General features: G+C 31.7%; 9 protein-coding genes and 2 long non-coding RNA genes across 14 annotated transcripts; 2 read left to right on the forward strand and 9 right to left on the reverse strand.

Moving 5' to 3' along the window:
- Positions 1–4,066: 4,066 nt before the first annotated feature.
- LOC108331615 (peptidyl-prolyl cis-trans isomerase 1) lies at positions 4,067–4,868 on the reverse strand. Its single transcript, XM_017566422.2, has one exon. The coding sequence runs from the start codon at positions 4,765–4,767 to the stop codon at positions 4,249–4,251; it is 519 nt and encodes a 172-aa protein (XP_017421911.1). The 5' UTR covers positions 4,768–4,868; the 3' UTR covers positions 4,067–4,248.
- Positions 4,869–6,073: 1,205 nt separating this feature from the next.
- Positions 6,074–7,393, reverse strand: LOC108331613 (proline-rich protein 4). Its single transcript, XM_017566421.2, has 2 exons — positions 7,222–7,393; positions 6,074–6,968 (listed from the first exon to the last, which is right to left on the reverse strand). The coding sequence occupies exons 1-2, from the start codon at positions 7,391–7,393 to the stop codon at positions 6,286–6,288; spliced, it is 855 nt and encodes a 284-aa protein (XP_017421910.1). The 3' UTR covers positions 6,074–6,285.
- A 3,798-nt stretch (positions 7,394–11,191) lies between these two features.
- LOC108331332 (uncharacterized) lies at positions 11,192–11,684 on the reverse strand. Its single transcript, XM_017565988.2, has one exon. It carries the CDS (start codon positions 11,682–11,684, stop codon positions 11,292–11,294), a length of 393 nt encoding a protein of 130 aa, XP_017421477.1. The 3' UTR covers positions 11,192–11,291.
- A 3,377-nt stretch (positions 11,685–15,061) lies between these two features.
- Positions 15,062–15,885, reverse strand: LOC128196181 (uncharacterized). Its single transcript, XR_008248402.1, has 2 exons — positions 15,670–15,885; positions 15,062–15,553 (listed from the first exon to the last, which is right to left on the reverse strand). It is a non-coding gene; the product is annotated as an uncharacterized LOC128196181 (long non-coding RNA).
- Positions 15,886–18,807: 2,922 nt separating this feature from the next.
- LOC108331058 (probable alkaline/neutral invertase B) lies at positions 18,808–22,391 on the forward strand. 3 transcript variants are annotated; one of them, XM_017565675.2, is made up of 5 exons: positions 18,808–19,072; positions 19,914–20,383; positions 20,686–21,117; positions 21,218–21,776; positions 21,873–22,391. In XM_017565675.2, exons 2-5 carry the CDS (start codon positions 19,955–19,957, stop codon positions 22,166–22,168), a joined length of 1,716 nt encoding a protein of 571 aa, XP_017421164.1. In that variant the 5' UTR covers positions 18,808–19,072; positions 19,914–19,954; the 3' UTR covers positions 22,169–22,391. The 3 variants fall into 3 exon arrangements, with proteins under 3 accessions (XP_017421164.1, XP_052731765.1, XP_052731764.1); XM_052875805.1 differs by lacking the exon at positions 18,808–19,072 and adding an exon at positions 19,164–19,355; XM_052875804.1 differs by lacking the exon at positions 18,808–19,072 and having other exon boundaries at positions 19,384–20,383.
- Positions 22,392–23,978: 1,587 nt separating this feature from the next.
- On the forward strand, positions 23,979–26,387 carry LOC108330674 (uncharacterized). Its single transcript, XM_017565182.2, has 6 exons — positions 23,979–24,440; positions 24,788–24,987; positions 25,097–25,237; positions 25,322–25,402; positions 25,761–25,885; positions 25,973–26,387. The coding sequence occupies exons 1-6, from the start codon at positions 24,218–24,220 to the stop codon at positions 26,019–26,021; spliced, it is 819 nt and encodes a 272-aa protein (XP_017420671.1). The 5' UTR covers positions 23,979–24,217; the 3' UTR covers positions 26,022–26,387.
- Positions 26,388–27,650: 1,263 nt separating this feature from the next.
- Positions 27,651–31,992, reverse strand: LOC108330689 (5'-methylthioadenosine/S-adenosylhomocysteine nucleosidase). The gene is made up of 8 exons (XM_017565198.2): positions 31,826–31,992; positions 31,674–31,737; positions 31,265–31,356; positions 30,848–30,954; positions 30,057–30,131; positions 29,380–29,454; positions 28,388–28,480; positions 27,651–28,184 (listed from the first exon to the last, which is right to left on the reverse strand). Exons 1-8 carry the CDS (start codon positions 31,926–31,928, stop codon positions 27,987–27,989), a joined length of 807 nt encoding a protein of 268 aa, XP_017420687.1. The 5' UTR covers positions 31,929–31,992; the 3' UTR covers positions 27,651–27,986.
- A 1,047-nt stretch (positions 31,993–33,039) lies between these two features.
- On the reverse strand, positions 33,040–38,109 carry LOC108330532 (5'-methylthioadenosine nucleosidase). Its single transcript, XM_052876267.1, has 7 exons — positions 37,996–38,109; positions 37,783–37,874; positions 37,030–37,136; positions 36,281–36,355; positions 34,778–34,852; positions 33,564–33,656; positions 33,040–33,377 (listed from the first exon to the last, which is right to left on the reverse strand). The coding sequence occupies exons 1-7, from the start codon at positions 38,028–38,030 to the stop codon at positions 33,180–33,182; spliced, it is 675 nt and encodes a 224-aa protein (XP_052732227.1). The 5' UTR covers positions 38,031–38,109; the 3' UTR covers positions 33,040–33,179.
- A 2,585-nt stretch (positions 38,110–40,694) lies between these two features.
- LOC108331209 (COBRA-like protein 1) lies at positions 40,695–42,904 on the reverse strand. The gene is made up of 6 exons (XM_052876551.1): positions 42,844–42,904; positions 42,643–42,722; positions 41,902–42,355; positions 41,476–41,635; positions 41,134–41,393; positions 40,695–41,035 (listed from the first exon to the last, which is right to left on the reverse strand). The coding sequence occupies exons 1-6, from the start codon at positions 42,902–42,904 to the stop codon at positions 40,740–40,742; spliced, it is 1,311 nt and encodes a 436-aa protein (XP_052732511.1). The 3' UTR covers positions 40,695–40,739.
- Positions 42,905–44,502: 1,598 nt separating this feature from the next.
- LOC108330675 (uncharacterized) lies at positions 44,503–48,596 on the reverse strand. 2 transcript variants are annotated; one of them, XM_017565183.2, is made up of 5 exons: positions 47,993–48,596; positions 46,120–46,416; positions 45,745–45,960; positions 45,525–45,653; positions 44,503–45,092 (listed from the first exon to the last, which is right to left on the reverse strand). In XM_017565183.2, exons 1-5 carry the CDS (start codon positions 48,248–48,250, stop codon positions 44,874–44,876), a joined length of 1,119 nt encoding a protein of 372 aa, XP_017420672.1. In that variant the 5' UTR covers positions 48,251–48,596; the 3' UTR covers positions 44,503–44,873. The 2 variants fall into 2 exon arrangements, with proteins under 2 accessions (XP_017420672.1, XP_017420673.1); XM_017565184.2 differs by lacking the exon at positions 47,993–48,596 and adding an exon at positions 46,606–47,839.
- A 4,136-nt stretch (positions 48,597–52,732) lies between these two features.
- Positions 52,733–53,477, reverse strand: LOC128196323 (uncharacterized). The gene is made up of 2 exons (XR_008248520.1): positions 53,156–53,477; positions 52,733–53,071 (listed from the first exon to the last, which is right to left on the reverse strand). It is a non-coding gene; the product is annotated as an uncharacterized LOC128196323 (long non-coding RNA).
- Positions 53,478–54,014: the final 537 nt, after the last annotated feature.

A 54,014-nucleotide genomic window follows, 5' to 3' on the forward strand; every position in this document is an offset into this window, starting at 1 on the left:
GAGCAGCGTTTGAAGAGGATGCTCCAGACGCACCTCTAGTTGCTGCAAGTATCTCCATCAACTGCCTCTGCGTGGTCTCAGAATTTGCACGAGAGGACTCCAAGCTCTGCATAGCAGCTTGGTTTTGCTGCATCAGAGTGGCGTTTTGCTCCATGAGGGTCGTATTTTGTTGCTGTAAGCGGTCTATCACCGTCTCCAACAACCTAGCGTTGTTGGACGCATCAGGTTCGTTAGGCTGCGGGGGAGGAGGGAGTCTAGGTGCCATTCGTTCTCTGGATACAGAGAAAAACGAGCGTTAGATATGTCCAAGAGTTAAATAACAATAACTCATTAAACATGCAATAAGCACACAGCAAAAACACAGTGCACTCATAACCCTACAACGTCCTTAAGAGAACAAAACTGCTCTGATACCACTAATGTAACATCCCAAAATATCATAATTACCATAAATCAGGATTAATTACAATTAACAGTACAGTAAAACAGTCTTTAAAATTTAACAGAGATCAAGAGTCAAAGCCGAACGGCTACAGTACAAAATAACGAGCGTTTCAGAGAAACAGGAAAATAAATCAGAACGAACGGTTTTACAAAAATAACCGAACGTCCAAAAAGGAGCTAACATCTACGAGCGCTCTAAGGCTCGGCCTTTACATCAACTTCCATCAGATTGACATCGTCCAAATTTTCTTCTTCCAGCATTTCTTCAAGGGATGTACCACCATCTGCTCACATCCACAACGGATGATCATTGCAAGACAGGACGAACGTACATGAACAGCAGACAACACAATGGAAAAACGAAAGGGTAAGCTTACGTAATTTAAATTCATACTTCAACATCTTTATTCAAACCATCATACAATCAACTCATATACGCATAACATCAATCAAACATAAAGATAATAATAATGCTAGACCGACCGTCCGGACTGTATGAATCTGTGTAGTTACAAGCGTCCTTGCACCCGAGTGATGTAGTAACTGGGATACACCAAACAGCTGCCACTCGAGGTAAGTCCGTTCTTACGTCGCCCATGTTAACTTATGGACTAAGGACCTCCTGCCGTTCCCACACATGAATACCCCCTTCTACTTGAAGAGGCGTATCACGGAACATCAGGATGGACAGCGAGTCTTAACTCATCCACAGTCATACTTTACCAAATTTAATATCCAATAGAAATCAGAGTCGTTCCTCCTTGGAACGCTCGTTCAAATATCAATATCATAACTTCACCTCATATATAATTCGCCCATTTTATATTTTCCTCAACATCACATTTTCATTCTCAATTACACTTCTCTAAAAGACGAACGTTAATTAACTGTATAGACGAACGCTATTTGAGATCAGGACGAACGCTATTTCAAATTCAGGACGAACGCTGTTTAAAATCAAATACTTATTCAGTTGTACGAGCGCTTGATAGGAGACCTTGCGCGATTTAGAACGATCGTTCGACATAAGGTCGGACGCTCTCAAAGACGAACGCTCGACATGAGGCCGAACGATATCAAAGACGAACGCTCGACATGAGGTCGAACGCTATCAAAGACGAACGCTCGACATGAGGTCGAACGCTATCAAAGACGAACGCTCGACATGAGGTCGAACGCTATCAAAGACGAACGCTCGACATAAGGTCGAACGCTCTTACAGACAATCGTTCGACATAAGGTCGGACGCTCTCAAAGACGAACGCTCGACATGAGGTCGAACGCTCTCACAGACGAACGCTCGACATAAGGTCGAACGCTCTCAAATATTTAAATAGGGACGCTCGTTCACGAGCAGAATTCTTTCCAAATGAAGGAATCCCATTCTAAGTTATTTTAAGAGGAAACCGAACGGTTTAAGACCGTACAGTGACGAGCGTCATTTATCAAAGACATGATTTAAGTGCAGATTTCTCAACCTTAACAATTTTCCAGATTTCAACAATTTAACTTATACTTTATACTTCAAATGAATCTCAAATCAATGAACTTTATACTTTCACTTCCAGATTAATTCATATTCAATAATCAACATATTAACGATTCATACATTATAGTATTCATCCATCACTCATACGTTCCAACCAGCATGCAGTTCAACAACCCAGAAATCATATCAGCAAACATTCATAACAGCACAACAGGGTTCGTTCATGCAGATCCAGAAAACACGTATACAGAAATTTCATACAGACAACCCACATCATGCTTTCATACAATCATACACGTATAAATTTAAATATATGTAAGCTTCCCTTACCTGGATAGCAGTGTACTCCCAACAACAAGATTTTAGGGTTTCCTCTAACCACGTCTTACACCCAGGTTTCGCTCAACAGTTCCCACGTAAATCTAAGACACCAAAAATCAACATGATTCAGACCTAGAACTCATGCATGCAACCAAACTAGGGTTCGCATGAAACCAGAGAGGACGACGTGTAGAAAGGAAAACTTACCAGTTCCGATCCAAGTTCTGTTCGGTCTAAATGAAAGATCACAGCTGGACGAACGTTCCTATGGTCCTGGAAAGTGAATCGGAGAAGAAGAAGATGAGTTACAGAAGAGAGAAGGGCAACTGGTTTTAGAGAGAGATCAGAGAAAATGGAAGGTTTGGTTCTGAGGAAGAAGACGAGTGATGCAGGTGAGCGGAAGGGTTTTCGAAAAAATCATTTTTGTTCCTTCCAATTCCAGACGAACGAGCGTCTCACTGTCGGACACCTGCACCTCCACTCAGACTTCCAAAACTTCCATCGTGACAAATGGCGTTCATGCAGGCAGCGTTCAGCGCGCAATTAATGCCTGGGACGTGTGGCGCGGCTCATTTATGGAAGCAACTAGGTGATTCATCAGCTAAATTAATACTGATTTGACACCTAATTACGTTTTTAGTTTACCGAGATCTCACATGTTACAAGAGGCATAATTTATATTGTGATTTGGTTCAACAGAATAGTCTAAAATTCATACAAAATAAATCTAATCAATAAAACACTTGGTAATCTAAATTAAATCAAAGATCATTAAATTAATAAGTTTCCTCTCTTATTTAAAAGTTTAGACTAATTTAGATCAAACCAGATTATAAACTTATAATATAATTCTACATGTTTTTTTAAAATTATATTATTTATTAAAAATAATATTGCAATTTTGCATCAAATTATTATATTTCATTTTTTAATTGAATGTTTCGAGAATATATTTTTATCACGTGAGATTTCATTTTTTAATTTAATGTTTGGAGAAGATTGTATGTGTCATGTGTGACAATTACTAACTTATAGGTCATACCTATAATAATTCTGAGGAGCTGGCTATGGATTCTTCAGCTGAGGATTCTTTAATTGAGGAGACATACGAGGAGGCTGAGGGGAGACAGAGGAGACAGATAACAAGGAGGGTTCAAGTAGAGTTAATCTCCTTAGCTCGAGATATTTTGATTACATTAACAGGTATTTTGATTACATGACAAGAAAAATTAGAAATTTATCTTAATATAGATGTATTTGAGTGAAGAACAGATAAAAATATGTTGATATCTACTTGTTTTTTAATTGTTTTTTATATTGATTTAATTATTTTTGTTAGGTTGTTTTAAAAGATAAATGGAGAAATATAATTCTACATGTTTTTTTTTTAAATTATATTATTTATTTAAAATGATATTGCAATTTTTGCATCAAATTACTATATTTAAAACTAAATTAATTTTATTGATATAATTGAAATTATGAAATATTTTTCATTGAAATTCAATTTTTACGTTTTAAAACCTTTCAAAACAATACCTTACGATTCTGTAGAAGATAAAACCAGTGTTTTAAAATATTGTTTATGTCCTAATATAGGAATGAAGAGTTATTGCTTTGTTTAGTATTTAGCAAAAAAATGGAAATCATTTCATTAAGTGAAAACTACATATATTAATAAAAATTGTAAACAATGAACAATAATTTATTACTGTTATAGATTGTATAAGTAGCGTGGAGGATTAAATAGTAACGAATAAAATATTAAAGAAAGCCGAAAATTATGTTGAAAAAGCAAAAAAGAAGTAGGAATTAAAGATTAAAAAATTATTAAACCTAATTTTATTTAATGTAGCACAGCAGCAGCATGAGTTTTATGATAGGAAGAAATACTCCGCCGTGGCAACCCTAACAGAAATACCTCAAATCACTCAACTCCAACAGACTAAAATAAAATAAGAGAAAGCAGTAAAACGACACCGTTTGCATGAGCATTAGGAGAGTTGCCCACAGTCAGCGACGACGACGGGTTTGGCGGTCTTGCCGGAGCTGGATCCCACCTTCTCGATGTCCTTCACCACGTCAAGGCCCTCCACCACCTCCCCGAACACCACGTGCTTCCCGTCCAGCCACTCCGTCTTAACGGTGCAGATGAAGAACTGAGATCCATTCGTACCCGGTCCCGCGTTCGCCATCGATAGAATGCCTGGACCTGTGTGCTTCTTGATGAAGTTTTCGTCCGCAAACTTCGAGCCGTAAATGGACTCACCACCGGTGCCGTTCCCGGCGGTGAAGTCTCCGCCCTGGCACATGAAGTTGGGGATGACGCGGTGGAAGGCGGATCCCTTGTAGTGGAGGGGCTTGCCGCTGCGGCCTACTCCCTTCTCGCCGGTGCAGAGGGCGCGGAAGTTCTCGGCGGTTCGGGGAGTGGTGTCCGCGAAGAGCTCCATGACTATGCGGCCGGCAGGTTGGCCTCCGATGGTCATGTCGAAGAAGACCTTAGGATTGGGCATTGTTGCGTTGCAATTGAATTGAGAGAGATTAAAAGTGACTTACTGGGTTAGAGAAGGGGAAGAAGTATAAATAGTGCGATGCTGTTCTATTTGGACACGTGGCTCCCTCTCAATAGGTGAACTCACTACAGTTAAGATCGGATCCATCTTATTTCTCCCTTCCTTTCTCCCACTCATAGACCAGGCACTTTCTTTTCTTTCACATCAATACTTTTTAATATCAGTATATTTAAATTACTTTATGTCAAAAATCAGCAATTTTTTCATATTTTTTTTAGTAGAAAAATAATATATATTTTTTAAATATGTTTCAGATTACATATGTATTTCTAAATTCAGAAATATATTAATATGGAATACAATAAAAAAAAACATATTCTAGATGGTTCAATCCAAAAGATATTTTCGAATTGAGAATTATATTCCAAAGTGCAATAATGTTATCGTATTCCAATTATACAATCCAAAATATATTTTCTAGATCAGAAAATATATTACAAATGGGCAAACCGCAAAAAATCCCTTAATGAGAGGCAATTTCATGTTATCATTATTCACGGGGTGCATGAAGAAGAAAAAAGGGTGCAGAAGGAATTTTCAATTTTTTTTTCTTTAAGATACAAATAACGCAAAATGAATTATGCTATTGACGAAATAGAAAATTATTCTAATATCACAAAAAGACAGTTAATTAAGAAAGTAGTAAATATTTCAATAATATCATATTGAATGCCTAAATTCATTTATTTAACTAGGATTTTATTATATAAAGATAATTTTTTTTTATAAAAGTAAATAAATTTAAAGAGTGAATAGTGAAATTATTCAAGTAATTAAATTTTATAATCAAAGAAAATATTATATTAAAATAAACACTGCAATATGAAATTATGTGATAAGAAGAGAGAAAATATTAAGTTCAAAAGAAGAAAAAATAGCTATTATTATCTAAATTAAAAGCATGAAAAAATAATAATTATAAACTATAATCAACAACCATATTTTTTTATCAATCACATTCATTTTATAAAGTTTTAACCCTCTTTTCAATTTTTTTTAAGATCAATCACGTAGATTTATAAAATTTGAACTTTGTTTTCATCTTTTATCCACTCTTTCTTCAATCATCTAAACAATCTAATTTTTTATTCTTGCTTTTTTTTATTATTTTTTTATTCACTCTATCGTTTTGTATGACCCTATCTTAAACGATGACAAACATAGCTAGCTAATCCAGCATCTGAAAAATTACACTCTGCCACCGCAAATAATCATAAAGAATTATTTTAGAAGCACTTTTACAAGATTAATTAAAACAGAAATCTTTACTTATTAATTAACTCATCACATTCAAATTCATCAACAAACCAAAACATTCTCAGACAACATTGCTCAATCATTTGTTATTCTCTGCTCTCTTTCTCCATCCACGGACATGGATTTTATTTGAAAATAATCAATCCCAACGTCATTGCTAACACAAAAAGTCAACTCCAAGCTAGTGCAATGATCAGTGGCCTATGAATGAGAAGGGGGCCAATTTCCAAACCATGGGTGTTGAAAGTAGTTTGGAGGTTCCATGTTGGGAATTAGAGGTGGGCACGGCTTCTTGTTGAATGGGAAAGGAGGAAATGATTTGAAAAATGGCGGCGTAGTAGGAGAGGGATCAGAAATGGGAGTGGTAGGAGGAAGAGGCCTATAAATGGGAGTGGGAGAAGAAGGTGTCTTTTCCTTTGGCGGGTATGGCTTCTTGGTAACCGGAGATGGAGAATTAGTAGGAGGTTTCTTATATGTTGGTGTTGGAGGAAGAGGTTCCTTATGGACTGGCCGCACAGGAGGAGGAAGAGGGTCTATTGGGTGGTCATCTTTGGGAGGGAAGGGGAACTCAGGGTGTTTGAAGAAATGCCAGAAGAAGGCTGAAGTGCAAATAGCTGATGAGAATCTGAGTTTTCCAGCAGCAGGCTTAAGGGTGTGTGTATCTTCCGATACTGACTCAGTCACAATTTTTGAGTTTCCATGCGAAGGGCATGGTTCGGCTGATGCACTATGCAGCTGAGCGTAGCAATCTTCTTTTAGCTCACCATCTTCTACCATGTCCTGTGGAAGGGATACTTTGAAGTTTCCATGTTCATCAAGGACACCCACCCCTCTCGTGCTGTAGTGTCCATGAGGTGACTTACAGTTTACCGCTACACGTAGTCCTACACAGGTAATGCACAGGATTCTTATATTATAGAATTAGGCTTCATAATAGCTAGTAGCATAAATAAAAGGTAAAAACCAATAGTTTATTGTATAATATATGAATGAATGATTGAAGAATTAAACAGAGTTATATAGTTAAATGGATTTGTGAATATATAAATATATATATATATATATATATATATATATATATATATATATCATTGCTATTATACTAAGCATATACTGATATATTATAAGACAAGCTACCTGAGAAAGCGTGATTAGTCTTAATGTTGTTATGGCTGCAGTCTGCGCATTCTCCTTGGCCAACTACCTGGACCGTCCTGTGGTATTCATTGCTGGAGCTTCTCACCACAAAAAACACAGACAACAGACAGAAGCAGACTAGTGGACCTTGGAGGTGGATGAAAATTTGCATTGGAAATGGAAACGGAAACGAAGAACAGCAGATGAAAGAATAAGGCAGAGTTGGAAGAGATGAAAGGATGAAGCAGATTGAGATTGGAGAGCTTAATTTATAACGAATGGATGGCTTACTGACTGTGAAATTACATTAAAAATGGCTTTATTTATCATTGATGCATCGGCCCTCAACCAAATGCTTAATGCATCTTTATGAATATCTGTCTCAACCTACCAGATAGCTCCAATAAATCACTTACAACTAGTATATTTCTTTTACAACTAGATAATTTGGCTATGTTACTTTACAATGTTCAGGAGCTCTGCTAATAATGTGACATGTAATCTATTACAGTTTAACCAGAGTTTCAAAAATTTAAAAGATCACGAATTTGTATAAGGATTTTACTTATTTTTTATATTTCATTTTATAAAAAAATACAATTATAGAAATACCATTTAAAATACTATAATTGTATTAAAGATCAAATAGTCTAATTTTCACTATTACAACATGTTCATGATCTAGAAGAAAAAAATGAATACTTTCTGTAAAACGAGAAAGAGTGGTAGTACAAATTTATCTTCCATTGACTTGTACATTTAATAGATTTAAGATAAACCAACATATGACCACACATGCATGTGTTACGAAATCTTATGCCAACAGACTACATTGGTTAATCTTTAACTGTGGTCTGGTTTAAACCATGTGAACCGCCACATGGATTTAATTGAAGAAAAACCTAAAACACTGGAACTGTGGAGGTGCTAGCTATACTTTTTCTGCCACAATATTACATAAACACTGTAATGGTTACGATGCCATTGAATACTGAGATAAACCAGTTAATTAAGCTGTTGGTCTTAGTGAGAAAAGCAACTGTTTTGCAAAAATTGCGATACAACGTTTTATCCACACATTGTTAATCAATAATTTAATGATGGAGTGTCAGATTTATTATCCAATTCAATGATCAAGTATTATGTAATAAAACTAAATATAGTATTATTTTTACAAGCAATAATTTTTAAGATTTGTGATTCTCATTAATTAATCACGATTCTTCTATATGTATTCAGTTATATCCCTTTTTCTATTAAAAGGTTCAAAATTCACATTTTATTTAAACAAGTCAAATTTCAATTTCACTTTAACCGTAGATTGTTAGTTTACATCACTAATTATTTTATATTTTATTATAATGTTACTTACCAATGTATTAAAGTTGGTAGATAAATTTCATTAATTGTTTTTTATTTTTCATTATAGTGTTATTTATCAATGTATTAAAGTTGGTAGATAAATTTAATTTATCTCTTTAGTCAATCTTGAACTAATGGTTCAAATGATCAGTTATATCACAAATATGACCACACATTAGGTTGACATCTCTAACACTAATTAGGTTGTTATTAATTCAAAACTCATTTCAAAATGTATAAATACAAATTTGAGGTAATAAAGAAGTAAATAATAACATTTAATACGCATTAATAACTTCAATTGTCGGAATTCTTTCTGTAAATAATCTCCTAACATATCCCATTAAAGATAAAGAATAACATGAAGACAAATATTTGGACTAGTAATAAATAATTGAACTTGAACATCTAATCCTAAACACTTTACAAGAGAAAAAAATATAATATTATAATATTTCCAAACACAATCTTATTTAATTGTCGTTATCTTACTTAATTGTAGTTATATTTGATTATTCTAATCTAACTCAAGCTTAATATCTGCATATAGATTTCATATTTCAATTCAAAACCATAATAGAATATCGAGTTGTTACTATGGGCTCATAGCCGACCGAACGATAAAAGTGCAGAAGAGTCAGCCCGACCGATGATACCTCTCAGGTCAGTGAACCGATCAGTAAAATCAGTCCGACCGATGATACCTCTCAGGTCAATGAACCGATCGATAAAATCAGCCCGATCGATGAAACCTCTCAGGTCAGTGAATCGATCGGTTAAATCAGCCATTAAGGTAATTAATAGTAATAACTGTCGGGGAGTTAATGAAAATAATTGTCATTTATTGACAATTAATATTGTCATTCATTGGTGGTTAATGAGTCAGATCTAACGGTAAGCTCATTAGAATTTATAAATATATTTTTGGCAAAGGAGAGAGGTAACTTTTAACTTGAACTGAGAACTCTGATAGAAAAATCTTGATTACAAGATTATTACGCAAAGTCACTGACTTGAGCGTCGGAGTGTCTTTTGCAGGCATCCTCCCCCGCGGCTTGGACAAGGAGAAGAGAGAAGACAGCACAACCGGACATCGGAGCAGACAACTTTGAATGTTTTGGATTAGGGTTCTAAATCCTGCCGAAACACGAGTGTTTATAAGAAAATATATATACACATATGGAATATAGTAAACAAAGTCTATTCTCATTTACAATAACATATACTTAAATCATTTTTTTAATTCTAAAAATATACATATAAGTGATTGTTTAAATACATAATGAAATTTTTAATATTAAGTTGGAGAAAAGAGTGAAATGCACTTACAAAATATATAAGAAAACTCATTTATAATAACATATTTTTTAAATTGATCTGGTCGATGTTTGTATCTTGGAATGCGTGTTGAAGACCTCCAATCCTTCACACAGATACCTTGCCATGCTAGTTGTAAATACTTGTACCACCGTAAACTTCTATGTTGGTTAAACTCAAAGAATATGCCAAACCCAACCTAATTACAGAAACATTGAAGCTATATAACCCAAGCAGGGTTTGTGCTTGTTTTGAGAGAGTCCTGGTTTGTGCATGCGCTTCTTGGTGTGGTGAGAAAATGTTCTTCCCTAAAAGAAGGGGTCCAGAATGGAAATTGGGTGGAAGCATGAGCAATGGTTCTGGTCTTTCAGGCCATTTGCTCACAATATTTTGTATTGTCATTGGCTTGTTGTCCTTCTCCCGTTACAAAGACTACACGGCTCAGCTTCATAGCACAGCCATCAGCTTTCAGTTGTTCCTCTTCTTGTTACCTCTCCTCCTAATATTCTTCATCGTTTCATATTCTACTACTGCCGCAACCTTCAACTTTAACGCATTCAGACCATGACTCCAACGGTAATATAATTTTCATTCTTTATGTAATTACTGAATAATAAATACAAAACTTCACATTTATGTTTTCTATATTTTATATCTTATATATACTTGTAACTCCTTTTAATATGTAACCCCTGGCTGCGGTTACCTTTGGGGAAAATGGCTAATTTAAACAACGATCAAAGTTACTTAAGAATAAAATATTTAAAAGAGGGTTTGTCATTTTCGTTTTATTGTTTCCATTCTCCAATGGCATATGTTGACTGGCCATGGAGGAGTGACTCTTTAAAATACTTAAAAAACGCAGATTGTCTGAGGAATGTAAAGACAAAGTTTTCCTACACTCAAATGGAGAATAATATAATATGTATTCTCAAGAAACTAATGATGCCCAACTACTTTATTTCAAAAACTAAATAGACAAATGAACAACATTTCGTTTCTTCAGCATCTTTTCAGCAGAAATACTGGAACGAGTTTTGACCACCAATAGTAAGTATCTTAAGTAACGCAAGTATGAAATGAAACCGTTCTTTAGATTAGACCAATACTGTTTTTTTTTAATTTATCTTTTTTTAAAATGGAAATAGATAAAAAAAAATGTTTTTTTTTTCTGTGCAAGTTTACCACCACCATCATCATCTTTACCAAGCACCTCAACGCAATTCATGTTCATAGAGCACCATCATCTATTCATCTACTTATATATATATATACAATAATAATCAGGCTATAGCATCAACCTTTACGCTTAACAAATAATAAAGTGAAACAAAAACAGAGAAAATAAAGTGTAGAGAAACAGAGAAAATCTGAACAGAAACGAAACAAAATCAACCAAACCAGGAATCAAGAAAAGTGGACTGATAGTGCAGAAGCACGAGAACCAGGAGGATGAAAGCGGCAACACCCCAAGGAGAGGTACCCTCTGATGGAAAGTTGTGCGTGGTCCTTCTTCTCTCCCATGGCGAGGAGTTGAAAAAGAACCATTCTGAAGTATCCACAGACGATAACCAACGAACCATGAGTATTAGCAGCAGCGGTGTGGCTAAAAGCATCCACCCCAGTTGTTCTTCTGCAGCTTCAACCACTTCTTCATAGGAGAAATACCATGAAATGGCCAGGAACAAGAGGATGAGTGCTAAGATTAGTAAAACGGGGTATGGAACGGGGTTGAGAGTGAAACCGTCCAAAACAGAGGAGGCTCTGCTTCTACCATGTGCCATTACAAGTGAGAATTTCTGCTGTGGAATTGATGAGTTTTTGTTCTATTTTATTTATAGATTTATATAGCTAAACGTGAAGAAGATTGTTTGGGAAATAAAGTTTGTACTGAATGATTTGGTAGTGTGTGATTTGTGTGAGTGTCACCCATTTAAAATGAGAGTCAAAGATTAGAGTTAGTACAGAGCTAGGTAGGACATTCTAAAAAGCGTAGAGTGTACTGTAAAACAAAGTTTTAGATTTTTTTTTTTTATAAATAATGATACGATTATTTATAAAGATAAAATAGTGTAAGTGAAATTTATATTTATAAAAGAAGAAAAAAAAATAATCAAAATTTTTTTAAAATAAATGTAAAAAATATATTTTTACGTTGTGAATGCAAACCTGGTTGTTGCCCAATTCATTACCATTTAGGAGGGTAGTCCCCCACCACTGAAATTAAGACACGTGTAGTTATCATGTCAAAGCTACCTATCAGAAAAAGGAAAACAAGTTATGTTTCTAATAAATTCTAATTGGACTATTAATCTAACGTGTGTAAGTGTGTTTTATTTTAATATATAAGTGGTAAAAAATAAATTAACATCATTATATAATGTTCATGAGTAGTGAGTTTGTATTTGGTTTATTCTTTAGTATTGAAAACATAGGTGTTAGTGTATTTGTATTTATGTTATTTTTTTTCAATTAGTTAAAGTCTAGTGTTTATATTAATTTTAATTTTACATATTTTTAGAGTGCAATTAATTTTATTTTAAAATTTAAATTTTTAAATAAGAATCACACATTAATATAAAAGGAGGTCTCACTCACTATAATTGTACTGTTATTGTAAATAAAAATAAAATATAAACATAACTTTTATATGTGAAATGGATCTCAATTAACTTTACATACTAATCACTCTTTAATTCATTTTTACGTAACCTCTTTTATTAATATTATGTTTGTCTCTTAAAACATATAGAAACACTAAGGGTTTATATATATATATATATATATATATATATATATATATATATATATATATATATATATATATATATATATATATATATATATATATATATATATATATATATATATATATATATATATATATATATATATATATATATATATATATATATATATATATATATATATATATAATTTTTTTAAATGATTTTTTCTACAAGTATCTACTTAATTTAGTGTATTTGATATGGTAGGTTTGCATAGTGAATGTTAGTTAATTCTGAGTCACTAAACAGTGAATGCGATAGGTTATCCCAGTAAAAAAAGTATAATATTCCAATTCTCAGCTGCAACATATCTCTATATCCCTCACAATCATATCAGTATATTATATATTCACTAATTTTTAAAAGATTTTAAATGAAAGTAACAAAGAAAAAATAAAAAAGTTAATTTATAGGAAAGAAAACAAAATTGTGGAAACAAAACGTAAAATGAATATATTTTAACAATGAAATTATATTTTAGTCAATTTAATGATATAATATATTATAAATATAATAACTAATACTATATGAAAATATCAAATTACATTAATAACATTAATCAAATACTAAATTAATGTTTGTATTTAATTATATTTATTTATATACACTAGTGAAAATACGTAAACTATGCATATTCTATTTATTATAACTATTTTTAATTATGAGTTAGGCTACCGAAAAACAAATGCATTTGGTGGTATGAATAGTCAAATCAATTCCTTTAAGCTATCCTTCAACTGTATAGTCCCATACCTACACAATCTCTTCCGGTGTATGTTCGATTCGTCCATGTACCCTTTCCACTCAAAGCTGCCAAGAGCCGCTCCTTGTCTGTGTCCCTGCACCATGCTTCTTGCACCGGCGTCACTCCCCGCCCTCGTCAGTGTCCGGATGTCACAATTATCATAAAATTAAATATAAATATTTTTTATAATTTTACTGTAAATAATAATAATTATTTAATAGGTAGTTTTGTAATTAAACGAATTATTAACTTTTAAAAAGTTAAATAAAAAAATTATTAAATTTTAAAATTTTAAAAAGCAATTACGTAAAGGTAAAAAGAATTATTTTAATTTTACAGAACTTCTATTCAAAGAGTAAAATTAGAAAACAAATATAGATATTAGAAATGATGTTTTTTATGTATATACAGGTATAGATATAAATTATTTTATTTAAATTTGATCACTTTAATATTTCAATTTATAATGAAATGCATAAATTAATAGATCAATTTTTATATATTTATTATTACCATAAATATAAATAAACGTTATGTATGTTTATTTTATCATTTTTTTTAATGCAGTAATAGGTTATCTATGTTTATTTATCATTTTTTTATGCATGTAAATGAAACAGTTTTTTATTCTCTCCACTTTTGCAACTTGTTTCTAATTTTTAATTATCATAGTAATTTATGTATACCTTTGTATTGCTGCAACATAGAGTAGCAGCAGAGAATTAAGTGTGGTAGAGGATTCTAATGCAAACATGTATCTTCACTTATACTTCAGTATCATAGAGAGAACATTTTAATATTAAAAAAGAAAAATCACAAATGTTTCTTAAATTGTTTTGAGAAAGTCAATACAAATATTATTATTATTATTATTTATCTGCAAATATTATTGCTATTATTATTATTTCATATGTAAACACCATTTAAAAATTAATTAATATTATGTTAGTGTATGAACATATATAATTTATCATATCAAGTCACATGATTAATTATATTTCATTAATTTATATTCTTCTCTTAGATATAGAGTTAGAGTATTCGAAGAAACGCCATTTGAAAAAAAAAAAAAAACGCATAAATTTTTACTATAAAAAATTATTTATATAATCCTTATTTTAAAAGGACTTTAGTTTTTATAAATTGTATTTGTTTCACAAAATTCATTGCATAAATGGATCAACCTTCTCGTTTAACCTAAGAATTATGCATATTACATATAAAAATATGTATTAAAAGTTTATAAAAAAATCACGAATTACGGATTGATTATTTAAAGTAAATCGATTAATGAACTAGTCTGCCAATCTTATTTCTAACCATTAATTTTGTGAATTAGATGAAACAAACCAAAAACTAAAGTAGTTCCTGTATGGTGGTTGCAGAAAATAATTGAGCTGGTGGGGACAAAATTAGGTAATAAGTCAGGTTGAACTCACCCACATTTCATTTCACGTCATTTAACCCTAATTTTTCCTTTCTTCTTCTTTTCTCTTCTTTTTCCTCCCCTTTAAGCAATTGGAATTATTTCAACAAATTAATTATAATTAATTTTTTTTCTAACAGCCCAACATTTGTAATCTTGATCTCGAAATTATAATCCTTAATCTTAAATTCTAGACTATAATAAAAAGAAAAAAAATATAATTTTCAACTGAATTATAATTACATTTAAATTATTAGCACAACTGGGATTCTCCCTTTTAGTTCTCGTAAGAAACTATATATAATTTATGATGGTATGATAGTATTCCAACACAATGGGAATGATATATGGAATAATCATAGAACAGAGAAGACAATAGCAATGATGGATGGAGCAGGTGTTGGAATGACACTAGCAGTAACAGTAGCAGACATGCTTACACCTATAGCACGTTGGCTTTGCATAAACCCTCCTTGGAGATCCAATCAGTGACAGCAAAAGCAGGATGAACAGTACCAGTATTGGCGTGATCAAAGCTGACCAATTCGTCTTCTTTTCTTCAACCACCACCACTTGTTCACGCGTGAAGAGCCACGGTATGCAGAGGAGCATCAAGGCCACGGCCAACATCACAATAACATCTGATGTATGAGTGCTACAACTCCTGCGTTTATAGCAGTAGTAACCCATCCTCTGGAAAAATTTCAGAGATTCTTAGCTGAATCAAGCAGATGATAGCAAGGAAAAGCCTTGCTCCTATACATTTTTATAGAACAACCACTCATCATCACATCCAGACTAATACCCACCTCACAACTTTAGATAGTTGGATAATTGTTGCTCTCACCACTTTTTCTAGTAAGCCATCACATTCAGCAATAATGGTTAAAACATGCACCATCATGTGGGGTCAACTTCATCGTTTCTGTGCCAGTGTTTAATTCAAGTAACTTTTGGAAATTGGACTTGTTACAGGGACAACCCATTTTATCATGAAAAGGAATTCCATTTTCATTTTGGCTTTAAACCGCACTGTAATGTGATCCTTATCATCTTCCCTATGAGGTAGATATTTTATTATGGAAAACTAAGACCATGTACGACCTGATAAGCATGGGAGAAATATAAAATGATTATTGTGAAAAGTGATTCTCAGTTCCAGAGACTTGCCAGCACTCAAAAGCGACAACAAGAGCATGTCTTACCGACACTACGTACCTTCTATGTATATATTCAACATTTCTTTAATATATGTAATTTCCTAAACAAGATACCAAAGACCCATGATTTTGTCATGTTTTTAGTCATCTTCTCATTTTTGTATAAAAATCCTGAATTTATGAACAGTGTGTATAAAAAAAGATTGAATATATACTGGTTCGATTTTAGCACAGAAATTAATCAGTCGTTTGTGATGTTGTGGCAGGCATGAATGGTCATTTGAAGTTTCATCCCTGAAATCCTCCTAAAGATTCTGGCAGTCCATCATGTGAAATATTGTACTATCACATTTGTTGGAAATAACTAAATCAGTGTCTTTGGGAGAAGTATTCAAACCTTACGACTCGTGTGTTACAAAGATTTTTGGAGATATTAGTAGCAGAGACAATAGAAAAACCAATTATATTGGCAATGGTAGGTCAAGCCAAAGATATTTAACATTGCATATTATAAATGAATTCAATTATAATATATGATCGCAATTAATGGAGATGCATATTACATGAAAGAAATTTTTTGGATTAATACCTTATTTTGTTCCCTCGCTCGAAAATATCAAATTAGTCCATCATTTAAAAAATGTGTCAATTACGTCTTCACTTAATAAAATTTGCATCAATGAAATCCCTTCCGTTAAATCCGTACAAACGGCGTTAATTATTTTTCTCTTTCTTCTACTTCCTCAATTAACGCCGTTTGTACGGATTTAACGGAAGGAATTTCATTGATGCAAATTTTATTAAGTGAGGACGTAATTGACGTATTTTTTAAAGGATGGACTAATTTGACATTTTCGAGCGAAACTGGGAACAAAATAGGGTATTAAGCCAAATTTTTTTATTACATTTAAGAAAAAATTTACTTACTACGGGAAGATAAAACCTACTAGAAGATGAGGATATGAAAAATAGTATGATGGAAACTAAAAAAATAAAAAGATGATTGTTGATGTTCATGAAGTAAAAAATCATGAAAGTGTATCTTCACTTACCCAATGTCTTTTATATTTGGAATGTTTTATCAGAAGTATTCTATGATGGAAGTGATGAGCTATCGGTATTTGTTTTAAATCAAAGAACATTTACTAAAAATAAAATAATAGAATCTTAACAAAATATCATGGAGTGTTAGTTGAGATTTTCATAAAATTAAATCATAATTTTGAATAAGTTTATGGAAAAATCTAGAGAGAAAAAAAGTGACACCTAATTTAGAAGAATGATGCATTTTTGTTCCTTAAAAAACTTAATAGCAATTTAAGTTGGAAACATTCAATGTGTTATCCACCTACTTTTTTTAATGTTAGTTGTAATAATAAATTTTATGGAATAAGATAGAACAAAATTAGTTTTATTTTTTTTTTCCTGAGTGGGCCTTAGACCTAATTCCAAGATCCAAATATATCAAACTTCTTATTCTTGTTTTAATATCAGAACTCCTTATCATGTATAGATTACAACTCCTACACTCAAGCATTCAAGGCTGATAACCTAATAATATTCAAATTATGGACAGATTACATTTAAACACATTGCTCACTTTTACGTTTAGCACATAGACCAATGAAAATAAAGAAAACGATACTACAAAAACTTTCATTAATAAAAGTCAAGAGACTACTTGCATTGACATTTTTTTTATCACATAGACTTTATAGCTTGATGAATGCAAGGACTCTTTTTGTATATAAACATTTATTTAGCATATCAAATTATTGTAGACATGCCTTTAATGCAGATAATAATTTAGATGTTTGCTACGTAGGTAGTAATAATTCCAATAGTAAGACTATTTTTTATATTTTTCTATTTAACAAATTTGTGATAATTTGTAAATATAAACGTTAGCGTAGTAGTAAAAAAAGTAAAAAAAAAAAACTTTTTGCCAAAATTCTCACGAGACTCAAATATATATACCACATTAATGTCGGTAAAGTTTTTTTTTTTTAACAACTCTTTCCATACAATATAAATTTAAATTCTGAAAAAAAAAAGAGAGAGGCGTGACTTGTTTTCTAAAAGTGCATGACAAGCTTTCATAATTAATATCAATAATAACGCAATATTTTAAAAAAACTCAATTAATATATTTGTTTTCTTCATTCCATGTGGTACGACATACTGTTGGAAAATTATTACATATAATAAAGTAGAAAAATAATATTTTAATACCCACATAATTTTTATATTTATTTAATATTATCATCTTTTATTTTTATTTCTTTTATAAAAAATTACCAAAATTTATTTATTATAATCATTTTATTCTTGTAATATGTTGTAAAATGAGATGTAATCCTATCCTTAATAAAATAATGAGATTCTGTGAAAAAAAAAAAACTCTATAACACACATGATATTCTCTATTTTGTTTTATATTTAAAGTAAAATGAGATTCTGTGCATGTCGTTTCTTCTGTCATGTGAATTTTTTGTTGAATTCCAAGTTTTCAACTATATACATTCCAGTATTTAAAAACCTTCTATTGGAATATATATTATGTAATTTATTAAACTATAATACTTAAAGGAGAGATATAAATATAATAAATAATATAATGTAAGGAGAAAAAAAATAAAAAGACAAATAAAATTTATTAATAAAATAGGTGGAGGAAAGAGATATCGACGTACGATTAATCTAATAAATGAAAAATAGAAAGCGATGTGAATGTTGAAGGTTGAACGTGAGTTTGTGGGTGAGTGAGAATGATGGTAAGAGAAAATGGAGAATACTAAGATCCGACGTAGCACCACAATATCAGCCCCTCCGTGGAAACCCAAATGTCCCATGATGCATCTTTTCATATCATAGATAGACTCATTCACTCGTCGTTTCCTTCACAAATCACAATCACGCAGGGAAAGAAAGAAACGAAGAAAGAAAGGACCTTTTTCTTTCACGTGCTTCAACTTCTTCTCTTCTTTCTCTACAACTTTACACTGTAAACCCAGAGAAAAAAAATAAAATAATATCTCCAAACTTGTGGGGGGTTAGTTTTTCTCTTCTTTAATTCTTTACAGTTTTAAATAATTTTCTTATTTGACCCATTCAGCCATTATCATCCCTCTTTGTCACATTTTTTTAGCTTGCATGAATCTATTGTTTTGGGATGAGCATGATGCGTAAACGCAAATCTTGAAAGTTTTGTGATCCTTAATTGGTTTGATTGCACCGTGCTAGTTTTTTCTGATAATGTTCTACAACCGTGAAGATTTTACAATGCTGCTTCTTATGCATCACCGATTATACGTGTTTCTTGACTTTCATCACCGGTTACCCCCTTTCTTTTAAATGTTTTTCCTTCTTTTTTGTTGTTGGCTTGTCTTGTTTGCTCTTTGTGGTTATCTTTTTTGCGATTGTCAAATTGTATGAGACTTTTCAGTTAGCATCTAGGAGAATTTTGACCTGCTAGTTAATTAAGAAGTGACTCTTTCTAGAATTAATAAAAAAATAGTTAAATAATTCGTGCCTTTGATAGAGCGATCTGGAGTTGGAAAGTTGGGAATCTATAAATGAAGTTAAAACCACTTGATTATTATTATTATTATTATTTTTTACTTATTTTTGGTAACAACAAACCGCTTGAATTGAATAGTGTGATGGTATTTTCAAAGTTAATCACTTGTAGATCGGTGTTTATAATCTTCATGTAGTATCATTTTTGGGAACCTGTATGTCTGAACTCAAATCATTTTGAATATCGGATTAAGAGAATGGTGTACAAGTTTGGAATTATATGCCTTTGACTTATGAATTATGAGAAACAAGGAATTTAGCAGTTCGAGGGTGTGGTACTTCTATGTTAATTTTATGTCAACATACTTGAGCAGAATTTTGAGCAAGACTGTTGCAAGTGCTAAGATTTTGGAAGATGTCTTCCATTCCGAAAGAAGGGTCTCACAAAGGAAGTTTAAAGAGTTCAGAGGCACCAGCTAGTGTGGCAGAAAAGGAGGAATTTCATTTCTCAAAAGCAATAGATAGGCCCAGGGCGGCTTTGAATATAGACAGACAGAGATCATGTGATGAAAGATCACTGAGTGAACTATCCGTAGGCTTTTCTCCACGTCATTTGATCTCAAAAATTGATATCACATCTCGCCTGGCAGAACATGTTGATCATATACATTCCCCTCTGTCAAAGTCTGGCATCAATACTCCAAGATCAGTGCCATGGGATTCACATTCATTAACATCAGAAGCTTGGGAAGCTCTGAGGCGTTCCTTGGTATATTTTCGTGGTCAGCCAGTTGGTACAATTGCTGCTTTGGATAATTCTGATGAGCAACTTAATTATGATCAGGTAGCAAGACCTTGTCATATCCTCGATATTTATGTTTCTTCTATGTGTCTTTTTTTTTCTCTGTTTATGGGGATAGGGAAAATAGGCACAAGTTCATCACGTACTTTAATTTTGGCTACACTTGTAGGCCATGTTTTCTTTTTACTACAGCTTAGTCTTAGTCTTTTTCGTCATTTTGGTTTTTACTTACTTTTCATGGTGGTCAGTGAGTGGTTTTGATCATTATACATTCTCTTTCCCTGTCTCCCCATTTTAATGTTTTCCTTTGCTCAAATCTAAGGTATTACCGTATTTGTGCATAGGTGTTTGTAAGAGACTTTGTCCCTAGTGCTTTGGCTTTTCTGATGCATGGTGAACCGGACATTGTTAAAAATTTTATTTTAAAGACCCTTCGCCTTCAATCGTGGGAGAAAAAGATTGACAGATTCCATTTAGCAGAAGGGGTGATGCCTGCTAGTTTTAAAGTATTCCATGATCCCGTCAGAAACCACGAAACCCTTATAGCAGATTTTGGTGAAAGTGCGATAGGAAGGGTCGCTCCTGTTGATTCTGGATTTTGGTGGATCATACTACTTCGGGCATACACAAAGTCTACGGGAGACTCTTCACTGGCCGAACAACCTGAATGTCAAAAGGGTATGCGCTTGATCCTGAGTCTATGTCTGTCAGAGGGGTTTGACACGTTTCCAACTTTACTATGTGCTGATGGATGCTGCATGATTGATCGCAGAATGGTGAGTTTTCCGATGTTTATGACACCCTCATTCGTGCCTAGTCTGCTGTCTTCGAAACTAACCGTTTGTCCATTTCCTTAAAATTTGTATATGATTTCAGGGTGTTTATGGGTATCCAATAGAAATTCAAGCATTGTTCTTCATGGCTCTAAGATGTGCCTTGCAATTGCTTAAGCCAGATGCCGAAGGGAAAGAGTTCATGGAGCGAATTGTAAAAAGGCTGCACGCCTTAAGCTATCACATGAGGAGCCACTTCTGGTTGGATTTGAAGCAACTCAATGATGTATACCGCTACAAAACAGAAGAGTACTCACATACTGCAGTGAACAAGTTCAATGTTATTCCAGAATCTTTGCCAGATTGGGTGTTCGATTTCATGCCGCACCTTGGTGGATACTTTGTTGGGAATGTGAGCCCAGCTAGGATGGATTTCCGGTGGTTTTGCCTGGGCAACTGCGTTGCAATTTTGTCGTGCATGGCAACTCCGGAGCAGTCAACTGCAATCATGGATCTCATAGAATCACGGTGGGAGGAATTGATCGGGGAGATGCCTGTGAAAGTGTGTTATCCAGCTCTAGACAACCATGAATGGATGATCATAACAGGGTGTGACCCAAAAAATACTAGATGGAGTTACCATAACGGGGGGTCATGGCCAGGTATTCATTCTCGTACGACACTCTGACATGTTTGGTTTAACATGAGTGATTTGAATTAAGAAAAGGTAAAAAGTGATTAATTTGTTGTGGTTATAGTTCTGTTGTGGCTTCTGTCTGCTGCGTCGATAAAGACAGGGAGACCCCAGATTGCAAGACGTGCCCTTCAAATAGCTGAGAATAAATTGCTGAAGGACAACTGGCCGGAATATTACGATGGAAAGTGGGGGAGATACGTTGGGAAGCAGGCCCGTAAGTTCCAGACCTGGTCCATTGCTGGCTACTTGGCCGCTAGGATGATGCTCGATGACCCTTCCCATCTAGGCCTTGTGGCTCTCGAAGAAGACAAACTACTCAAGCCTTTACTCAAGAGATCAAACTCATGGACTTTGTGAGACTCACTTGTCTTCATATCCTTTTTTAACCACTCACCCAAAACACAACACCACATTGATGCTTTCTATGTAACATTTTTTGTGTTTTCCTGTTCCTTCTCTCGAAACCTTAACGCCAATTTCTTACAGTTATACCTGACTACAATCTCCTACTCAAATATTGCTGATCCAGAGTGTAGGGAATTTATTTTCTCAAATAAGATTAGAATTTTATCCTTTACTAGAATTTACCATTTGTTATCATACATTTTTCTATTAAACTTTATCAACCAAGGTTAAGTGATTCAGTTTAATTTCAAATCCAATTATTCCTATCAAACTAAATTTTCTTATATGAATTAGGAATTGAGATTAAATACATGGTTTAGGAATAAGATTAAAAGCAGTTTCAATATTTTTATTTATTTATTTTATATTTAAGACAACTTTTAAAGAAAAAACCATAATAAACAAAACTATTGACGACACTAACTAATTAAACTTACCTTTGTAATAACCTAACTCAACAGTAACTCAGATTAGATGGTTTAGTATAGTAGTTAAAAAATATTTTCACTTCTTTAACTTAAAAGAAAAAAAATATTTTAATGTTTCTTACACGAGAGCAGTAATGCTTGTAACACAACTAAACAATAATTTTTAAAACACTAAAAAACTAAACCAGTAACCATAAATTTATTTAAATAAGATTTTAATAAAAAAGTAATGCAGTAGCTGATTGAAACACATTTCTTGTTATATTTGATGTATAAAATATATGCTCATAACATTCCTAAAACAACATCTATATAATACATAATTATCTTTTTATGACAAAATTAGCAGATACTTAATGATTGATTAGATATTTATCTTTTTTCTGAATTGAGCTATACTTTATTGATTTGAATAAAATTGTTACCCAATTCAATTATAATTTACTACATTGAAAAAAATAAACCAACATGACTAAATCCAACACACAATATATCTGTAAGGTACATAAATAATAGTTTCCAAAATTCTAACAATTCAAAACAATAGTCATAAATTTGTCTCGCTACTTGGTGAATGAGATTTAAAGAAGAAAGACAAATACATTTTTTTGTATGAACGTAACATCACACTGAGGTATCAAATATTTATATCATATTCATATAATAAAACGTTAAACAACTTTTTATAGTGAAATTATCATGCAATTGATATTTTTATTATATAATTGAGTCGTGTTTTTTTTTAATTTGAAACTCGTGTGTGTATTTGTTTGATATGAAATCCAAATACAATTACACACATTAAAAAAAACTCAATTCAAATTTTAATTCTAACATCGAAGAACCCACTTAATATATCTATTATAATGTTACATTTTCTATTAAAATTATTTTACGATTTTAATGATAAAATTATGTAATTTATTAAAGAATATGAAAAATAAAGTTAACCGAGATTAAAGTTTTAAATTAAATAAAATCTGACTAACTTGATTCTATTTGATTAGAATTTTTAATACAGTTCAAATCAAATCAAACAGCAACAAGAAAGTGTTTTTTTATCAATCATGAACAAGAACTTTATAATTCGCAAACACAAATTTATATAAAGTATGATACGATATATTCGTAGTACATTTTAGGAAAATATTGAAGTATATATTAAACAAAAGATAATACTTCAAAATTTATGATCATTGTCTTATTTTAACTTTTGTAGCTTAAGGGAACGTGTGGTAGTATTCATTAAGAACGTACCACAAACACGTTGAATTACAAATGTAATATTCTAAAATAATTAAGATAAATAATAGCAACAGTGTTATATTATGTCTGTGATCGTGAAAAGTGCTTAAAACGGGTGGCAGTTTGGGTGGGGAATTGCAGCGACTCAAAGTCGAAGCTGACGTTGGAGTCGATTGAATTGTGCCCTAATTCAGAATTTGGGGAAGGAAACGCATGCAACCATTTCAATTAGGAAGGAACACAATTCAATTCAAATAATAAACAATTGAACAAATTAATTGAATCGGAGGAACGAGAAAGCGAGGGCGAAAGGGAAAAAGAAGGGATCATGAGGGGTGGGAAGAAAACAATCCACGCAATCATCACATGGATGCGGCGGCAACCACCAAAGGCGAAGGCTTTAATCGCCGTCTTGTTAGGCATGACGGCTCTCGTCCTTCTTCGCATCATCGTTCACGACCACGACAATCTTTTCGTCGCCGCCGAGGCTGTTCATTCTCTTGGAATCTCTGTTCTCATCTACAAGCTCATCAAAGAAAAAACTTGTGCCGGTTACTTATCCCTTCTTTCCACTTTCTTTAATTTCCTTTCTTTTTCTGTTAACGACTAGTCCCGTAATCTTTCAACATAAAATTATTAAATCCCAATTTCTTTACATTTTTATTTAATATGTCTGCAATTTCCTTTTCAAAATTTCGAATTCCTTTGCGCCATGCATTAATATTTAACTTAATGTGACCTACCTACCTATGGCATCGAGTTTTTGTTTGGTTCAGAACGTTCCCATTGGATCATTAATGCCATTGTTTGACTGATTTCATTTGCTTGTATTGTTGCATGAAAAGAAGAAACACTATTCAGTTTTTTTTTTCATATATATATTCCTTGTAATGTGCAGGATTATCACTCAAATCCCAGGAATTGACAGCTCTGTTTTTAGCTGTTAGGCTGTACTGCAGTTTTGTCATGGAATATGATATACACACCCTTCTTGATTTGGCTACTTTTGCTACAACAGTGTGGGTTATATACATGATTCGTTTTAAATTGAGATCTAGTTACATGAACGATAAAGACAATTTTGCTATATACCATGTGGTAATCTCCCCCACATTCCTTTCACTTCAAAATTATAAGCTTCTTCTACATTGTTTTTGTTTTACTCAACTTAAAAGGTTATATATACTTTTTTTGAAATTGAATGCAGGCGATACCCTGTGCTGTGTTAGCCTTGTTTATTCATCCATCAACTTCACATCATTTATTGAACAGGATTTTCTGGGCATTCTGTGTATATCTTGAAGCTGTGTCGGTACTGCCCCAACTGCGAGTCATGCAGAACACCAAAGTATGTAACAACATGCATCATACATGTTATTACGTTATATAATTCTACTATTTCCTTCTTTATTATTTCCTTTTATGCTTTCAGATTGTTGAGCCATTCACGGCACACTATGTATTTGCCCTGGGCGTGGCGAGATTCTTGAGTTGTGCTCATTGGGTTCTTCAGGTATGATGATTAGTTCGTCCAAACTTGTGAATGCATCAGTCAGCTCTATGAGCCATTTTCAAATTCTGTTGCCACTTGTTTGCTGGCTTGTCCTGGTGTCTCTTATCACTAAGATGGACATTTTCTGGATTGGCATAATAACCAGCTTTCTTATAATGTATTAAGTTTTGTAGCATCATGTATTCTGGCTGTATCTGATTTCTTTTTATTGTTTGTATGTTTTATCTTTTAAATTCAATACAATTTCTTTGCTAGCAGGTTATTAATTTGCTGTTATTAGCACAGTACTTTAGTGGCAGCTTTGTGGATTTGCCAATTGCTAGTCTCCTACCAAGTTACCATTTCTTGTTTGTAACAGGTGTTGGATAGTCGTGGACATTTGTTGGTTGCCTTGGGGTATGGATTATGGCCGTCAATGGTGCTTATTTCAGAAATTGTCCAGACATTTATCTTAGCAGATTTCTGTTATTATTATGTTCAAAGGTTGGTTGAGTGCATCATATAGGTCTCTTTTCTATTTTGACCTTTTTTAGCTTGATTCTGTTCCTTATGATATATAATTTATTGCAGTGTTTTCGGGGGACAGCTTGTTCTCCGCCTACCTTCTGGAGTGGTGTGATTCACGATTCACTTCACTGCATACTTGCATTTACATGAACTTAAAGCAAGCAATATTTGTAGTTTGGAAGAGTTTGGCTCCTTGGAAGAATCTGGTTCTTTGTAAAGTTAGATGTTAATGGAAAACTAGATATTTATGCTGAAGGGACATTATTTGTAGTTGGAAATGCTATAACACATGATGATATGTCTATTTGCTTAGGTCTTGAAATTCAGTTGTTGACAGAACATTTCTGCGTTAAGCTTTGTTAACTGCTTGACTTGAGCCAATGAGGGTGAGGGAGTAGTCATAAAGTTCTTTGAACTTTGAAGGGATTGTTTTTTCCATAACATTTAGGTAATGGTATTTTTTAAGGTTTTACTTGAATATTTTTTACAAGAATGCAAAAATATTAAACTAAAATCTCTGTAACTAGGTTTTGCATTCCTCTAAAAAAGCCCGTGTAGAGCATGATTTGTTAAAGGACTATTTCTTATTTCTTTTAATATTTGTATTTTAATGAAAAAATAGACTCGTGTTGTTTTAAAATTATAGAGATACAAGAGATAAATAACAATACGAAGTTATGAAGGACAATCAAATATATATGAAAATCAATACAAGAAATACGGAGATTTGTAACTATATTACGCACAAATAATTAAATTTATTAATTGGAACCAAGAATTAATATTCTTAATTGGATATTTGATTTTTCGATAATTAAAATTTATTTAAACAATAAATAGTAAATATAAATAATTTGTTGGACCTACACCAAGTTACCTAAAATCTTAAAGTCACATATACTGTTAGAGAAAAAATTGCATGGAATCTTACGAGATCTTGTACATTACGTGACATTAAGGGACTCACTTAAAAATAGTGCAAAATCTCAAAATAATTTCTTAAAGGTGGTCTTAAGAGTTAGGGAATAACGTCTTTGTTAAGTCTGAAGACTGGACAGTTATAGTTAAATAGATAATTTAGCATTACTCTAAGATTATACTGAGGTATTATTTTTAAGATGTTTATAACTTTTGATCAGATACAATAATTTTATAAAACACATTTTGATAACTTTTTATTAATACTTTCAACCTTTTGGAACTTCAAAAAAATTATGAAAATTCATGTTACATTAATTAACATGGTCCAAATATCTTATGGTTATGGTACTGCATTCAATATAATTTTAATATAAATTTGGTAGCGCTTAGAATTGGAAGAAACAACAACTTACTTGTATTAAAATAATTTAAATAGAATAAGATTAAATAAGTTAAACTAAACATGTAGATAGCCTTTTAGGTAAGCTTTTACAAATTTGATTTTAGGTAATTTATGTTTAAATATTTTGTTTTAAAAGGTACGTTTGTAGTAAAACTTTAAATCTATTTTCAATTCATAAGCTACTAAAAGTTATTTTGTCTCAATATTAATTTTAAAACTATAATCAATTCCTTAACACGAGATCAGATATTTTAACACGATGTCCTTATTTACTGTCTGAATTTCATGAGCTTACGTGTTTGTATAAGAAATAAGGCTATTTGGATTGCCTCAGGCCTGAACAACGAATATTCATAGGCCATAATGGCAAATTCATATCCCAAACATATGAGGGCAACCATAAAATAGGACACTTCATTATTAAAATCAAGCTACTCAATCATTTCATCATCATGGAAAATTTGAGACAATAATCAAACATATTCCTTTAAGTGGTTCACTTAGAAGCATATATCATCGTACATGTTTACAATGATTGCCACAATCTTTGCCAGACAACTTAGACAGCCTGCAAGGTCATCAGAACAGAACAGGTACAAAAGAGAGGAAAGAGGTGGGGCAGCAATGTCTTCAATTTATAAGTTTGTATTTTTTTTCTTAAATATCACAAATTCCCAATCAATGATGGTAGTGTACAATTGGAGCCCACCGAGCAACATTGCTTATAACAAAACTCAATCTGAAATTGGGTTGTCAAAGTTCAGCTATGCACTTTCCATTAATAAAATTGATAACCTTTTCAACTGCCAGGTCAAGTTTAGCAGTTACAGCTGCTAAATTTTGCAGGAATTCTTCTGCAGTTGGTTTGTCACCATCAATGATATCAGTCACAGCTTTTACAAAAACTGCAGGAACTTTCAGAAGTTCAGCAACATAAGCAATAGCTGCTCCCTGGAGCAAAAGTTGAAACGGGGAGTTAAAGCCAATATTCAACAATGGAAAAACTACTATTAGTTATCATTCAGTTCTCTGCAATTTAAGCGGGGGTTTATTTTATGTAATAAGGCGTGATTTGTGAAAATGTAGATTCATGCCATTCCTCATAGATTAACAGAAAATCCCACAGTCTAGAGTAACCGAATTTATCAGGTTACCTCCATATCTTTAAGTGTGGCATCATTTGCAATGATGGATGATTCATCCTGCTGTGACATATCTAAAGAGTCGCCAGTTGACAATTTAGCCACCTGAAATATGAATAGATTTTCATTGGGTTTAAGTTCTGCACAATTTATCTAAACAAAAGAACCGACCACAATAACACCAGGAAACAAACCAAAGGACATTTTTCATCTGTTTGAACTGTAAAATGGAACATCACCTTTCTTCTGTCTAGGATGTTTTATTTTGTGTGCAAGTGATCTACTATTATTATGATCGAAGTTAAAGCAATTTATTTATTTGCAAGATTTTCAATGCAAACCAGCAATACATTTGTAACCTCCTCATACACCAATATTCAAGACAAATATTCCATTCAGTATACTGTATAGGGTATGGGTCCAAACTCCAAAACTATGCCAAAATTGTAGTGCCTGGCCTCTAAAGAACACATAAAGGTAATAAGCAATAACAGAGAGATAAATACATTAATAACTAGACAAAAGTAATGGTCAACAACCTGGAAACTTAACATTTCTTAGATTGTCATAAAAAAAAGGCTTTATGGATTTTCCATTCATCTATGATTAATTATTCATAGCTTGACATTGTTTGATAGAAAACACATGTAAATCTCTACTTTATCAGAAAGAAATACTAGGCATACCAATTCATAAACTAGGCTAAACATACATCTTACATCCAAGATATCAGCAGGAGTGACTAATCTCAAATGTACTCCTAGTCAAACCATCAAGCCAAGACAATCCTAAAAATCATGACAATTTGTGTGATCAAAGGTACAAACTTCACAAAAATTAGCAGGGCAGTTCTTCAATCTAGGTAATCTGGTTAACAAATGAAATCTATCTCAGAATTTGGGATGACAACATTTTGTGATATCAAGGTAATTGTTGGCAATGTGAATTTTAAATAAAATGTTTTCTTTTCAGGAGAAAAATACATATTAGCAAATAACACTCACCTTTAGATTAAGCTCCCTTACAAGGTTGGGTGCTTCAACGGCTTTACGTAAACCAACACCGTACAGATCAAAAACCTGCAAAAGATATCAAACATATTATAGATGCTGATGTCTAAACTTCTACCTCACTACATTGCAAGCATGAAACAAAGTATCAATGAATTAAAAATTAATTCTCAATTCTCAATGAAAAATATTAAAATATGTTATGGTAACTCTCGGCCAATAGTTTCTATGCAAGATTCTTAACTGGAACAACTGAAAATTGTAAAAGAAAACATAGCATTTAACCCGATATGTTAATAAGTCAAAATTAACGATATTGATAGGTCAACCACGTTACTCTTTCCCTAGTTTTTCTCTGATGGTTAAATATGAACTAGAGCAAGATGAGTATATAATGCTTTATGGTAGATAGAACATTATTGGAATTAAAGAAGAGCGCATGTAAAATGAACCAAATCCTAAGAAGATAGAAATAAGTCCAAACTAAATAAATGATACTTTTCTTATCCTCTTTCCCCATTTTTCCTCCGGTACATACACAACAAAACAATAGATATTATATGCATTGCAGTCTTAAATATCAAGTTGACACGGTCAAACATACTTCAAGTAGACAAGGGGGCAAAGACAAAGCAATCAAGAGCTACCAAGAGGAATAACAAAACACTTACGGGTATGGGTATTCTTCTGTCGTGAAAGGCACAATCTGATACAATGAACACATCGCCAATACTAGCTCCTTTGGCCTGAAAGCATCCAGTAATGAACACTACTTAGATAAATATGCTCATGCATATACAAATCCATTTATCTGTGACTGCACCATAATATGTTTAGCTACATACTCTATCGTTATAACATTTTAATTTAGTATGAAGAGTTACTATTTGTTATATGTACATCAATTGTGGTAAGTCAAACAATTGCACAGACAGGTAAACACAATCTTGTCATCAATAGATTGCAATCATATGGTCAGTCAAGCCACTTAAAATAATCATACAATTTAGTTTAATCCATTTCTTGATTACTAAACAATTTCTATATAAAATTATAAAGCACAATCAATGGCTATCATTGTTTGCAAATAATGTTTTAGTTTAACTTTGTTTGATCACTTATTGAAAGTTATAAAAATATTTTTTAGACGACAAAAAAAATTATTTGACATAGATTACAGGATGAATAAAACAGTTATATCAATCACACCAAGAGGGCATGTAGAAAAGGGAAAACATTGCAACAGATAGTTAATTCGTATGTTGAAAATGAATATGACTACAATTCCACAGGAAGGAGGATCAAAGCTAGCTAAACAAGGAAGAGACCAGCAAATAGCACAATGTACCCTAAAGCTACCCTAACAAACAGCACATTTTTTAAGGTACAGCCATTTTTGGGGGGTACAAAACTAGAAAATCAGCTATCCTAAGGCTATTGCTCAGGGGAAAAAAGTGCTTACCTTGAAGCCACCAGCAGTTCCTGCATTGATGATCAAGTCTGGTTGTAACGTTTGTATAGCGGCATATGTTACAAGAGCAGATGATATTGTGCCTACGCTATCAACCCCTGAAAGAAATAGATCAGAACTCTGCCAAAAAGAAAACTAGCAGTCAAAACAAAATTGCCGCTTTCTTTATGTTTCTTAAAAACATGGAATGGAGGCATGTTATAGTTATACCGACAGACATTCAAACTACTGCCCATGTAACATATTCAAAAAACAAAATCCAGGCTTCATAAAAGCGGGCAGAAATCATGTTTTTATATTTGTTCCTAGAGGTTTGGATTGGGAAAAGCTTCATAGCAACCCATTCATTATTCCCATCTCATTACATTTCTTCCAACCAATCAAATTGAAAAAGACCAACATCCTTACCTAAAACAGGATCTTTTCCAGGCCAGATCAAGCTTACATTGAGATTTTTGTATGTCCCACGATAACGGACCCAGGGAACTCCTTGTGGAAACCTGTACCATTCCACAGACAGACACTTCAATCAGTGTAAATAAGTGAAATGTAAAGGTCCACTTTATTTCAAACCCTCAGTACCAAATAAATCAATAATTAATTGAAAAACAAAAACAAAAGCTAGTCCAAGAAATTCTAAGATGCTGCATGAAAATAAAAATTAATTTGTAAACAACATAACAAGATACAATATTTCATTTCAAGCAAGGTTAGCCAAAGTAAACAAAAAAAAAGGGGGGGGAGGGGGGTGATTAACTAATTGGAATAAGTAGTCTTAAAACCTAAGAAAATAAAAGAGAGAAAGAGAGATACATACGGAGAATTAGGTTCCTCGGTGAGCTGGAACCTGTTGACGATGGGAAGTGCCTCCGTCTGCATAGCTGTTATTCATTTGATACAACATTTAACAATAGGACGATCAAATACAAGAGAAAATGGAAGATAACATAACATAAGATCGTAGAGTACCAATGATGATGACGATGTTAGAAATGGGTTTGTTCTGGGAAGCCATGGCTTGCTGGTCAGGAGGAGGAGGAGGAGCTTCTGATTGGTCCCCAAGCGCAGCCATGACTATTTGTTGCAGATTCGTACTACTTTTCTCTTCTTTCTCTATCTCGGTTTCCACATGTAATAATATAATATATATATATATATATATATATATATATATATATATATATATATATATATATATATATATATATATATATATATATATATATATATATATATATATATGATATACTTTGGCAGTAAATTTTTCAAATACTCTTTCATTTTTTCTTTAACTTGGGTAGTGCCAAATTCAACCCATTGATCACTTGTCTAATTTCTTAATTTCTGGATTAGAGTGTTTATAATTAACGTCTAATAATAATAATAATATATTATTATTATTATATAATTATTATTGTAAACTGTTAAATAATATAAAATTTTGGGGGAACTAAAAATTATATTTGAAAATTTGCAAAAAGACTAAAAAATATATTCACTAAATTATAAGAAAATGTAATAGATCCACGCCATAAATAGTTTATATTGTTAACTAATAAAAAAATAATTTTTTTGAGTTCCAAAGTATTGTTGCCCAATTAATATAATAACTAATTAAAAAATAATTATTGTGCGTTCCATGTTATCCAATTAATATAATTACCATTTCATATATAATATATAATAGATATAACAGCTATGTGTGTTTGTGGATAAACTTATTTTATTGAATTTCAGAAGAAGGAAAATTGAAATTAACTTTTCCATAAACTAAAAATAGTTTATTCATAAATTAATGTGTATAAGTTCTTATATAATTTAAGTAATTTTTTATTTATTTTAAATCAATGTTAGTTTATATTTTTTTCACAAATTTTGATGAAGAATATTTTTCTTCTATAGCATATTTTTTTAATTATAATAACTCTCTTGAAGGATTGGTATTAATTTATTATAATTTTATATTATAATGTAATCTATATATAGAATTTATAAATTTTAATTTTAATTATATACATTGTAACACATAAAATACCAGTATAATATATTTACAAGTATTATATTTCATTATGATATTTAAACAGAAGGATGTTATGTAAATCATCCAAAACTTTAGGCCAAGTTGATATTAGTAGAACTTGTACAGCCAGCAAGGCCAGAATAGTACGAAAGAGAGAAAGGAGGAAGGTTTGCAATATCTTCAGTTTATACTGGGTTTAATTTTTCTTAAGTTTCAAACAAATTCCAAATCAATAATGATAGTGTTCTAGCTGGAGCCTACCATAATTGAATATACAAGGACTTGGAAGGTGAAATTTGCTTGTCAAAGTTCAGATACGGATTTTCCATTAATAAATTTAACAATTTGTTCAACAGCAGGGTCAAGTGCATCAGCTACTGCTGCCAAATTCTCCAGGAATTCTTCTACAATCGGTTTGTCACCATCAACGATATTAGTTACAGCTTTTACAAAAATTGCAGGAACTTTCAGAAGGTCAGCAACATAAGCAATAGCTGCTCCCTGGAAGAAAATGTTGAAACTGGGAGTTAAGCCTATATTACACGGTTGAAAGATCAGAACAATTACTAGTTAGTTATTCAGTCCTCTGATACTTAAATGGGGATTTATTTGATGACACATGTTATTTGTGGATATGTGGATTCGTGTAATTCCCAATAGATGAGTGGAATGTCCCAATCAGTTTACCTCCATATCTATAACTGTGGCATCATTTGCCTTGATTAATGATTCATCCTGCAGTGCCATGTCTAAAGAGTCACCAGTAGACAATCTACCCACCTGAAAATATGCGCAAATGTCGTTTAAAGTTCAAGTTTTACATAAGTAATAAAACAACTATAGAATTGGGCAACAAATACATAGTGAAGCAAATCAAGGCACATGTTCATGTACTTGATCTTCAACTGTAAAATGGATTATGAAACATATCCATGCTCCAGAGTATGATATTCATCTGGTGTGAAGACTACTATTATTATATAGGTTAAAGCTGTTTATTCACTTGCAAGATAAATGCAAAGGCAGCAATGCATTTGTAACCTCATCTTACACTAATGGTAATAAAGGAAAAACCGGATCCATTCAAACTATGCCAAGATTGCACCACCTTGCCTCAAGAAGAAATATAAACATAAAGTATAAACAGCAAGAGATAAATGTATTAATGACCTGAACAAAGTAAAGGCCAACAACTTGGAAGATGCTAGACAATTTTTTTTGCATTGGCATAAAATGGTTTGCTTTCTTCGTTCCCTGATTGCATATTAGACTGACTGAAAATGAATTAACATGTAAATCTCCAATTTATCAGCACAGATGGAAGCAAATAAAAAAAAATGGATTAGACATAGTTTTTGGCACATGACGAGTGTTAGCAAATCACTCATTAATATACATCTTGTAACACACTCTTATGGGGCTTGAAACTTATTGTGATTTTTGTGATTTCCAATTAATTTTAGTCAACAAAAAAAGTGTATTCAAAATAATGTATAGAAGAATGCATTCCTAACATTTCTCTTACGCAGATTATTATATGTCGGCTTCAAAATTAGTCCTTGATTGTCTAATCATACGCATATTATTATCAGTAAGAATCTAATCCAAAATGAACTCCAAAGTGTCAAGCCAAGACAATCATAAAAATAGGAAGATAACTTTTGTGCTCGAATGCACAAACTTCACAAGATGGCATTTGCATCTCTTCAATCCAGGTAATCTGGTTAACAGATGGCAAATGATTCAGATGACAATATTTTGTGATATCGAGGGATTTGGGTTGGAAATATGAATTTTGAATAAGATTAGCTGTTAATTTTGTGTTTTGATCGGCAAGATTAACCGTTATGGAGAGTTTTGTTTTCAGCAGAAGCGTATACATTTTATCAAATATTACTCACCTTTAGATTCAGCTCCTTTGTAAGGTTCGGTGTATCAAAGGCTTTACGTAAACCAACTCCATACAGATCAAAACCCTGCAAGACATTTCATGTCTATATATATTAATGTTTACAGAAAAAACTTCTTACTCACTACACTGTGAGCACGGAGCAGCTTTGTTCTTGTTCACCCCTCAACCCCAGAAAGGGTTATTAAAATGTAAACCTGTACATCTATTTAGCATTCATCTCACAAATGAAATATCTCAACAGAAGCTTTAAAATTTAAAGTCCACTAGTATCGACCAATAATTATTGAAATAAGTAACTCTAAGTCTCTAGCCAAATTGTTGTTCATAAGATTCCTAACCGACAATTGAAAACTTTAGGAGAAAAATAGTACGTAATCCTCTTGATTACCTAACACACTATAAGCCTTTAAAACCTAACTTACATAATTTTGGTATATAGTAATTGCACAAATGATATCGATAGGTCAACTATCATACTTATTATTAAGAAGTGAGTTTAAGACTAAATTGTCTTTACGAAACCAACTTGTAATATTGTCTCTATTTATACTATAGCGTAAACACAAACGTTATCACGCCTGTGTGTCCGCATCTTTTAAATATTTGTATTGTATTTTAAGTTAATAATATATGTGAATTGATTAAGTTAATATATAAGAGAAAAATAATGAGAGTAGTAATAAATAACTTAATATTAGTGGTAGAAATTACAATATAATAAAGAAACAAAATAGAAAAAAGAGAAACATGTAACAGTTTTATACAAAATATTTCAAAATAGCGATTACTTCTAAATTGTGTACACAAAAAAGATATATCCTCTTTATATATAGGTATAAATACTGTAATTTGATCTTATCTTTAGTAGATGTAGGATTTCCAACACACATCTTTTCAATCAAGGCATGTACAACTCATGTAATTGATGAAATATTTGTGAGTGGTAAGTAGCGAATAGCACCATAGGTTCTACAAACTTCGCTAGGATATGATCTAGTGTCCTATTAGAAAGCCAGTTTAAGTCTAACCGAACCTTACCAAATTAGCTTGTAAGGTGGTGATTATCTCTACTTAAGTCTTGGAAATTGATCTTATTTCTAATCGATGTAAGATTTCCAACCGTTACTCAAATTTTTCTTTGTGATCAATGGGTAAAATAAAGCATAAGAGGTATATCATGCTGAAATCATTTAACTATAATTCTTTTTCCTAGTTTAAATAATATTATTGGAAATAAAGAAGAAATACAAGTTAGAACAGAGACAAGCATCCCACATAGATAGAACAAAACCAAAACAAGAGAAAGGATGTATTTTCTTAACCCTTCACACCTTCTCCCCCAACACATACGTAGTACCAAAACACTAACATCACCATAGATTATTCCATTAATTGCTTTCTTAAATAAAAACTTGACACAGCCAACTGCACTTCCAAACAGAGAAGAGTGTAAAAACAACAATCGAGAACTATCAAGAGGAATTACACTTACAGGTATTGGGATTCTTCTGTCATGAAAAGCACAATCTGATATAATAAAAATATCCCCAATACTAGCTCCTTTGGCCTGAAGGCATTCAACAATAAACACTATTTAAAAAAATATGTTCATGTGCACACACATGCATATAGCTGAATCATAATAATGTTAACAACTGGTATAATCATCATAAGATTTTGATTTACTGAGAGTTAATATTTGAATCATGTACACCAATGGGGTGGGAAGTACAACAACTGCACATGCTGGTAGAAAATAAGTCTGTCATCAACATGCCACGGTCATATTGTCCATCCACACACAGTCATAAATTTTAGCAATCAATTTCTTGATTACAGAACAATTTATACATAAAATTGTGAGACATAGAATCAATGACCATTTACAAATAATGCATTAGATTAATTGATTTTTACCATAAAACACTTATGTTATAAGTTTATTCATCACAAAAAAAAAAATAGAAAAATATATGAAGCAGTATTTAACATAGATTACAGGGTCATATTCAAAACAATTACATCAACTTCGCCACCGGTGTGGATAAAGAAGGAAAAACATTGTACCACATCTTACGATAAACTATTGCAAAAATGAATAGGTCAATAATTTCACAGATAGAGGATCAAAACAAGCTAACCCAGGAAGAGATGCAAAAAATGTAACATGGAGATTTGGGAGTTCAAAACTAGTAATCCGACTAGTCTAACACTATTGCCATGAGAGAAGACAGTGCCAACCTTGAAGCCACCAGTAGTGCCTGCATTGATGATCAAGTCCGGTTGTAATGCTTGAATAGCAGCATATGTTACAAGAGCAGATGGTATTGTGCCTATACTATCAACCCCTGAAAGTAATGGATCAAGACTCGTCAAATCAAAGTAGCAGGCAAAACAAAATTGCCACTTTCTCTCTTTATGTAGATGGGGTCATGTTATAGTTGTTCTAAGAAACTACCACCCATGTAACACAATGAGGAAACAAAGAAAGTCTAATCTAGACAAAACTCCGCAGAAACCCTGTTATTCTTTTTTCTATTGTTTGGTCATGGTTTTGATTGGAACAGAAACTCGTTCATTCTCCCAAGCTTATCACTTTACTCAATACAGCATTAACCTAATTAACAACGGTGACCCATCACAAATTTTGCCCATACTTAGAAGAACATGAACCTCTTATAATTGGAGTTTAAACCTAATTAATTCTTACAGACCTAATAAAACTGTGGGCTCTCTAACAGATGATTTCGTGCCTGAAGTGTGAAGTTTGTAGGACTCACTATACTTAATAACGGTCCAATAGCTAATGATAAGATAAATTTAAACAGCTGTTAAAATAGATTCTTATACAATGTTAGAATTTATATTTAAACATACCTTGGTTACAAAATCATAAAATAAAAATAGTGACAATTTAATTATATCAACGATCAAAGTAGAATCTCCAACAGAATCGGATATGAAATTAACTAGTGATAATTTTAAACATCTTACCTGTAGCTGGATCTTTTCCAGGCCAAATCAAGTTTATACTAAGATCCTTGTATGTCCCAAGATAACGGACCCAAGGAACCCTTTCTGGAAACCTGCACCATTGTGAGTTGAAATACACTTCAATCATGTGTAAATACATGAAAAGCAAAGGTCCCCTTTGCTTCAATCTCCTCAGTAAAAAAACAAATAGATAACTAATTAAAAAAACTACACCATGGAAATTCTAAGATCTGTAAGCAGCATAGCATCAATGCTCTATTTCTTTTACGCTGAAGGTTTACCAAAATAAAATAAAAAATAAAAAATAAAAAATAAAATAAAACTTGTGTGATAAACTACTAAGAAAGAGATCGCAAAAGAGTGAATTTTCCTTGAAATTCTAATCATTAATCAAGTTAGTTTTAAAATTAATAAAACTAATAAAATAATCCTTAAAATTATAAATTGACAATTTATTTAATAAAAACAGATTACTAACACTGCTATGACTAAACTAATAATATTTTAACAAGTAATTATTATATAATTAATACTAGTTATTGTGTAAACAGAGAGAGAAGAGAGAGATACTGACGGGAGTGAGGGTGGTGAGTGAGCCGGAATCTGTTGACGATGGGAAGTGCTTCCGTCTCCATAGCTGTTGTTCATTCCATTGAATACAACATTAACATTAACACCATCAAAACAAAAACACTACAAAGCATAACATACAGCGGCGTGTAAGTTACCAACGACGATGACGATGTTTGATATGGGTCGGATATGAGGTTTGGGTTCACCGGCCATGCCTTCTTCCTCTGATTCTTTTGCTGCTGATTCTTAGTCCTATTATCGCGCTATTACACTATTTTCTTTCACCGGTCAATTGCTATTTTATATAATATATATATATATATATATATATATATATATATATATATATATATATATATATTTAATCAAGTTTTTATTAAACGATTTTTTTATTAAGTGTTTAAAATGTTTTTTTTTTGTTTAGATACTTTACTATTTTATTATCAATATTTTTATTTTGTGTACTTTAATTCACATGTAATAACTATTTCATTTTCAAAGTAAATGTTGTTTTTTATATATTAATTGGATATGAAAATTTTGTTTGACGTTCGTCTATGTAGGAAAGAGGTATGCTTATACCGTCCTTGTGTTTGTCCATCTAATATTCCAAATATTAACTATTTTCTTTACAAAAAACGTAAAATTTACTAAAAAAAACACATGATAATATTAACTATTCCATGTCAAAATATATTAATTTTTTTCTTCAATATCAAATGTTAAGAAATAAAAAATAGCTATGTATAAAATAAAAATAATAAATAATAATTAGATAAAAATTAAATAATTATAAAAAATAATCAGATATATATATATATATATATATATATATCTTAAAAATAAGTTACGAAATAAAAAACCAATTAAAAGTTAATATTAATTTTTTATATTATCTAATAAATTAAATATGTTTGAATAATTTAAAATAAAAATGAGTACCAGATAAATACGAGAACGAGACGAATATATATACATTCAATTAATAAATTTTTTGACATTATAAATAAAATCAATTATGTTGAATAATCTCGACAAAAAATAAGATAAAATTATAAATGACTTTAAACTTAATATACACTTATTTGCTAAAGTTAAAATCAACTTAAATTCCTATTTTTCAATTCGTACGACCAACATATTTGCTTAATCATATTAGTAGTACATTTTTATTCTTCAATTGATTCCAATAAATAGAATGTAAAATATTCACATTTAAAAAAAAATACAGAATTTACTATAGACAAAATAATAACTTATTATATTCAAATATGTATAGGCACATATTAATTCATTTGCCATTTTCTTCTCTCTTATCCGATTGTAAAATAGATGACGATTCAATCGAGAACCTTAATTAAAAAAAAGTTTAGTTAGAAGTTTAAATAAATAAATAATGAATAAGTTAGTTTGAATATGTTTATAAACATTTTTTTAAAAGATAATTTCACATTTCTTCTATTTTAAAACCATATTTCTTCCGAATAATTGAGTCTTATAATTTTAATTTTAGTTTTTGTCCTTAATTTATCATACAACATACTAACTATAGTATATGTGTCAGAAACCGAGGTATTTTACATCTTATAATAGAAGTTCAAAAGATAGGAGTAATTGTAGGGTTAGGAACGCTACTTTTTTTTTAATATTATGTATCAGTTAAAGAGTATAAATATTAAGAAAATATGAAATCATGAATTCAAAGCTGGATAAATAATAAATGGGTGATAACATTCGATGGAGAAATTTCATTTACCTTCCATAAATTTATACTGAATAACATTTCCTACAATTTAAATTAAATATTTAATCGTATAGGTTTTTAACAAAATAATATTTATTATAATTCTTAAATATTTTTATAAGCGATATTCATTTCTCCTTATTTTTAATAATACGATATACTTATTTTCTTTATTTTATGAATATAATATCTATTCTTATAGAATATATTCTTTAAATTTTATATTTTAAAATTTTATAATTCTTTATTTAAGCTTTAATCAATATAATATTTTTAAATAAAATAAGAGAAGCTATTATTATTTTTATTAAAAAATGTAAGAGATAAACGTTATTTATTAATATAAGTAGTATTTAAAAGCTAAATATGGTGTTAGTTTTATTTTATTATAAAAAAATAAAGAAGTGACTGTCTAGAGACGAAATATGAATGTGATTTAATAGATATTCATATATATACAGATATGACGTCTACATTTAACTTATTTATAAATAGATATTAAATTATTTATTACTTATTTATTTTTGAATATTTATTTAAAATATCCAGTTATTTCTGGTATAAATAACTATTTTGAATCTGATATAAATGTATGTAAAGAAATAACAAAACATTCTTAACAAATGAGGTATGTTAAAATCTAAAGGAGTAACAGGGGAAGAAACAAAAGGATAAACAAGAGAGTAAAACCAGAATAAGTAGGTGCAAGAGTAGAGCTACGATTTGGCAGCATGGGAAAACTGTCAGGTAAAGGCATTTCGCAGTTGTCACCATTGAAATATATTCTTCTAGGAAATGCCCATCCATTACTTATTGTGAAAGAATTTGGATCTTTATCCAATAGTATTTCTGTTGTCACAATACCCACTTTAGCTTTATCAGAATGCAACAGCTCATTGTTGTAATAATCTATTCCCCAAAACAGGGAAACTCCATCTGCCACACATTTAAGATTTCTTTCAGAAAATGATGATGGGCTACATAAAATCTAATAGTTCAAGTACAAATTTAAGGTATGATCATGAAGACAGTACCTTGGATTCCGAGGGTGGGAAGTTTAGTGCTGTTGAAACTGTAGGTTGATGTTTTTTGAGTGAAACCAGGATGTTGGACCAGCAAGTTCCAGTTCGAGTAGTTTTTGTTGTAATTGTAGTTAGAAATTGTAAGCTTCACTCTCCATTGGTTCATATAGTTGTTCTTGAAATGCCAATGGACTCGAACGGGGCACATGTGGTCGGTGCATTCAACAATTTCAATCGTGTTGTCCTCATTGGACCGTGACAAGGAATCAGGCCTGGTTATATGAGCACACAAATGAATTGGGAGAGGGAATGAAAGTAACGGCATCCACAGAAACATGAGCAATAGAAATAAACCTTATGCAAGACGCTGTACTTTTATCTGCTTCTCTGCATCCGCAACTGCAATCTCGGCAAGATGTGACGATGGGGTTGTAAAATGATGAGAGGGAAACACAGCATACCGGTAATGTGTTTGCTAAGAAACTGGAGTATGCACATGTTGACTTCCAAGTTCCTGAAGTGCAAAATTTAAATGTGTGCTAAGGAACTAATCATTTACTGTCATCTAAATTCAAATCACAGATTGTCACACTAGATTGTTGAGTTCTGTAGTCATTAAAAGTCTCTTTACATTTACTGTGCAGGTCTGTAAGGAAATCAAACTCTAAATCTAATCCTTGCTTGATATGATTATGATTATGTATGATTGTGTGTGACTAAGAAAAGAGCATTTGTTGCAGGAGAATGAGAATATTACATGGCAAAAGAAGATTAACTTACTGAGAACAGGAACTTGTCTTAGTCCCCCAAAATCTGAGGACACTGAGGGATCAGTGTCAAGAAGGGGGCTACAAGTGTAACCAGGACCTGGGGCCATCAATGTAAGATTGTTAGGTGCTTGTCCAAGTGGGTTATCTCCCACGTTGCGCACTTCAAGTTCAAATGAAGAGAATGCATTGAAAGGATCAATAGACCAGGCAGAGAGGAGGCCACCACGGCAACAATGCTCTGACCTGTTTTTCGAGACCTCCGGAGAGAGATCAACTATGATGGGATCATTCTTGCAGGAATGCGGCATCTGAGAGCCGCTGTAAGACGAGCAATTCCCTCTGTCAGTTGCTATGGCACCACTCATTGACCATATCACTTCATTCTTAGCCCATTTCCACCCTAGCTTCCACCCTGGTTTCTCCACATGCCTATACTGATGGTAGTTCTGAAGCGTCACCCTTGCCTGCACAACACATTCCAAGCTCGATTCTAGTTCTGATTTCAACAACAAAACAAGATTCTAATTGTGCGCTTCATTATTTCATATTCCATGCTACAAAACGGTAGAACTTAATCAACTAGTTGGTGTCAGAAAAATAAGCTTCAAATGCTTCTATTTAGTGTAATTTGCTAACCACCGGATATATCGCCTATAGTATAAAGTGGATCGATTGCCAAGTTGATTGGAAATCTTGTGTTTTAATTGTATGATATTTCTCAAGTTCCAGGTAACTGTGTAATTGTACTTACCAGATATCCATCATCTGTACGTTGGTAAATGTCAAAAGTTACGGAAATGTTCCCAGTTGAATCCAACGGATCGAAGCAATCTGCAGAGAATATTGAAAGCTAAGTGAGCAAATCAGAAGAAAAGGCGGCTATAAAGGCAAGAGCATAGCATCATGTAGTGAAAACAGAAGAGAAGCAGCAGATAAAGGAGAAGTGCATTGCCTGAAAAAATGAAGAGAGCAAAAAAGACCATCCACTTCAGCGTAGGAACAACGAGCACCATTTTGTTAGCGTTGAAAATAGGTAGGTTTGGGTGGCTTTATTTAATATGTTGTTTATCAATCTAGAGAAACCCGTTGTGTTGCTTCCTATTATACAGTACTAAATATCAAACAAGATGTCATTGGAAATATCAGCTACTTTTTACGACTAGACAAATTCTGAATTTGAACAGCATTACAGACACCATTCATATATTCCACTTAAATACTAAATATGCTAAGCTACACAATAATATTTTGAGCAGATTAAAAATAAATCCAACAAAACTACCAAGACTTTGTGAAAGGACCTTTAATCTCTCATGAGACAGCTTTATGTATTGTTTGTTCCTTCCTAGGATATGCTACCTGTCTTCCTTTAGTACCACATCATGGGAGAAAATCAAGTAAACCTGATCCCTTTAAAGGAATACCTACAATAAAATACTAAAGGGAATTAAACAATGTATATTAAGGTAATAGAATTTAAATCTAATTTAACCTCACAAAGTCATCCTTTTTCCTTTTTCTTTTTGTCTCCAACTTTTCCACCTGAAAGTGGATGCAAACTTACAGTGAACATTTTCATTCCATGTCTGAGAAGTAGGTAGACCACGAATTTTTGTTTGTCCCTTGTCTTGAGTCTGTGAAGTAATGTTTGTGATGTAATGTTTTACATTTCAAAATAAATATAAAACACGATATATCGAACTTCATTGAATTGCCTTGCTGTGTTGTGAGGCATGGCTTCTTGTCTTTGTTCATTAGTTGCCGAATGTGTGAAAGGACATATATTTAATGTAAGAAAGGATTGTGATTCGTCTATTTATCTTAACTGATAACTGTATTAGCTCAAGTACTGTCATGAAACCATAGATTTTTACGCATCTACACTATCCATTATCCAATTATGTCCCAACAGCTATGTAATGCTACATCATTACCTAAAATGAGTCAGCACCTTATTTTGACTAAAAATAAATTGGATCAGGTTTACTCACTTCTGTGACTCTTTTTAATTTTTTAAATTATATATAGATGTATATAAATTAAAATAATTATTATTTTTACATGTTAAATTATTACATTATAATTAATAATATAATACATAAAAATCAATTTTTTAATTTTAATTTTTATTAAAAAAAAACCGGACTAACCCACTTCGCATCTGACCCACTACTTTGACGGGTCAAACGAAACTAGATTGACAAATTGAAAATTTTAAGTCGGCCCACCAAATTTTGCCATCCCTACCACTTCCTTTCAACAATTACATGCTTTCAACCATCTAATTTTTCAATCTTGCTTTACAAATAATTACCTTTTCACAAGCCAGACTCTATTTTTATCGGCTAAGGTATCAAGTGATAAACCAGGTCAAAGATATATATACCGTTTGCTCCAGTTTCTCATAAAAAAAAAATACAAAATGAATACATACATGCTTTTGTGAAGGCATACTTAAGGCATCTTCTTGCCGGCACATTCAAATTTCCACAACCTTTTTGCCTGCTATTGTTGATATACGTAAAAACAACAAAAAGTCCAATAAAAAATAGTGCATGCAAATTTTTATGTGATAATAAATTATTGATGAATTTTGGAATATTAATCTATGGGAGTAATACATTACTTTATTTAGAAATATAATTCATATTATTTTTTATTTACAACTATTCCTTAATTCTATTCATCCAATAATCTTTCAACTACTGGTTTGATAGACTACTTTGAAAAATACATGTCATGTTATTTTGCCATCAATGGCCAACAAGACGTTTATCTACATTACAACTGAAGTGATAAACACGCCCGGCAAAGGATAATTGAGAGGTTTCGTTTTTTTTCATGAAATTCTATCATTTTCATATCCATAAATAATACAGCATACAAAGTGACTCTTAAAAAGAGACTATGCCCAGTAACAATTTGCATCAATGAGAAAAATGATTGAACTTAGTTTCTTGACTGGTGATAAACTTGAGACAACTATGCTGTCTCACCAGAAGATGGCTGCAAGAGTGTAGAAGATGAGCCTAAAGGCTCATGCACGACTGAGTTTGAAGAAACAGATATGGGATTGCCCTCTAACTTCAACATGATACCCCCCAATATTTCAGTTAAACTTTTCTTGAATTCTTCTTCTGTAACCGTGTTTGTGTCATCGGCATTCACCATCTTAAAGGCTTCAACAATAACTTTATCCATCTGTCAAATCAAACACGCCGCTTTTTAATCTTTGGCTCAAGAAAATGCAATGAACATTGATAAGATATCATTGTATGTCATGATATGCTGGCATAACCCAAAAGGAAAAATAAAAACTAGTAGTAGCACTGGTTCACGCCAACTAAAACTTTTGAGCTTCCATTGAGTATAATAAAATAAACTGCAGCAGTGTCAATTTATAAACAAATGTGTCTATCTCTTTAATAACACTACCATTGTAATGACTCATGCCAACATTTCAATAGAAAATGTCTTAATCTATCCTATAATTTCAGCCAAATTTAGTTCTTCAACAAAACTCACTATCTAGCAGCATACAGAATTCAATAGAGTAAAAGCAACTGCCAAATAGATGAACCCAAAGTAAGTACGAAAGAGGATGATTTTGTCTGCATGCATTTTGGAATATACCTCTTCAATTGCACCAACTGGAGGCAAACCAGCAGATGGAGACACCAGATCTAGTGCCACCCGCAGATTGTCCTTTGATATTTTTCCATTGCGATCTTTTGACAGATTCTCTAAAGCCAAGTTCAATGTCTGCATCATGCGACAGATCGATGAATTTCATGTATGGATGAGTAAATTCAAAGCAAGAAAGATATTGCAATGAATCACAATAGAAATAAACCCTTTCTAGTTCAAACTTGTTGGATAAAAATCTCTTAACGCCTCGTCCATCAAATGTGTTTTCGCTGTGGGCAACAATGACAGGTTTCTCTTTAAGAAAATCAGCCACACTGAATGCCACTCTCTTAAATTCTTCCAAAAATGTCTCCTGAGAAGCAGTTTTGTCCAAAGCAGGCCCAGCTTGAGATAGAGCTGGATCCACAATGTTGTTGAAAACCTTGATGAAAAATTGTAAGTCAGGAGGGTAAGGAAAATAAAGAACATTGAGACATCTCTAAATAATCAAGTTTTGATACACAAAGCTATAGTTTCAAAAACAAGTACTTAATTGTGTTCAAGAAACACCATTCAAGGACAGAGTAGTTGCAGCATCTACCCAAGAATCTGACGTGGGAGGAATTCCATGATCAACAGTGAGTCTCCCAAAAGCTTCAATTACATGGTCACGAAGTGATCCACTAGGGGACTCAATCTGAGAGAAAATGGATGCCATTTCTGCTTCATAACTTGGACCATTCACAAACTCAAGTAGATCTTCCCCTTCCATGCGGAGTATAACAATAGGGTCTCGCTTTAGTCCAGCAGCCATGCCCAAAAGAATGTCTGAGAGAACTTCTTTGAACTCCATCTTGCTTACTTTTTCTTGGTTGCCATGGGTGAACTCATTCAAGACCTATACAAAAGTCAATAGAATTTTCCACTCATGTAGTCTTGTTCCATTATTTCTACAAATTAAAGCATGGAAACTTGGGTAGTACATGTAGAAATTGTGAAAGCACCTTGAGGACTTATAATGAAAATGTAGTGACAAATCAAACTCTTCAGATAAAGATAATGAATGCAGATACACATCTTGGTTTACCTATGTGGCACAAAAGTGAATCAATCTCTGGGAACAATTACAGCCCAATGGGTAAATTTTGCTGGGCAGTATATAGTGCTAGCATGATAATAGTACTTCATATTTCATAACAAATAGAAATGAAGGAAAATAAGCAACAGAAAAGCCCACCGGTAAATCCACATTGATTGATATCACGTCATAAGTTTAGAATCATATTGCTTCTTTTCTTTCTTGTACTCTAAATTTTTTCATATTTAGCAAAGTAATTAGGCAAGGTATTTGCTTTTTCCCAAAGCATGCTATTAAAGGAACACCCTTTTTTGTGCACATGTGGAGCATTGGAGCTGGCACTAGCATTTTGAGTTGGGTCCCAGGAGTTCATCATTAACTATAATAACAGATTAACTTTTTGCTACTCCAAATCATAAACTTCAACAATAGATTAACTTTTTGACTCACTAAAGTCTAGTATAAAATAACAATTTACAGTTCTTCAATAGGAGGGTCTAGGATCAAGTCTGGTTTAACATACAGTTTAACATATATTAGCTGCTACATTGCCAGCTTAACACTGTTTCTTCCACTAGATACGCCACCAGATTCCGCCTCCAGGGAGAAAATTAAAAGCAAAATAGAGTAAGGCAAGTAATTGCAGCAGATAAGGCAGATTTCCACTGGACCTACCAAGGTAACATGGTTCATGGATTATGAAACTTCTGGGGCCAGCTAGAAGTCAATTTTGAGAACTTATTCTAGAAAGCAAGCACCACATTAACAATAATTTTAAGAAATGTCACTGAAGACTTTTTTTATCCCTAGTTCAGACACAGACTGTTTCCTCATCAACATCTGAAGCACTAAACAGGTACATTTCTGAAAAGGAGGCACAGCTACAGATATAAATAAAATTAATAAAGGGAAAACCACAAGACATGGGAACTCAAACAAATTAGATGACGGTAGTGAGTATTTTATTATGGGTGATAAATTAACTACTTTTTCTTAGTCATCATGATAGTATTGTCATGGTCAGAATTATAATAATGTGCACACGAAATACTGCCAAAGTGTAAGCCAATGCAAAAAAGTGAAAAAAAAGCCAAGCAGCCCCATACAACATCAATCTTGGTAGCAAGTTAGACACTTTGAAGCAACCGATTCGAGTCTTACAACTTGTTTTCTAAGTGGGAATCATAAACAATTGACAGAATTGTTTCATTCATGAGTAATTTCTTTCAGATAAAGACATGTATGAATATTTCCTTTCATGTTTAACCCCCACCCAACATAACACAACAATATTTCCAAGATTCCAGTCCAAGATATTTTCGAAAGAAGACAAAAACCCAAAAAGGAAAAAAAAAAAGTAGGGATTATTGGGCAAGAAATAGAAAAAAGAGAAGACCTCATAATAGATGTGATCTGAATCAGGACTAGTGCCTTGAGCAGGCAAACCAAGTCCAGCACCGATGTCAGCAACAGCAGGTTCAAGCTCCTTCATGGAGAGTTTCCCATCTCTGTCCTTATCCAACTCGTCAAACTTATTGTCCACAAAGTTGCTGAAAACTTGTTCATTTCCAACCAACTCCATAATCTTTGAACCATCCACAATCTGTCCCTTCGCACCATTTTTCCGCTTGCTGCTCCCTGACTTACTCGCCATTCTACCCTTCACCTCTAAAGAGAAGTAACACTAATACGGTAACACCCTTTGGCCTGTGACTGGTTTATTAATGAGTTTGAACGCAGTGGAAGAGCAGGAGGAAGGAAAGGAAGAAGGTCATTATTCTATCAGTCAGCAATGGTGTGAAGTGTGAACCCCACACGTGGCTCCCTGGACAAAGTATATACATGTAAATCTTGATCATATATTGTAAGAGAAAAAGAGCAAACACAACATGTGCTCAAAAAATGTTGGTCCTGTTTGTTTTAGCAATTGGAAAGTTATTTCATCCACCACCAAGCAGACCTGCTTTGTCCCTTTTCCTCCTCTCTCCTAATGAAATTCTTCGTACTTTTAGTTCTTATTTGATGTGATTTTATATATTCTTTCTTCATTTTGTGTGTGTAACTTGAGTCCAATAAATTAATGGTAACCTGAGATACTTTTATATTCATTCCATATATATAATATAAGGATAAAATAATTATAAAAAGTAAATTTTTGTATTTTTAAAAATAAAAGTAAAAAATAAAAAATGATATTGTCAAATAAACAGTAAAAAACTTATGGGTGTTAAAATATTTTTTTTTATAAATTAATGTGTAAAAAAGGAAATTCACACATTGATAATGTAACAATTTTACACTGCTAATAAATTTAATAATTTTTAAAGTGTTTCTTTTAAAAGCTATACTAATGATAAAATAGTTTTTAATAGAAATTGAATGTGTTTAAACTGAAATATTAGTGAGGTAAAATTTCGATTTTCTAGTTAACGAATAATTTGTTGAAAATAACGAGAAATAAGTACATCAGTGCATGTTTATTTGTGAATAATACTCAAATTACTGAGTGAATAAGAAAATAATGTGTACAAAAGTAAATATGATACTAAGATAGTGGGTTGAAGTAGTCTTTCAAATTTAATATAGGCATGTATAGCAATCTTTTTATTAATGTCATAATCATATCAGGTGTTGTAAAGTTTATGTAACTAAATAATATATTCACTGATGTTTATGTAACTAAATAATATGTTTATTATAAATTTTTAAAGAAAAACTAAGGCTTTTAAAATATGATGACATTTTTAAATTTTGTTTTTCATAATTATAAAGAATAAAAAACCTATAGTTTAGCAAATAATTTTAAAAATATCACTAATAGTATTTTTAAAAATATTTACACAATTATGAGTTTTAATTGTTTAAATAATCAAGCCTTATTTGTATATTAGTGTTAAAATATTACAAATTTTATATTTTTATCAAAGTTTTTTCATTGGCGTCTATCACTCTTCCACTATAGGAGTCATCCTTTTCCTTTCTTTCTCGTTAAACGCAAATCATGTTATCATTTTCGCTATCATTCATGTACTCTATTCCCTTACCTTTCTCGTTGACAATGCGAATTGTCTTTGTGTTGCTACTATGAGTCTTCTTTTCCTTTCTATTTTGAAAGTAGTGAGAGGTTTGTACTTTCGTCTTGTGTTTTTGTTATGTTTCATAATTTTTTTTTCTAATATAAGTATCTTTTTTAATGTCTTTTATTCAATATGAGAATAAGAAGGGTGGTAGTGACTTTGTTTGTTGGTGACTCTATTTATTGGTAGGGGTGCAATAGTGGTAATTCTAGAAAGGAAAATGTTAGAAAAGTGAGAATAAAAAAAATTAAAACAATATTTAAAAAATAAATAGAAATAAGTTTCGATTGAAGAAAGAACCGAAACATAAAATAAAAAATATACTTCAGTTATGAACTAAAACTTAAAGTCTTACATCTTTTACCTCAAGTGAATATGTTTTGGTTAAAGAACCGAAATATAATTACTAAAATAATCAATTTCAAAATCTTTACTTGCACTAGTGATTTTATCTATTAAGTGATTATTAATTAATTTTGTTAATAATAGCTTATTTGATAAATATAAGTTATATTTTGAATATATTGAATATAAATAAGTTGATATTTAAAAAATAATTTGATGTGTTATTATTCATTATTAATCACTTCTATGGCATTATTGAATATGTGTTGGTTTTTTTTTTTTTTCTGTTATTCTTTCATGCGTCTATTAGTTCTAATATCACTAGTAGGTTTTTCAGGTAAGAGAATTTGTCAGAAAAAAATATAGATATATGCAATTACAATTCAATTCACACAAAGAATTGACACTATTTTTAACAAAAAAAATAAATAAATATTGATTTATTAGTTTTTTTTTATATAATATTTAATTTGTCATTTTTATTTAATATAAGACTATATTTACATTTAGATTATTCTCAATCCCAACATCAATGCATTTTTAATTCTCAAATACAACACCAAAAAAACTTCATAATTGATGTTCCAAAATATTACTTTATTCAAACAATTTTCTCTTTTCTTTTGTATATATCACTATAATAAAGAAAACTTTTTACGTCTATTATATTTGGCATTTTATGTAAACAAGAAAAAAAAAACACAAACACTTTCAAAACTTGTCCATAAAGGAATGATATTTTTAGGTATGAAATTAAAGAGGAAGAAAGTAGAAACATGTCGGAGACCACTAATTCCACAATGTAGATCCTGATTTTGGGCCAAATATTGAAGTGGTCAGCATCTCATCCGTTTCAGATAAGCGTCGGTGTAACACTTCATTTCCTTTTCACTGTGATTTATGATTTTCATTTCTTCACTTCCTTATAGATGGAAGAAAAAATAAATAAAAGTATATGTATTTATAATTAATTCTTCTATATATAAATGTGAGAAAGATATATAACGAACGAAATAAAGTAATTGAATTGTGTGATGGTAGTTGAACTTTGTACATCTTATCTGAACAGTTATAGTTAGTTTCTCAGGATACCCAGGAAGAGGCCAAAGAAATATCTCTGCTTTTTTAAATCTTAGGTTGTACAATAATAAATCTGTCAATTACTCCCTCCTTTCCAAATTTTTATTTTTCAACACAGTTACTAGAATTTAGAAAGTATAATAATTGATTTTATTTTTTTTTTCATTCTATAAAACAACAATTATTTCTTAATCAATATATCAAGTATTTTTTTAATTTTAATTATAGTTTGTTTGTTTGATTTTCAAATCAATCATCTATATGTTTTTTTTTACTCTGACATGATACATTGATTGTGGGAGGGGAACTGCGTGATGTTTGTGACTTTCTTTTATAAGAATAAAGGGAATGGAATGAAATTATATGTAATTAAAAAATTAAGGGTTCAAAATTGAGTAAAGAAATTCAAGAAAAGGTTATGAATATTTATATTAAAGAACTAAATTTTTGAAAAAAGAAATTCAGAACCAAATACAAAATATAAAGGTTCCCAACAATTTATATATATATATATATATATATATATATATATATATATATATATATATATATATATATATATATATATATATATAGTTCTATTTCCAAAGAACAACCTTCCCCTCCCCCAACAGTCAATATTTGTGTTTCAACAGCGTTTTAGGATTTAAGGATCAGATTGAAAAAAATGAGATCAGAATTACTCTTCCAGCGACCACATATTTTTAAAATATACATTATATTTCTAAAATATTTACTTCTTTATTTAATACAATATTAGACGGATACAATAATAACTATGAAAAAATTTAACAAACTCCTATTATTACTAAGAGATTTTAAGATTAAATAATTTCTAAATGTTCAAGTAAATTAAACTTTTATCTTTTAAATTTAAAATTGATATTTGTATTTCATATAATTTAAATATATATTAACTAGTCCTTCAACTAAAACACTTCTATCTGTTAATATAATTAAATATATATATATATATATATATATATATATATATATATATATATATATATATATATATATATTTGAGTTGGATCAAATTTAAAATCATAAGGAAAACTATGTCCAATCTAATTATTATAGATTTGGTAAAATTCAATCATAACCAAGCTAATAAATACCCTTATTTAGATAATGTTATTAATATAAATTCTTAGTATAAATAATATTTTTTATTTTTTCAGATTAGAATTTTATAGCATTTTATTTTATTTATTAATAAAACTGACTTCTATTTTTGTTAAATCCAACTTTCGAAATCTATGTTCCTTCAAATAATTGAAAATGGTAGCTAGGTAGACAAGTGGTCTTTGTAGTTTATTTATTTGAATATAAATATTTTAAAAGAGAAATATGTAGTTTTAAAATGATGAAAAATATAATTAGACATTGGAAAGTGTGTCCTGAAGTATACATTACTTGTTGTCTTGATTGACCATAAGTTTGACGGTATGTATACACTTCTTGAAGAAGTAATTGGTGAGTATAAATACCTCTTGCCTCTGTTTTAAGATACGAGATACTTCACAAATAAATACAACATATATACGAACTATGAATAGAAACAATAAGACAAACAATTTTAGCTTGAGATAGAAGACTCTCCAAACTTAATCAAAGAAACTATGATCCCAACATTCAACGACGCAATCAAGACATTCATTGTTTATATCTCTCTTTTGAACCATTCATAAGCTTACATTTTAAGCCAACAAATAAAAAATATACTTTATTTTGCTTTGTTTGAGATCTGACCATGGAGTATAGAAACACAACGCATAACTAGCATTTCATGTACAGATAAAAGATCAAACATTGCTATTGATTAAAAGAAAAAGAACCTAATGGATGGGTACCTGTCTGTTAAAGATTCAATTCTATGACTGATTTCCATAAAAGATGGCGTCTTTCCCTTTCAGACGAAACAATGAAATTAACTGTTCAAGCGATCCAAGAACTGATCCAAAATTTTATATCTGCAAACAAACCATGAAACTCAACAATAATCAACATATATTTTTTAAATTATCGGAAATTAAAAAAAGTAAAATGTATATTACCTTTCTGGAAGCTTGTAAGGATCATCGTCAGTACTCTTGGATTTACTCGGAGAAGAAGACCACTGCAAGATCTGCCTCCTCACACTCTTGCTTGGCGGCGGTGACGACGCCGTTTCACAACGTCGCTTCCGATCCTGCAAACCCTTGCCTACTTCTTTTATATCTGCGACGGAGAGCGCGACGCCGCAGGTGCGGTTCCGTTGCAACAGTTTCTCCGGCGTCTTGGAACTGAACTGAACGGGGTTTGGCGATTGGACCTTGGAGCTTCATGGTGTTTGATGATGAGTGATTTGTGACAGTGAAATGAAAAATTACTATGCACGCACTCAGGCTTTGTTTTCGGGGAAAAACTGTTTTTTTATTGCGCAACTTTGCTTCCCGCCAAAATGAGACAAAATAACGTATATTAAAATAAAGTGGTAAATAGTTGTTTTATTTGGATGATGCCCAAAGTATCTAGTTCAAAAATTATAAGAAGAATATTAACATCAAATATTGAGATGCTGATGCTTTTTATAATTTCTCATTAAATATGGAAATATTTAGGAATAAGAGATGGAGATTATATTTATGGACTCTCGTGCTTATTCTTACTTTTTGGTAAACCTTCATTTGAATTCGTCAAGTTAAGCGGTGTAAATAAATGAATTTTTAAATTTAACTCAATCCTCACAAAACTGTGAAATAATATATTCAAGTGAATTTTAAGTTTAAATTTTCATAAAACTAGTTTGTAATATGAGAGTTGCACTTACTTATATATTATAAATTGATCTTTTCTAGTCGATGTGAGACTTTCAACAAACAGAAAATCATTTTCTTCATCATCTTCAAATCATCTCTTTCTCATTTATCCTTT

This window comes from Vigna angularis, chromosome 4, assembly GCF_016808095.1.
Source record: "Vigna angularis cultivar LongXiaoDou No.4 chromosome 4, ASM1680809v1, whole genome shotgun sequence".
Classification (NCBI taxonomy): domain Eukaryota; kingdom Viridiplantae; phylum Streptophyta; class Magnoliopsida; order Fabales; family Fabaceae; genus Vigna; species Vigna angularis.

Bases quoted from the DNA above. Each gene is read 5' to 3' on its own strand.
- LOC108331332 (XM_017565988.2), bottom strand. From the start codon at position 11,684: ATGGCACATGGTAGAAGCAGAGCCTCCTCTGTTTTGGACGGTTTCACT.
- LOC108330674 (XM_017565182.2), top strand. From the start codon at position 24,218: ATGAGGGGTGGGAAGAAAACAATCCACGCAATCATCACATGGATGCGG. The intron at 24,441-24,787 runs GTTACTTATCCC...TGTAATGTGCAG, and splicing joins CAAAGAAAAAACTTGTGCCG to GATTATCACTCAAATCCCAG. The intron at 25,403-25,760 runs GTATGATGATTA...TGTTTGTAACAG, and splicing joins GTGCTCATTGGGTTCTTCAG to GTGTTGGATAGTCGTGGACA.
- LOC108330675 (XM_017565183.2), bottom strand. From the start codon at position 48,250: ATGGCGAGTAAGTCAGGGAGCAGCAAGCGGAAAAATGGTGCGAAGGGA. The intron at 45,654-45,744 runs GTTTATTTCTAT...CGCATGATGCAG, and splicing joins ACAAGTTTGAACTAGAAAGG to ACATTGAACTTGGCTTTAGA. The intron at 45,093-45,524 runs GTATATTCCAAA...TTGATTTGACAG, and splicing joins CAGTTGGTGCAATTGAAGAG to ATGGATAAAGTTATTGTTGA.
- LOC108331615 (XM_017566422.2), bottom strand. From the start codon at position 4,767: ATGCCCAATCCTAAGGTCTTCTTCGACATGACCATCGGAGGCCAACCT.
- LOC108331613 (XM_017566421.2), bottom strand. From the start codon at position 7,393: ATGCAAATTTTCATCCACCTCCAAGGTCCACTAGTCTGCTTCTGTCTG. The intron at 6,969-7,221 runs GTAGCTTGTCTT...TTACCTGTGTAG, and splicing joins GACTAATCACGCTTTCTCAG to GACTACGTGTAGCGGTAAAC.
- LOC108330689 (XM_017565198.2), bottom strand. From the start codon at position 31,928: ATGGCTGCGCTTGGGGACCAATCAGAAGCTCCTCCTCCTCCTCCTGAC. The intron at 31,357-31,673 runs GTATGTATCTCT...GGAATGGTACAG, and splicing joins ACCGAGGAACCTAATTCTCC to GTTTCCACAAGGAGTTCCCT. The intron at 28,481-29,379 runs GTGAGTGTTATT...TTCATATTTCAG, and splicing joins TAAGGGAGCTTAATCTAAAG to GTGGCTAAATTGTCAACTGG.
- LOC108331058 (XM_017565675.2), top strand. From the start codon at position 19,955: ATGTCTTCCATTCCGAAAGAAGGGTCTCACAAAGGAAGTTTAAAGAGT. The intron at 20,384-20,685 runs GTAGCAAGACCT...ATTTGTGCATAG, and splicing joins AGCAACTTAATTATGATCAG to GTGTTTGTAAGAGACTTTGT. The intron at 21,777-21,872 runs GTATTCATTCTC...TTGTGGTTATAG, and splicing joins TAACGGGGGGTCATGGCCAG to TTCTGTTGTGGCTTCTGTCT.
- LOC108330532 (XM_052876267.1), bottom strand. From the start codon at position 38,030: ATGCTATGCTGCTTACAGATCTTAGAATTTCCATG. The intron at 37,137-37,782 runs GTAAGATGTTTA...CATTACTTTCAG, and splicing joins TGGAAAAGATCCAGCTACAG to GGGTTGATAGTATAGGCACA. The intron at 33,378-33,563 runs GTAAACTGATTG...ATTTTCTTCCAG, and splicing joins CCACAGTTATAGATATGGAG to GGAGCAGCTATTGCTTATGT.
- LOC108331209 (XM_052876551.1), bottom strand. From the start codon at position 42,904: ATGGTGCTCGTTGTTCCTACGCTGAAGTGGATGGTCTTTTTTGCTCTC. The intron at 41,636-41,901 runs GTAAGTTAATCT...TTTGCACTTCAG, and splicing joins AAGACAAGTTCCTGTTCTCA to GAACTTGGAAGTCAACATGT. The intron at 41,036-41,133 runs GTACTGTCTTCA...AATGTGTGGCAG, and splicing joins TCCCACCCTCGGAATCCAAG to ATGGAGTTTCCCTGTTTTGG.